We start from the raw sequence: 71413 nt of genomic DNA, 5'->3' as shown, positions 1-71413 counted from the left end.
GCCGGGGGTGAGCTGAGAAGCCCTCCCACGAGCACAGTCACACAGAGACGGATCCGGCAACAGCCCGAGCTTAAAGAGTCACTTCCCCCATCCCCACCCCCACCCAACCTTACAGCTCTATGGACACATGAGCGCAGAGTGACATGGAAAACAGCAGTTAGGGGTCATCAGGGCTGGGGGGGTACTTAAGGGGTAGAGGAGTCTGGGATAGCTTAGTCTTCCATGGGGTAGGGGTCGAATTTGGCCCAGTTGCGTGGCATGCAGGATTTCTTCACTCAGCACACAGTCAACCTGTGGAACTCCTTGCCAGAGGATGTGGTGAAGGCTAGAACTTTAACAGGGCTCAAAAAAGAGCTAGATTCATGGAGGTTATGTCCATCAGTGGCTATTAGCCAAGAAGGGTAGGAATGGTGTCCCTAGCCTCTGTTTCTCTGGAAGTGGGTGACAGGAGAGGGATCACATGAGGGTTACCTGTTCTGATCCCTCCCTCTGGGGCATCTGGTATTGGCCACTGTCGGCAGACAGGGTAAAGGGCTGGATGGACCTTTGGCCTGACCCAGTCTGGCCGTTCTGATGATTCCTCACCCCAAAAGGCGCAGATCCACCGAGTCAGTGGAGTCTCCATATAGCTTTGTGGCAGGATCCTTCGGACAACAGATCACAAACTGCATTACACAGGGGAGGAGAAGGTTAAGCTAAAGAGAGACAGCTTGGTAGAGTGGGTACAGCAAATCTCCCCCGTCAGGTGGTTCATAGACCAAACAGAAAGGCCACAAGAAGCGTCCCTCTATTCTGGGAAGCATCAAAGTAAGAAAGAACAAAAGTCAAGTCTCCAGGGTGCACATCTGTTCTGCAACAGGCTGCAGCCGCTTCACCTCCTCAAAGGGCAGCTGCAGCTCCACAGGCGGGCTGCTTTGCAATGCAAAGTGGAAAGCAAAGTCACCATGCAGCATCCCGCCCCTTGCGTCTGGGCCAGCTTCTGCAGAGAGGCCTGGAGAAGGAGTCGCTGATGGGGAAAGGAGGACAGAGGCCTGAACAAGGCCAGCTGGACCCCTGCTTAACCCCGAGCCTAGGCTGCCATTGATCAAAGCTAGCTCAGGTCCGTGTATGTGACTACAGTGTAGATACAACGTTAGTCTTTTTGTGCTTCACTTTCCCTGCCTGGAACACAGGGTTAATCATCTTTCCTTTCCTCCTTATCTCTGCAGGTAGTCGGGATGTGAAAGGTTAACCAGTTAACTAGTAAGCCTAACCCTTAACAGGGGAGGCTAACCAGTTCTGGTTCACCAGTGGGGGCTGGAGCAGCTCATGGCCCATCATGGACAAAGTGGCTCCCTCCTCCTCCCTTTAACCGGTTAACCGTTACGTTTAACCGGTTACCCAATTAAACGGGATTTTACATCCCTACTCTGCAGAACCAGAACGGGCTTTTTCCCTCGGCACATGCTACACCTGGACAAGCAGCAACAGGCTTAAATTGCAGCGAGGGAGGTTTAGGTTGGACATTAGGAAAAACTTCCTGCCTGTCTGGATGGTGAAACACGGGAATAAATTGCCCAGGGAGGTCGTGGAATCTCCAACACTGGAGATATTTAAGAGCAGGTTGGACAGACACCTGTCAGGGGTGATCTAGACAGTGCTTGGTCCTGCTGTGAGGGCCGGGGACTGGATTCGATGCCCTCTCGAGGTCCCTTCCAGTTCTGGTGTTCTGTGATTCTACGATCAGTGGCTCTGATCACAGCCGGGGCCTTTGGCTGCTACAATAATGTAAATAACAGCAAGTCACGGTATTTTTTTCAGACGTCTCTTTCAAAGAGTACTTGACCGTCTGTCTTCTGGAGAGAAACGCCCCCCATCCCGGGGATTTCCAGAGCTCTTGGCCGGGCAAAGCCAGAGCAGCGTTGAACGTTCCCCCTGCCGACCTTTGAACTGAAACCCCCCGACAAGGCTTCCCTCGGCGGGAGGACGGGCACAGACCCAGCCGCCTTGTCTTCCCTCTTAAAGCAAAGGTGAACGTTTCAAAATCAGCGTTGAGGACCAGGCGAAGTCATTCAGGCCAGGACACCATTCTGGGTAACGAAACGGTTTTAAATTGTATCGATTGACCACCAGGTCGCCGGAGCCCAGTGCTGAGAGGGGGACTCGCTTTCTCGACGGCCCGCCAATAAGCCCGCTGGGGTGGCAGGCAGCGGGCGAGTGGTGCAGGGGGAGTCTTATGTTGAAATGTGGGGGGAGGAGAAAAGACACCCTCCTGCCCCCCCCCCCATTGCTAATTTCCTGTGGATCAGGGGGGTCTCAAACTCACGACCCGAGGGCCACCTGCAGCCGAGCGGTTCCGCAATCCAGCCTGCACATGACTCCCTGCAGCCCTGGAGGGCGTCTGTACCCGTCCCCCCAGCCCAGCCCCTGCTCCACCCCCACCCATCCTCTTCCTACCCCTGCCCCGCCCTCTCCCTCTCCACTGCACCCCTTTCCCCAAGCCCCCTCCCCCAAGGGATGCAGCCTCAGGGGCCACGGGGGGCCCCCATCATTCTCCACCCCACAGCCATTTCCCAGGCCAGCCTGATCGTTCTGTTTCATTGCGGCGTCTCTTTATTTCCCCATCCCAGAGGCTGTGTTGTCCAATAGCTAGAGCAGCAGGCTGGGAGTCAGGACACCGAGGTGCTAGTCCCAGCTCTGCTACAGATTCCCTCAGTGGCCTTCGGGAAGTCACTTAGGCGCAGACCCTCACGGTTTCAATGGGAGTGAGGAACCGTTATATCTTTGAGGAGCTGGGATTGAGGATCTTGACTTCCTGTGGCAGTGAGTTCCACTGGCTAACCACGCCGTGTGTGAAGTTGATTTTGAAGACTGCCACTCCGTACCTCAGTTTCCCCATGTCAGATCAGGAGGATGACACCTGCCCAAGCAAAATGTGTTGAGATCTGACTGGGAATTGAACTCCTGCTAGTATGATGATCAACCCCGCTGTGCAAATGTCCTCCCTAGAGATTGCTGCTCGTACCAGGGATATTTGCAAACCACACAGCACTGGCCTGTGAAGGAGGCGTTGCCACATGAACCTATCCAGCGTCGCTGCTGTTTAGAGTGTGGCACTAAGTCCTAGGCAGTGATCTCGACACAGAGCGGTGCAGAAAATCGCCCACACTTTGCAGCCTGCGTGGCGGCTTTTCACTGACCCCTAACCAATGCGGGGGAGACGTTTCTCCAAGCAGGGGAACAGCAGGCTGCCCTTCGCGCTCCTCCCGGCGTCTCCAGGTTTCACTTCCCTGCGGTAGCAGCGGCTGTCAGCTCTCTGGCCTTTCAGACAGAAGCCCTGAGATAAGTGGAGCGTCCGGAAGCCGAGATGAGTCACTGGGGTTTTCAGTTCTCCCACTCAGCAAAGCTTTGCTATTTCCAATAAACACCCAGCCGAGTCCTGGGGGTTACCGGCAAGGAGTCACTGCTCTGGACCACAAACGACCCCAGCCATTCATTCCCTCGCTGCTGGGAACCAGGCGTCTCCGATGGCCTCCGCCGCACGGGGGCCGCCAAAGGGGCGTGATTCACAAAACGGCCCATGATCCATTGGTGAGCTGTGATGAATGATGATCCTACGCCGTGGAGCAAAAGGCTTTGCCACCCACAGTGCTGGGCTGTGTTAGAGAAGAAACAGGTGACCCGGGGCAGGGGGGTAAACGGGACTGCTTGATTGCCCACGCACGTTTATCTCCGACATTCAACCCAATGTCCGAGGGGCAGCAAATTGGCCCCAATCACACCCTTTTCCCTGGTTTAGTACGTTCATTCACAGAGCTACCACTCCTTTTCCTAAACCCTTATATAGTAATGTTAATGCCCATACAATGAATATTAATAAGCAAAAGCGGCGAGGAGTCCTGTGGCACCGTATAGACTAACAGAAGTGCTGGAGCATAAGCTTTCGTGGGCCAAGACCCACTTCGTCAGATGCACGTGGACAGCATGACGTGCATGAAATGCAACTGACGAAGTGGGTCTTGGAGCATAAGCTGTCGTGGGCAAAGACCCACTTCGTCAGATGCATGTGGACAGCATGACATGCATGACATGCTTCTGACGAAGTGGGCCTTTGCCCACGAAAGCTTATGCTCCAGCACTTCTGTTAGTCTATAAGGTGCCACAGGACTCCTCGCCGCTTTTGCAGATTCAGACTAACACGGCGACCCCTCTGATATTAATAAGCAGGTGATGAATATTATTATACCTTCCCCTAATTATGAGTCACATCATTTCTAATTAAATCAACACTTTTTGGTGCTACAAACTTCCCAAATCAGCAGGTGACAGAGATGACAAGAAAAGTAACCCTGAAATATTTCTACAGTGCCGGAGAGGGTAGGTAAAAGACACAACAAAGAAGAGCAGCTGCAGGTTTATCTATTTCTCTTGGCTGCAAAACCGAAAGGAAAGAGCATGTTCAAGGGTAATGCCTGCTGTAGCTGACCTCCTTCTCCCTATCCCAGACCCCTATTCATTTTACATCTCCCAACAGGCTGCAGCTGGAAAGGTACCCACAACCCCCTCGCTCCAAAATCCACAGGCCCCAGCTGAGTTCAAGGAGAGTCTCTATTAACACTTCGCAGGACAGGGGTTATGACACACAGCGGAGTAGTTCCAATTCCAGCTAGCAGAGGGCAGTGCTGTGCCTCCTAACCTACTGCTTAGCATGTGGGATATTGCTAGAGAAGACACTGGAACAAAAGAGACAGGCAGTGACATGGAACGGGTCACAACACCAATTTCACTTCCAATGTGTGGTTTGACTGCGGAACTCGTTGCCACAGGATTTAGCAGAGTCGAGAAAAGATTGGACGTGTCCGTGGACAGCGGGCAGCAGGCAATGCAAAGCAGCCCTTTGAAAGGGAGGCTAAATCTTCTGCTTCGGGCTTTCAGCTGATCACTTTCAGACACAAGATGTGGGGGGGGGGCAGAGGGGAGATTACCCCACCTCTAGCTACTGTGGGCTCTTTACACCATCCTCAGAGGCATCCGGAACTGGTGCTGTCAGAGACAGGATGCTGGGCCGGAGGGCCCTTAGGTCAGCCCCTATATTCCTCCCACGCTAGTGCCAGTCTGCCTAGCATCCCTGGTTCCTTAGGAACTCCAGCTACTAGCTCTCAAGGTCCCTGGCTCCATCCCTTGTACTGCCCTCCCACGTGCACAAGAGAGTGCTTCGCACAATGGGGTCTTGCCAGGTCCACGACTGAGGCTCCTAGGGGCTACGAATAACAATACCTCACGGGGGGATCTCCAAGCTGCCAGCCAGTCCCTCGGGGAGCCTGGTGCTATTATACAGGGATAATTCAAATCATCAGTTCCTTACTGTCACTGCACAATCCCGTGGAGGAGAGGCAGGCGGACCGGTCGCGGCTTAGGAAGCTGCCAGCCGGCTCGGATTCCCAGATTTGCCCGTGTACGGCTTGGACGTTGCGCATGAAAGGAAGACGAATAAAACTGTGGGCAGAGCCGGCCGGTGCCCAGGATGGGACCCAGCCGGAGCTGGAAGGAGAGCAGCTGGAAGGCAGAGAGTTTCCTTCTCTCCCGCAATGACAAGGGGGATTCTTAAACCCTGGGTTTGCTCCCCAAGGCCCAGCTGAAGGCACCCGCATGGCTAGACGCTTCGCTGCCTTATTTCCTGAGGATGGGCTGGGGAATGGGCTGATTTCAACGCTGCTTATTGCCCAAGTCTGGCCCTTCAAAATCCCTCCTGTGGCCGGGAGGGGGAGGGAGGAAGGGGGCATTTCCTTAGGAGGTCAGTGCTCAGTGTTACTCAATAGCAGGTACCCTGCAGCACCCTTGGAACAAAGGAAGGATCAGGGGGGCCCCTCCAGTGGCGCAGTGGATAAGGCACCCGCCTCCGGAGTTTCAACGGAGCAGCACGGAAATCCAGACCTCACCTTTCCACAAGGTTTTGCAGGGCCTTGCAGGTTGTCTCCAGCTCCAAAGCCAGGTGAAAGAAGGCTCAGGGGGCTGGTGCAATCACAAAAGGGACAGAGAGGATGACCCCAGCCTCCCCGAGGCAGGTCAAGGTGCATGCCGGAGCTGGGAGGAAAGCCAGGACTGGAATACAAGGTGGTGGGGGCTGTGGACCGGGGGGAGGGGCTGGACACAGCTGTCCGGGGGCACCAAGCTGCAGATCTTAGCCAAGAACTGGGAGGTGCCTCCGAAGAGCAGCCCCATTGCGTGAATCCAAAGCAGAGGTAGGTGGGGGGTCAGGGCTGCTAATGCTGCTGCCCTGGAACCTGGCTGATAACAAGGGGGAGTTTCAAGGGGCATTTCAGGGAGACGGAACGAGGCAATTACAGATGCTGAGAAAGCGATCACCAGCCGCCACCTGGTCCCAGACGCAAAGCCTATTTGTTCCCCTAAGACAGGGGACCCGTTACAGGCAAAGAGCCAAAATAGTTGTGAATATAGCGCAAAGAGATGGGGGAGGGGGAAGTCGTTGAGGAAAAAAAAAAAAGAGGGGACTGCCCCTTTAAAAGGAGGCCCCCAGCCACATTTGGCCTGCCCCTTTTAAGAAACGCGTTTAGAGGTTTTTTGGCCACCTCAGGTGCCCCTGCCCCGGTGAGCACAGGGAGCTTGGAGGCAGGGGCCATTTTCAGGGGTGCAGGGGCGGCTTCATGAGCCATGGAGGTGGCTTCACGAGCCACACCCGGGGGAGAGGGGGAGGAGTCGCACACGGCTCACGAGCCACGGATTGGCCACGACTGCCCTAAGAACTAGGGGACACCCAATGAAATGAATAGGCAGCAGGTTTAAAACAAACCAAAGGCCGTTTTTCTTCACACAGCGCCACCGTCAACCTGTGGAACTCCTCGCCAGAGGACGTGGTGAAGCCCAGGACTTTAACAGGGTTCAGTAAAGAGCTAGATAAATTCACAGAGGAGAGGTCCATCAATGGCTGTTAACCAGGATGGGCAGGGATGGTGGCCCTAACCTTTGTCAGAAGCTGGGAAGGGGCGACAGAGGAGGGATCACTTAATGATTCCCTGTTCTGTTCATTCCCTCCGGGGCACCTGGTATTGGCCATAGCACCTCAGCGCATCGTTCATGAACTGGTCCTTTCCCCACAGCCCCAAGGCCGGGGAACCCCCATTTTGCAGATGGGGAAGGGACACCCAGAGGCCAGGATCCCAACACCATTAAAATCAAGGGGAGTTAGGCATGGGCAAGCCCCAGCTCCGCCCCTTTTGTCCAGGCCCCGCCCCCAAGGGAGCCAAGCCACCTCCCCAGCATCACAGGGAAGGAGGAGGGCAGGCAACACTCCGCCCCCAGCAGGTTTTCTGGGGGCGGAGTCTGGGCAGGGCCAGGGGCGGTGTTTCTTTACCAGTTCAGAGCCAAGGAAAGGTGCCGCAGTGTCATCCTCGGGGTACCCTCCGACTGGCCACTTGGGGGGGCTACCCTAGAGCTGGGGGGGGGACACACGCCAGCTCTGCCCCCTGCTTTGTCTGGGGCTGTGGCGCGCCTGCATTCCCTTGGGACCGGGAGGGTCTGCCTGCATATTAAACAGCTCCGCCACCGTCAAGCCTAGCGCCATGAATTTCTAATGAATCCCTAATGACAAGGTTGTTAAATCAAAGCCTTCGCTCATCTTTCGGCCCTTTTTTTAAATTTTATTAGGTTGTTTACGTTGCTAAATGAGATGGATTCCCAGATCCAGGCGGCGGCCAACGGGAAGGGAGAGATGTCGGGCAGCGCAGGGCCTTTATCTCAGGGATCACCGCCGGCCGGGTTCGGGTCAGGTCCCGGCGCTGGGTGAGAGACCCGCTGCCTCCCGAGGCCACTGAGCTGGAGGGAAGGGTTACTGCCTTGCGGAGCTGAGTGAGGTGCACACCGCTGGCGGGGGGGGGGAGGAACGCCCCCAGCATGCAGCGGGGGGGGGAGGAACGCCCCCAGCATGCAGCGGGGGGGGGGGAACGCCCCCAGCATGCAGCGGGGGGGGGGGGAACGCCCCCAGCATGCAGCGGGGGGGGGGGGGAACGCCCCCAGCATGCAGCGGGGGGGGGGAGGAACGCCCCCAGCATGCAGCGGGGGGGGGGGAGGAATGCCCCCAGCATGCAGCTGATCCCCACGATGGAGGCAAACCCAGCTGCTTAGGCAGCGGCACCATCCATCAAGTGCCTCTTGTCACTCAGGACGCCGGCGGGTGCGCCTGTGCAGATCTATGAGCAGACATGCCTGGCTGGCCTGTGTGTGGGAACCTTTTCCAAGTGGGCTGAACCCCGCCCCACCCCGCCCGCAGCCAGGATCCAGGGCATGGGGCCAGCAGTGTGAGGGACTTGAACCCAGACCCCAGCATGTGGGGGCAGTGGGTAGCAGCCAGGAGCCTGGCCGTGGGACTGGCAGCAGAGCCCCAGGGGCATGGGGCTGACAGCTGGGACCCCAGGCGCTGGGCCCGGAACCAGGTGGTGCAGCAGCTCCCATGTGGCTAGTGTCCATGCCTTTGTGGCTGGAAGCTGGCAAGGGGAGCATGTTCCCTAGCAGCACAGACATGCACTGACCAGACATCGCCTCTGACTGTGCACAGCCGGCCCCTGGGTGACTCACCCAGCTGGAGTCAGGTTGCAGGGCTGCCTGCACTGCTAGTCTGGCAGGTGAGGGCTCCAGCGGGACCTCTGGGCCCCCCGATCGATCCTATGTCCCAGGGCTGCCAGGGCAGGACTTGAACCCTTGCCCTCTGGCTGCCAAGACGGGTACCTTATCCACTGAGCCACTGGAGAAGCCCCCCAACCTCCCTAAATTCTGGGACCCCCTTATGCGTCCTATGTCCCAAGGGGCATCGGAACAGCCAGACAGGGGCCCCTCTAGCCCAGGTTCTGTCTGCCAACAGCAGCCACTGCCAGAGGGAATGGACAGAGCAGGGAATCCGCAAAAGATCCATCCCCTGTTGCAAGAGGCAACTAGTGACAGGGAGACAAGGGGGCCACCAGCCACGTGATGCCCCCCCCCCAGCCTGGGGAAGAGCCAGGACAACCCCCTCCCGCCCAGGTCTCAACTCTTTTCCCCTCCTCCAAGCAATATGGCCCTAGGGACTAGCGGGGATGGGGGGGGGGGTCGGCGCTGGCAGCGGGGGGCCGCCCCCCCACTTTCACCAGCAGCGGCAGGGCCCCAACTCACCGCACCCCTCCAGCCACGTCGTTCGGGGGAGGGGTGAGACCGCCCCGACTTTCCTACGGGAAGCAAAGTGATGCGCTGGGGGAGTAAGGCGAGCTCATGCCATTGCTCCGTTTGTCCTGCCACTGCCAGTGAATGCAGGGAGGGGGCAGATCCCTGCTGTGGGCACCAGCCCCGTCCCAAGCCTCCCGCCTGCTGCTGGCCGGCCCTGCCCCTCCCGGCCTTGGCACTTAGAGCACATGTCTCCCCCCGCCACGTGTCACCGAAGCCTCTCACCCATTCCCAGCTTCTGACTAACAGAGGCTGGAGACACCATCCCTGCCCATCCTGGCCAACGGCCATTGATGGACCTAACCTCTATGAACTTATCTAGCTCTTTACCGGACCCTGTTCTAGTCTTGGCCTTCACGACATCCTGCGGCAAGGAGTTCCACAGGTTGACTGTGCATTGTGTGAAAAGCATTCCCCGCATACAGCCACTTCCAACAGAACCAACTCCGTCCCAGCAGCACCCCATCTATGCCAGCCCAGATTCTAGCAGAATTGCCTCCCTCCCAGGGGTGATGGGTACGCCAGGGTTCCTGAGAAAAGATCTTACTAGCACCCTATGCTCCAGGTGCTGCGCCTGGCCTGGCCTCCCAACGCTGAGGCTCTAAGCGGCCTCCCTACAAGCTCCAATGAACCGCCACTTTGGAGCCCTAATAACTCGGTGCTAATTTTAGTTCTCAGTGCCTGCCGTAACGAACAGCTCGTGGAGGTTCACAGTCATATGCTTTCATGTTGTTATGGAAGAAGGGCCTAATTAAAAAGGGAAATGAGGATGACATCGTAAAATGTTCAATTAAGTTTATCTCATTACAGTTAATATTAGAAAGGAACTTTGGGGCTTTTCATATTTTATTCAAAACTTCTTGGCTTGCATTTAAAGAGCAGCGGTTAATTGCGCCCTGTTCTTAGAAGAGGAGCGGGGAAAAAGGATATTTAGTTAAACATGCACCTTATTAATGTTCACGGCTGCTCGCCCGACTCGCATGAAATTTCAGTGATGTTAGCCCAGCATGAATCTCCTCTGAAAGTCCCTAGTGGAAGCAGCAAAAGCAACCACATTCAAGGCCTTTCTAAGGATTCTCTCTGCCTCTTTGCTCCAGCGCACCCACAGCTGGCTTCTTCAGGTGAGGACCAGAAGGCAGGACGTAGGGGAAACTCAATAAACCTTGAGATCCGCTTGTAGCCCTGCAAGATATTGGCCAGATGGTCCCTTGGATTCCCCACGGCCGGCACCGTAGCGTTGTCATACAGGCGCACCACTGGAAGGGTTAATAGAAATCTAGCCTCTGCTATTTTTCTTCTCATCAAGCTTTATAGCAAACCGCAGCAAAGAAACACAAAGGCACAGCGATGTTTTGATCTAATTAACAGTAATTTATTTTATGCTCATCAGCCGTTCACAGTTGTCTGTTGGGAGACTTGGTTCTTTTCTTATGTGCTAATATAGAAGCGTGTGTGTGTGTGTGTGTGCGCGCGCGTGCACTATAGTTCATATGTCAGAGTATACCCATCTGTCTATATAAAATATAGATATTGCAGTTGCGGTTTACATGCATGTAGGACTCATACAGTATATCTAGGTAGACACTGTGTCCATTGGCTTGATCCGGGTACTTATGCAACAATGAACCTCACAATCTAAGTATCAGCAACAAATAGAACACAGTGCGCTTCACCATCCGCAAGCTTCAAACAAACCCTGCCACCACCACGACATACTAATTCCGTTAGAACCATCAGACATTCCCTCCACGCTCGGAAACCGGAATACTGGGAAACCACCGATGATTTGCTGACTTGGGCTACTTTTCAGGCAAGGATCTTAGAGACTTTGCAGGCAGCGATGTGAACTCCATGCAGCGATGGCTCTGGGTGAGACCTCCAATGCCCCTAGGAATGGGGCAAGTGAGGCAGGGATCTGGATTCAGGACCAGTTGCAACACCCCTATGTCCAGTGCATTTTCAGAAGCTCGGAGCCATAAATAGGCAGCAGGTCCAAGAAGCATAGGAAGTGCTTCTGCACACAACGCACAACCTGCGGAACTCACTGCCGGGGGATGTTGTGCAGGCCAAAAGTTGTGGGTTCAAAAAGCATTTGATTAGTTCAGGGAGGACAGGTCCCTCAATGTCTACTAGCTATTTTGTTCTAGGATGCAGCTCCATGTACTGAGGGTCCCTAAACTTCTGACTGCCAGTAGCTGACCTGAACAACAAGTAGGATCACTCAATAGCTGCCCTGCTCATTCCTTTAAAGCAGATGGCACTGCCCAGGCCCTTGGTCTGACCCAATGTGGCCATTCTTATGTGAAACAGACCAGGGACTGCGGGGGCGGAGGGGCTAGCAAAGAAAAGCATAGGAGAGGGGAGCTGGAACCGTTTGTGTAGCGGGGTGCTAAGAGCCACTGAACCAGGGCTAATCTGACCATATAGGCAAACTAGAGAGTCACCAGGCTGCGAGGGGCCCCAAATTAGACGGAAGGGAATGTTTTTCTCTATTTATAAAACACATGAATCTGTTCTCTCTTACAAAGAAAGTCTGGAGTATCGTCAAGCGGCGCATTGTTGCCTGTCAAACTGAGTCCGGTTATTTATTCCACACCGTGGAGCACCGCTCTGGGTGTAAATCCAGTTCAAATGCTTCAAGGCAGAGCTTCCAAAGAACACTCCCTGGGTTTGCTGCTGGGGTGAGGATCTGGGAGTTCGGCCATTCTCAGTAGCCTAGCTTTGGCCAGGCACGCAGCTGAGTCACTCCTTTCCCTGAACGGTTAATAGAACCCAGGAGTCCTGGTTCCCAGCTCTAACCACTAGGCACACAAACCGCAGTGGTGTCGCGCATTCTAAAATTCCAGAGCGGTACCATTACGGTCCCCTTCATGCCCAACAGAAGCTCCCCTCCGCACGCAGCTGTGTTTTGCTCTCCCCTTCATCCCACCGGGCAAGCCGGCATCAAAAAGTCCCAAAGACGCATCAGCCCAAATCCCTGCACTTGGCCTCTTATTTGCTCCAACGTGCAGATCTCAGGTGTTTTCTCAACCCTTGTGGTTGGGGACGAACCTCAAAAAACCAGTCCCAAAAGAGACCCCTCCAAGCAGTGCCCACTTCTGGGCCCCCTCCGGGCACGAGATCCACAAGCAGCTCTGCCCACCGGCTGGCCCTCAGCGCTCAGCTTCCTTCACTGTACAAAACTGTAGCACCTGCAGGGCCCCCACCAAGCTCAGGACCCCAGTGGTGCAAGGTGCTGCACAGAGAGCAAGAGACAGTGCTAGGGGGGTTAGAAGCCTAAATGCTTTTGCAGTCTGAACAGGAGACGACAGACAAAGGGTGGCAGGAAATAGGAATATCACCCATTTCCCAGATGGGGAACTGAGAGAGGAAGCGGCTTGCCCAGGAAGCCAGAAATCAAACCTAGCTCCCCCAAACCACGTATTATCCTTTGTTCCGCAGTTCATTTTGCTAGCATGGCAGCGCTGGGCGGGGGGCATGTTGGGGAGATAATTAGCATCCGAGGGAGGCACACTCATCTCTTGACCTTTGAGATGGTGACTTGCTTGGGGTTTGATCGGGCGGTGTCACATAAAAAGTCGTATGTGGGGCCTGCAGCTCAGCAGGCTGGAGTGGAAGCTTCCATCCTTGAAGTAGCCTGGGATCCTGCAAGCACAAACAACAGCTGGCCCTTATCAGCTTTAACCCATGCACTTGAGCTGGGAAACTACTAAGCGGTAAACAAGTCTGACCTCAGTCTCAGCTCATAAGAGTGATAAGAATGGCGTTGAGCCAGGATGCACACACCCAGGAAACAACTGTAGTATAACTAGTGTAGGGAGTCCCCTGACCACTGAGTCTCACCAGGGACCTAGACCTCAGAGGGTGCCATGGATTCCCCAAGCTGGAGCCACAACCACTGTGCCTGGTGCAAGGTGACAGGAATGGGACGCTCCACAGACTGAAAGGGCATAAGCATTTCTAAGTGCCTGTTACTCTCTTATGCTTTGCTCTGCCTGTGCTTATTGATGTGTCACTTTGCAGTAGCTGTGTAACTATAGGGCAGTATTAAGCCCATAATAGAAGTGACATAGTGACATTAATAAAAGCAACTATCCCTAATCCACTCTGTTGTGAAGCGAATCCATAATCCTGTGTGGCCTTGCCCCTGTGAGTTGACAGGCGGGATCCTCATAAAAAAAAGAATTGGGCCTTTCTACGGATAACGAGAGTGTCTCGAGTTGCAGGAGCAGAGATTCGAAAGCACTTTATACAGGGTCTAAGTCTACCTGAACCTCATGCGGGTGAGAAAGACTCCTCTGTGGGCCGGGCAACTTCCTCTGATGCAAGAAGGATCCGCCCCTCCTCCTGAGCTAGCACAAGTATAGCAACAGCGTAGCCATGGCAGCGATGTCATGGCTAGGCCATGCCGAGTATAGACCTACAGCATGCAGGCGGATTTGTACTCGGCCCAGCTGAGTCACGCATCGGCTGTCATTGCGTGGGGAACCCCGGCTATGCTGTTTAGTGCCAGGCTGAGGGAGGAATTCTGTGCCCGCTGGCAATCACACCCCTAGTCGCAGAGAAGACGTAGGAAGTAGCCTTAGGGTATGTCTACACTGCAAGGCTATTTCAGGGTATGAGAGGTATCCCAAAATAATTACCCCATGCCTTTTGAACGCGCCCACTATTTCAGAATATAGTGGACGCACTATTTCAGCATCCTGGAAACCTCGTTCCACGAGGAATAAGGGATGTCTCGAAATAGCGCTTTATTTCAAAATTTGGCACGGTGTAGATGCGCCGAATTTCAAAATAGCCTATTTCGAAAAAGAATCGAACTAAGATACATAATTTGTTATTATGTTTATCTTATCATGCGTATCTTATTTTGAGTTAAGGGTGCCGTGTAGACATATCCTTTGAGACCCTGTTAGTTGGCCAGGCCCTCTGACATTCACTTCTCTAGACAGGTAGATGGCCCCATCACGGCAGTGTCTGTGCATTTCATGCACATGGATGAATGTCTCCTGCCTAGGAGGTGAATCAGAATTACCCACGTGTTACTGAGAGGTTATCAAGGCACAAAGAGATTAAGTGACCTACCCAAGCAGACAGGAATCAAAACCCGCCCTCAGTGGCAGTCCGATGCTTCAACCGTCACAAAGGAGCTGAATGCATTTTTTTAGCTTGTGCTGAAAATGCAGCTGCAGCTGGGGAGGAGCACAGCAGAGGTTGAGCAGCAAAGCAAGGCACAGGTTGTAGGATGGAAGAGGGGCCCTTTCGATTGGCACAGCAGGGGAAACGGTACCCAGGGAGGCTGCCGTCATGTGGAAAGAATAGGGCAAGGAGACGGCAGTCAACACCCATCCACTGAGAGACATTAACAATCACAACACACTTACCAGCTCAGAGGGAAGAGCGCCCCCTGCTGAGCCACCCCACCATGCCAATGTTGCCTCTAATTTTCTCCATCAATGTGCAGAATAAATTTTGTTCTGTGCACCGAGGAATGTATGGAAGTGCACCACCCATAGAAACACATGCTGCCAGCTGTGGGCACTCTGCTAATCAGCTGGGACACATTTGAATCTCTCCGAGGTGGCCGCCCAAGTGTTCAGCTTACAGGGAACACTGCTCCTCACCCCTCCGCTCCTGGGAGAAGGCGAACTGGATCTTGAATAGGTGAGGTCTCCATTGCCTAGATCCTGGACACAGGATCTGAGCCACGGCCTGACCCTTTATGTGGAGGGTCTGAGCCATGGTCTGACTCCCCCACTCCACCCCCATCGCTGCCCCTTCTAGCTTCAAGGAGCCCACGTAAGTCAAGCAAACATCACAGCACGTCCCAGGCTCAGTGTCAATCCGACTCCCATGGGAGATCAAACCACCAGCCGCAGCCCTGATTACAGGGACCGCTAACGAGTTTTCTTGCCTAGGAAGTAATTAAGGTGTTATTGTTTGTACTCCACCTGATAGGGTGCTGGAGAAGCAGCAATTACGCTGCGCGCGATTACAGTTCATTGGAAAACATGTAAATAAGCAGGAGGTGTTTATGAAATGTCAGCCAAAAGCCAGCCCCCTGCGTTAACACCCAGATTGGCAATTTCGAGTGGAAATAAAAGGGTGTAATTGCATGTCCGCCGGCGTCACTGCTGCCTTCTTCCCTATCATCAGTAATAATTACATTTCATTTATTCCCTCTCACAAGCCAGCGTAGTTCTGCCTTAGAGACCTGAGCTGCTCCTTCCACGGCCTATGACGCTTCAGGTAAGGCGAGTGGCCCGTTCCACTAGCCCCCAGCTCAGACGGGAACCGCCCGGTGATTCCTAGGCTAGGCATGTGTATTAGCCACAATTTGTATGCACTGGGGTGAGATCCTTTCCACAGGGAAGCAGCACAGAGGTTTTCCCGGGCCCACTGCACTAATGGCCAGGTCTGCTGTCAGAGCGGTTCCAAAATCCCCAGGGAGAGAGAAAAGTAATGACTCAGACCTTGACACTGGCACGTTTTGTCGCCAAGAACTGCCTTTGGTTGAGAAAACAGCAAGAGCGTCCACATCGCAGTGCAACTTTCGTCGGGAAAAAACACCCAGTTTGGGCAGCAAAAACCGTCCAACCCTGCCAGAGACTTTTGCCTTTTCCCCTCCCTTGATTGTCGGCAAAAAGCCAATGTGGACTTTGCTGTTTGTTTTGTTCTGCCAGGATCCCACAAGGCCTGCTCTGATGGCTGTGCTCAGCGTTTTGTGATCTCTGCTGCCCTGCAGGCAGGCACCCCTCCCCTTTCAAAGCACCAGGAAGCATCTGGCAGCTGAGTGGGCTGCTCCATTTGGGGAGCAAACAAAAAAATAAAATCATTGGAGTGCTCCTGTTCTGCCCGGCTAGGAACACAGTGGCAGGCAGGCAGGCTGCTGCTGCAAGGGGAGGGCTAGAGACACAGCTGTGCTGCTTTGACATTCCTCAGCACGGAGAGCTCCCAGAGCTACTCATGAGGCTGCTCCCAGCAGCTGGGAATGCTGTGGGAGAACTCATAGAATCTAGGGCTGGAAGAGACCTCAGGAGGTCATCAAGTCCAGCCCCCCGCCCAAAGCAGGACCAATCCCAACTAAATCAACCCAGCCAGGGCTTTGTCAATCTGAGACTTAAAATCCTCTAGGGATGGAGATTCCACCCCCTCCCTAGGGAACCCAGCCCAGTGCTTCCCCACCCTCCTGGGGAATAGTTTTTCCTAATATCCAACCTAGACCAAACTAAGCAGGAATCCCAAGAAGTGCAAGGATCAGCTGTGCCTTCCCATAACACTGTCCTGTGGGGTGTTACCCATGTTGCTTTGCTCTGTCAGCAGGGGAGCCACGTGGCCCTGAAATTTCAACAGTGGGGGGCAGAAAAACCAGTTTGACCGTTTTTCACTTTTGCACGTGGGCAGTATTTTTGTCGGCAAGCCTTCCCAGGGTAGACATAAGCCTGAGTTTAAATAAGGCCTGAACATCACAGCAAATGATGGAACGAATATTTTTCAGAGCTCTACCCACTAACTGTCCCACAGCGCTCTACCCACCAAGCCTTCAAGAGCCCACAAAGCAGAGAAACCTTTCCCCTCTTAGGCACTAGGGATGTTATATTTAGATGAATTAACTAATCACATAGTCAATGGGATTTCCATCGACTATTCGATTAATCAGTAAGGGTGCGTCCGCCTTTGAACTGTAGCAAGAGCCCTGCCAGGAGCGGAAGCCCAGCAGGGAGTGAGGGGTCAGCGGGGGGCTGGCCCCATGCTTCCTGCGGCGCCTGAGCCTTTGAAATGGAAAAGAGCCCCAGGCTCCCTGCAGGGCTTCCTCACATAGATGGAAAAATATTTCAAGGGCACATTGTTGTCTGCCCCCTCCTCCCCGCCCCCCGTCCTGCGATGGGAGGCCTTTAGGGATGAAGCCCAAACTTATTCTGGCCTTTTTCGCACTCATCCTACCTTACAAGTTCACGTTGAACTCACTAACCATTCTCAGCGCAAGGTCTCCCTCAGCACGACGGCCCCGGCGGTCCTCCCTCCCAGGGGAGACCCGTGGTCCCAGGTATTTCTCTCATTTGAGTCAGTGACTGGTATTTTCTGCCTTTCACTCAGCTTTTCCCCATCCTCGCTGAGAACTCCCCTCTTTTGGGAGGTAGAGACAAACTCCATGGACATGCTGCTTAGTCTTTCCTTCCAGATGAGGCCAAATGCAGCCAACGTCCCCCAGTCCCTGGGCTGCCCAGTCGCCACCTCCCCACAACCTGCTCACCAGTGAGTGGTACCCTTTGTTTCCAGTCTTCAGGCCAACGTTTAAGCCATAGGACACGTCAGCAAGGCCATCTGAAGGCCATTGCTATCTAAGCTCTTGGGAGGCATGCAAATGGCTAAGTAGAATCCAACTAGGTTACATCTGCCACCGGGCGCCCATTCACGAGGGACCCAAAGCGTCCCCCACGGAGCCACTTACAGCTTGTTAAAGTCAACGGGGCTGTTCGCAAGGGTAAAACCAATGTTCATGCATCCGTGCGTGGGAGAGAAGGGCCCAGTTTTGCGATATCTCTCGTGTTCCGACAGCCCCCCGTTGTGCTGGGGCGATGCAGACACATAGCAAGAGAGTCTCTGTGCCAAAAGGTCTCATGAGCGGAGTAACCAAGACAGACAACGGGGAAGCGATTTGCCCAAAGTCTAACAGCTAATCAGTGACACGCCAGGAACTAGATCCCTGTACCTGGAAGTCCCCTGCCCCATGGGCCACGCTGCCAAGCAAGCAGCCTGCTGGCTTTCTAGCCCCATGGTGGAGCCATTAATCTCCAGATGTTTGGAAATTCTTTTCCCTTGTCCATCGCATTGCCTTAGCAGAAAGTTGACTTACAAAACAATAATTACCAGAATTGTGCTGTCCACCCTTTTCGGAAAACCAGTATCCCCTTTGTTTTCCTCCTCCCTTGGGGCTTCTCCCTGGCTGTCCATGGTTTTTAAATAATGCCTCCGTAATGCCGGCAGGCAGAACCAAACCTGGGACCTCTAGAGCTTTGTGCATGAACCTCTCCAGCTTGAGCCTAAAGCCAGCTGGCTTTCAGCTAAGGCTGTAGAAGAGCAAGGTCATTCTCTCTCTGCAAGTGGACTAGGTGGGTCCACGCACCACAGCCAGCAGGTGTGTGGGTTACACCTCTACCCTACAGCATCAGCCCTGGTCTTTATTCTAGACTAGGGCTTTATTCTGAAATAACTTCCCTTCGTTTGAATTAATAAGCAGAGCATCCACACTACTATGCCCGTTATTTCGAAATAACGGGCCGCTCAATTCGAAATCTGCACTCCTGCTTTCCTCAGGGATTAACGCTAATTCCAAAATAGTTCGAAATAGAGGTCGTGCGGACGCACCGGTGCCATTATTTCAAAATAACGACTCCCCAGAGTCATTCAAACTCATGACTCCCCAGGGCTTCCTGGAGCTCTAAGGCAAGGTAGCATGTCCTCCTTAACTGCGTTTGCCTCGGACTCATTTCGAGGCTCCCCTGGAGTGAGGACACGGTCGTTGGATTTTGTTACTTCGGGAGTGAGTAAATGGATTTTAAAGACTTAAAAAACAACAAATAGTCTTGCAGCACCTTAGAGACTAACAAAACCTGGAGATCGGATCATGAGCTTTTGTGGGCACAGCCCACTTCTTCAGATGAAATTTTTCTTTAGTGTTTCCAGTTACAGACTAATTCGGCTGCCCCTCTAAAGCTACATGGATTTTAGTTATTTCGAAATGGTTTCCTAGTGCAGACATGTCCTCAGGGTGCATTCTCGTAGATCTTGCACTAGACTGGGATTCAGGAGCTGGGAATTTTAGTCCCTACTTGGCTACTCAGTTTTCCCATCTGTAAAATGGACACCATGCTCCTGCTCTTTATAAAGCACTTGGAGGTCTCCAGACGAAGAGCTGGGTGGGGTTACTCTCTGGGATGCAGACTACCCGAGCCATTTGGAGCAGTTTACCTCCTCTCTGTCTCTTGTCCCGTTCCCATCTTTGCAGAAGAATATTTCCCCTAGCTCCTAGCTAAGGAAATTTTTGAGGCTTCATTGGCTGGTACCGTAAGGCGTCCTGAGTTCTCCGCGTAGCCCACCCGCGCATGGTGCTGCAGAAATACAGGATGATATAGGATCACTGAGGAAGCGGGAAGCTCCGTTACACTCCTCTCACTGCTAGACCACACAGCCTCTTGTGGAGAGCAATGTAGGAAGTGGGGCCCAAGAACCTGGAGAAGCACGCACACACACACACACACACGACACCCATGCATACCGTAAAGCAGGGACCAGGCTGAGCAGCAGTGCCCATGAAATCCGCGCTGGGGATTTCTGACGTGCTGTTCCGGCTCTCCATTTGCTGAGCTGACACGGAGCTCAAGATTTCAATGAATGTTTGATGTATCGTGTGCGAAATAAATACCCCTGATCCAGGAAAAGCTACAAAAGCAAATTACAATCCATAAAATTGTATTAACAAAGAAAGCAAATAATCCGCCGGCTCATCCACTCTCCAGGCTCCGCTCTCATCCTACTGAAAGCATCCCCCTTGCTTCCTTCCCCAGAGCTCCCCAACCTCCCAACCCCCCTCCCTGCCACGACCAGCAGAGTCCCACTTCCTCTGGAGCATCGTGCAATGTTCCCTGGATTCGTCTAGTAACATCCCCGGCCTCTGCTGTTCCTGGATCTCGTGCACGTCTCTGCTCCACAGCTGCTTCAACATCTGGAGTCTCCCTCACAAAGAGCAGCCTGTCAAGTAAGCCCCGCTCCCCACCCACCCACCTGGCCTCCCTCCTGTCTTCAGCAAGGCAGCAGAGGCAATGTTAGGGAAGGTCTTGGATTGGAGGAGAGATGCTTTCGAGCGTTCCCATGGCTCTTCCTCGCGTCCTGTGGGAGCTCGTAAATTTCACCAAGAGAAGTCGCTCCATGAAAAGCTACTGCCTTGCCCACTTTGGGTCTCTGCTATCCTGGGACTGATTTAGCAGGTTAGATAAATGTCTATCAGGGATGGTCTACACAGTACTGGGTCCTGCCATGAGGGCAGGGGACTGGACTTGATGACCTCTCGTGGTCCCTTCCAGTTCTAGCGTTCTATGATGCAGCTACAAGCCCACTAAAAATCTGAAGCACATTTCTCTAGCGCCAGGCAGCCAAAGAAGCCCGGGGTCCCAGCATGCTTTGCAAGCTAACGCATCTGCAAGGCATTGACCGGTGATGTCGGGAAGCCAACAGGAGACACCCGTGATCCAGGCTGTGCTTCCTTTCTGCCCCCACTGGGGGGATAACACAACTCACGGCAACAGCCCTGTGCAGGCCTTGCCGTGGTCAATGCTCCCTGCACTGGTGTTTGAAAAAGAAAAGGCACCTTCTGCCTCGCCCCCTTGCACGCTCATGCAGTGGCCAGTCACACTCAAGACCTTCTACAGAGGTGACATGCAGCCACCTCTGGGGTGGAATGCAACAGCAGCTCACTGCCAAATAGACGAGAGTTTAGGACAGGAAGTAACGGGTATGGATTGGCAGTAGAATTTGCAGAGAGGGTTCAGAGGCAGAATATAAAATATCCTGGCTGGAAACGAGGGATGTTAAAAAGGGTTAATTAGGTAACAATTAAAAATCTTAGGGTTACACGCTGCCAGCTCTGCAGTATAAAATCTGAACTGTGGAACCCGTAGCGGGGGGTGGCAGCCGGCTCCCCGGGAACCAGTGCGCGGCGGAAGCCGGCTCCCGGCCCGGCTCCTGGCCCTGTTCCCAGGGAGGAGACTGCCAGCCCATGCTGCAAGCTCTGATAGTATACAGAACCCACAGCGCAGGGTGGCAGCCAGCTTCCCGGGAGCAGGGGCGGGTGTCGGTGTGTAACCGTTACGCTCATGCTCATCAGTTAACCATTTAAACGGTTACACTATTACTGGGAACTGGCCAGGGCAAATTCATGCCCCGATGCTTACACAAACTGCCCAGACGGATTCCAGGCCTCAAGCGATCGGGGCGCTGGTTTTGCCTCTTGTCCGACAGAGAGAGCTCGCTTTCCACAGCGCCCCCCTCCTAGCACCACCTTGAGTCAATTCTGCCCCTAAGGGCAAAACACCCCTTATGGAATCACTCACGCACGTGCCCTGCACCACAGCACCCCCTAGCCTCACACGGCAGCACCCGGGCAGCACAGCGCCCCCTATATGCCATACTGGGGCATGGGTTCTGTACCAACTCCAAGAGAAGAGCATTATGTGTTTGAAAAACCACTACAAGAAGGGAGCAAGAGGCAGGTATTTTGGACTGGCATCCCTCGGGGGGGTTGTGAGCTTCTCCCCACAGAGGCCCCCCAGCAGGAAGCAGCTATGGGGCTCCTGCTCTCCAATCCAGCGCCACCGGGAGTGGGTGACAAAGCACGCCAGCCGCCGTCCTGATGTCTCTCCGCTTCCCCGCCGGGGAGGGAGCAGAGGAGGTCGAGCTTTCCTTTTTATCTTTCCCTCCGTTGAACTTTTCTTGCTTATAATAAGGGCTGATATTAATGATGCATAAAATTACCCTTGATTAAAGCACCTTTCGAGCCCCAGCAAAAGCGAGGTCGGGCTGCATTAGATCACGACAAACAAGCAGTGGCAGAAATGCTCTCTCCCGCACAGTCTCCCGTTTAATTGGGTTCCCCTTCCTGCCACCCCATCCCCTTCGTGAATGCGGCCTGCGTCCCAGCCCTGTCCCATAGGAGGGCAAGGAGCCAGATTAATGAAGATGCTTTGAGAGGCTCCGCTGTCATTTTATTTAAGGAATGCAGCTCCATTCTGAAAATCCCCGGGCTTAATTTGGGGGTTTAATTCAAACATACAGGGACTCAGGAAAGGGATCGCCAGCCTCTAGAAAGGACCCAGCTGTGTCTCCAGACTGCTCTGCCTGCAGCTAGTCACATCAGAATGACCAGGTCAGACCAGGCCCTAAGTACTGAAAAGTTTACGGTGCCCCCCCCCATATGTAATTCAAAATAAAAACAATACTATACCGTAAAATCTCTTTTTTTGGGGTGCCCCTGCTTTGCTGTGCCCTAAGCACGTGGCTAGTCTGCCTATTGGGTAATCCAGCCCCGGGTCAGACCAAAGGTCCATCTAGCCCAGTGGCCTGTCGGCCGACAGTGCCCAATGCCAGGTGTCCCAAAGGGAGGGAACAGAACAGGAAATCAGCAAGTGATCCCTCCCCTGTCGCCCATTCCCAGCCTCTGACAAACAGGCTCGGTGCACTAAAGAAACTGGTTACAAACAGTTTCTCCCCTAGATACTGTTTCAGGTAGAGCCGTTTGCAGGCCAGAGGAACCTCTTCAAACCCGGGTCCAGCTGTTCTTTTCCTGTCCACTTGCTTCCAGGTATTGTCAAGTATCTCTCTGGGGTGGGGAGGCAGAAGTGAAGCAACCTAAAGGCCCTCCTTGTTTTCCTCCTCCCCATTATACAGACTTTCCCTAAGGCGGGAAACCTTTGTTCAGTTCCCCCTACCCCCATGGGATCGTTCATCAGACCAAGGGACTAGCTAGTATCAGGTGAGCAGGTCACCTGACTCGGTCATCCCTGAGTCAGTAGCATTATGGAAGGTCAGCAGGAAGGCCAAACCTATTCACAGTCCTTTGTACTAGCTGACGGGCCATCAGCCCCATCTGGCTTTTCCACTGGAGTCCCTGACCAATCAGCAGTGGGAGTGACCCAAAAGCAGCAAATAGGAACTACACATACACAGATCAATATTCCTAACTTCAAACACAAACAGGGTCCAGGCGTACGAATGGGACAGTCATACCCAGCCCGTTGTCACCTTGCCAAAGACGCCTTACATGAGCCATCTGGCACAAAGCATCGCATGATCATGGCGGGAGCCTATTTCATAAAGCCGATGAAATATGACGTCACAGCGTCATCCCACGGCAAAGGCACCAGGCTGAGCCCCTGAAAACCTAATTTCTGTTCTGCCGCAGGCCCCCGGGGCAACCTCGGGCAAGTTTGTGTCTGCTTCTTCCATCACTGAGCTCTCAGGGGCAGGGACTGTCTGCATGTACAGCACCGAGCGCCGATCTCATTTGTACCCTCCGGTCCTTAATGTGATACAAACAACGACATAGGCTACCGCCAGCCCAAGCTATGCTCCTATGCTCCTGGCGGTCTTAAAGGGAAAGTCTGACCAATCGCTGGGGAAGATGTCACAAGCTCTCATCAGGTCATCTTTATTAACTACGTCCCTTTCAGCCTCGTCCTCTTATTCCCAAGCATATGGGAACAAGCAGGGCAGCAGAAAGGGGCACAAAGGGGGGGTCTCTTTCCCCCACGGCAGTGTCCAGTGGAGCAAGCTGCGTCAAACTGTTGCTGTCCCTTTAAGAACACTGTCCCTTGAATGAAAAAATAGCTTTTGGGGGGGTAACATTTTAAGTTATTGATGTGGAATTGCAGCAAAAAACCATCAAAGCCCCTGTGATCTTCAAGGCAGCATCAGAAGGAGTCATTAATATAATACGAAAAGCACAAGGACTGAAAGGGGTGCGTACCACTGTCCCTGAGACACGGCCTCTCCTTCATGCGTGACGACAACTACCGGCCTAGGCTGGACAATAGAATATTTTGCTTCAATTGAGCTGCGACGACCCTGGGCACTGCAGGATCAGACCATCTCATGAGCTGTATTGGGTTTACCCTCATAGCGCCCTCGCAAGGCAGGGCTATCATCCCCATTGTACAGCTGGGGAACCAAGGCACAGAGAGGCTAAGGGATGTGCCCAAGGTTACATGGGAAGCCTGTGGCGGAGTAGAGGGTTTTTTTTTTTCTCTCTCTCACACACACACACACACACACACACACACACCCAAGTCCCAGGCACATGGCTGTGCTTCTCCCAAAGACTAAATAGACTATAGGGCATGACCTTGTGCCACTAGGGTACAGGAGCTAAGAGCTCTCTCCTGTGTCTCATTCAGCGACGGTCCTTGTGCAAACTTGCCCCCCTAGGACTTAACACATCATGACTCCTGGCCTGGAGCAGAGCCTGAGCAAACATTGTTCCGAGCTCCCAGACGCGCCTTCCAGCTGCATTGCAGGGGATGGCCGTGAATATTTTAATCCCTCTTCAGAGCCGTGGTGGCAAAAGAACGAGTTTGCAGCACGGACTCCTCAAACGTTTCCTCTCCTCGCAGATGCTCCTGCTTCTGGGGAGGGGGGAGGTGCGGGGAGGGACCCTTGCTTGTCCCAGCCCCGAAGCGTTAAGCTGCCAACACTTGTTTGGGAAGAGGAATGAGGCCAGGAAAGGAGGGAGCGTCTGCGGACGGCTGAGCTGTGCTTCTTGCTCAATCCCAGCTGACCGGACTTGTTTACTTTTCAGTGTCTATCCATAATTCAATGGCTTCATTAATTCACTCGCCAGCATCCCGAGCCATTGCTTTTCCAAAAGGCTGGGCTCTCGCTAATCACCTCCTGCCCTGCTCCCTTTGTGAAAGGGCCGGAGATGGAAAGGGCACCTCTGCCGAGCCCTTGGGCTGTGGAAGGGGAGGAGGGTGAGACACCTGCTACCCCTCACCAAACCCACTGCCAGCACGCAGCAGCAGATGGGACCAAGTCAGAGGGGAAGACTCCGTGCGGAGGGGAGTAGCCAACGGCAGGGGGTTGACCCAGATCTGTGGCAGTTAGTGGAAAGGTTCCCCCATGTTCGGTCCAAGCCTGGCAGAGGAGATAAGCCGCAGGTACTTGGCACAGAAGGAACGCGTGGCCATCTGGAGTTGGGTGGCACAGCCACGCACCCCGAGGGGCCCGGGTGATTGGATCCCTCGCCCTGGCACATGGCAGTCTCTGGCCAGATCCAAATCTGGCTGCGATCCTGTGTCACCAGAGATGCACATGGCCCAGACCTCTCCCGCAGAGCAGCCTCCCGTCAGATGAATACCACCTGCGGCCACGTGTCCCGCGGGGCTGACCTTCCAAGGGGTGAAGAGTCAGGACCCCAGGTTTCCCTTCTCCATACAGATGCCAGCTCACCACCTGGTAAGTTGCGCCCCTTTCCTCCATCTGGAAAACAGGGCCAGGGATACCGACCCACCTGGCAGGGGCACCACGCGGCTGATGGAATGTCGGAGAGGAAAGCACCAGCCCGGAGCTCAAGAAACCAGCCCCCGGGAGCGCCGGGCGTGCCCAGCGACGGCCACCAGTGTCACCGGCACATGGGAAAGCCCTTTCTCTGGCCTCCGCTCCCTGTCTAAACTGGGCACCAGGGCAGGAAGCGCTGCAGGATGGATGGATGAACTGCTGCTCCCGAGAAGCTGGATGGGATGACTCACGGGGCTTAGCCCAGGGACTCAGGCGGTGACGCCCACAGTGGCTTTTCCCTGGCTACACGTGGGCATGTGTTTGATTTTCCATTGGCCACCCCACAGAGCTGGGAACAGGAGCACGCCGGCGCCTGCCGCCAAGTCCTCCAAGGACACGGCGATTGGGGGCCCAGGGCAAGGAGCGACACCGTGCACGGAGGTACCCGCCGGCCGGGGAGGCCGAGCAATTTTTTGGAAGAGCCCTGATGTTCGTTTTTCATCATAAAAATCCCTCGCTGGCTCCACAGGCCTGGAAGAAAAGGAGGCCCGGTGCATTGTGTTTCCTCTCTCCTCCCCGTTCTCTGCTCGCAGCCCTCGTCACTGGACACGAATAGCTCTGCAGGTAGGGCCGCAAGAGAGAGATTCGGAGAAAAGCTCACCTGGCAAGACATCTTGGGAGCGAGGACACAGCCGGCTCCCGCGGCCCTAGCCTCTGAATAAGCCAGCGAGAGGAGGATCCTGCCAGCCAGTGAGACTGACAAAACCCTTATTTTCACAGAAATGACTCCCGGGCTCTTTGTATTGCTCTTAAACAGCCATTTCGTGGTCCCAGGGGCTTAGACTGATGGAGCCAGATTAACTCTGCAGAAGAGATGTGAGGGAATTAGCAACTCCGCCGAGGGAAGGAGCGAACACAGCCCATTCTCAGTGAAACAGACGCTCAGCTGCCAGTTTAGGGAGCTGGAAGGGGAGGGGGGAGCAATTTGCTCCTTTGGGAGACTTTGTGCAAATGTGGCCAGAACCTTGACGCTGCTGCGTAGAATCCGCCAACTTCTTTAACACAGAGACATGCAACCGGCCCCCCAACCGCCGGGAATCCCAGGTGTACCCAGCAACAACCCCCCTACCCCCGGGACCACTGGGTGTGCCCAGCAACAACCCCCCAACCCCCGGGACCAGTGGGTGTGCCCAGCGACAGCCCCGCAGGCCCCGGGACCAGCGGGTGTGCCTAGCAACAACCTAGGGTTGTCAGATGGTTTCAACAAAAATACCGAACACACTTGACATGACATCACCGTCAACATCACCTCTTACGTAGGAAATACCGGACATTTCTATTTTCTCAATTTGTTTCCCAAACAGAAAGCTCTAATACTGGACAGTCCGGTTAAAAGCCGGACAACTGGCCACGCTCCCAGGCTTTGGGACCGCTGGGAATGCCCAGAGACAGCCCCCAGGACCCAGAATCGCCAAGGGACTCCCTATCAAAACACACCCGGATATAGAGAATCTACTGTAGTGTCAGAGGGGCAGGGGACCGGGTGAGGCTCGAAAGAGGCAGAGAATATCTGAACTGGAGTCCAGGGCTCAGCTGGAATGGACTGCGGGCTCAGCTCTGGGCAGAACTGCCCAACTGGAACAGAGCACGGTGTTGGATATCGGCGGCGGTAACTGGGACCGCCAGATTGCAGCAAACCCCGCCCCGCATCTTGGCTGAGAGTGTAAAACAAAGGGGCTTCCTGGGGTGGTTGGGATTGTGGGGGGGACAGGGCAGGAGGCACTCAAGTGACCAGGTGGCCCCATTGCAGAGGGGCAGTTCTGATATTCAGGGCTTTTTCTTCTCAATTACCCCCGGGCCCCAATTTTTCGCCCCCGCTCTCTGGTCCCCCTAGGAGGCACCGGCCCTTAAGATGTTATTGCAATACCCAAGAAGAGCTGCTTGGGCAGCATGTGAGTGGAGCAACATCCCCACCTGCTGGGTGCTTCGGTCCCCCGCACGTGTCCCCGGGGCAGATACCGCCCGCAAGAGCCCTCCCAGCCAGGGGCGCAGGAACCATGTTTGGGGTGGGGGTGCTGAAGTGCACCCCCTGGAGCCGCCTCACTTCGGTCCGTGCCCCTCACTGCCAGCTAGAGCTGGGGCCAGTAGCCAGGACCCTGGGCCCAGTGGAGGGGAAGGACCCCACGGGCCCGGCATGACCCCGGGCGGCAGTGACACAGGGCCAGCGGCTGGGACCCCAGGGCGCAGCAGTGCTGGGCCAGGAACTGGCAATCTGGCAGCAAAGGCACGTGGCCAGGACACCCACAAGCTCAGCCCCTAAGCCAGGGCTGGGCAATATACACCCCAGGGGCCAGATCCGGCCCACCAAGCCTTTCGATCCGGCCCGTGGGCCCACGGGCAGGGAGCAGCCCCAGGGCTCAGAGCAGGGCCGGGGCCGGGGCCGGGGATTAACCTCCCCCAGAGTTGTCTGGGGGTGGAGGCTTTGAATTAAAAACACAGCACATGGCTCCTGGCTCGGCCGCTACCACCGCAACTGGGCGCCGGGAGCCATTGAAATGGGACCCTGCCGCCTGAGCCGCTGTCTGGAAGTTTGGAGGCCGGGGCAGCAGGCAGTAGACAGAAAGCGGCCAGATGCCGCCCAAGCGTGAGGCAGATCCGGCCACATCTTGCCCGGCCCCGGACTGGATGAAAGATACACGGCGCCAGCGGTGTGAGGCGGGGAAGGGATCAAGCACCCAGCCCTGAACAGGATCGAGTCAGGCCCCTGTTCCCAGGGCCGGCTTATCCACTAGGCCCAGTGCCTGGGCCCCACGATACTTTTAGGGGCCCACGAAAATGTTTTCATTTCTTTTCAAATCCGAAGGAAAAAAAAATGAACTTTAAGGGTCGAAGAAAATGTTTGAATTTTTTTCCTCACGTCAGGAAAAAAATGAAACTTTTAGGGCCCAGGAAAATCTATTCCATTTTGCCTAAAACAGAAAAAAAATCGTATTTAAAGTTATATCAAAAAAAATTTAATATTGATATTATTATGGTGGGAGGGGCCCACGAAGGCAAAAGTGCCTAGGGCCCACGAAAGTCATAATGTGGCCTTGCTTGTTACCCCAGCAACCCTCCCTGTCTCACTTTGCCCCAGGCCATGACACGAGGGGGGGGGGGGGCAGGCCACGGGCCACCCCCATGCAGACGGCAGCTCGGCCAGCTCCCAAAGGGGACCCAGGACGCGTCTCAGGAGCTTACGGAGTCCTTCAGCGCAGCCCATCGCCGCCCGCCCTCCCGGCGATAAATCCCAGGAGCGCGCTAACAAATAACAGGCCTTTAAGCCTCTGTCAGGGAAATTCATTGAGGAAATGGCCGAGATTTCAGGCTCCATTAACGTCATATTTACAGCCCTCCTTTGTAGTACCCCGGGCCCCGCGCTGCCTCCTGTCAGTCTGTCACACGACCCGCTGATGAAGGGCCTTCTCCCGCCCGTGCCAGCCCGGGAAGCTGCCAAGCGGAGGCTCCGTGTTTCAGCCCGGGCCTCGGCCCATCTGTCTGAGCGGCTCCGGCGTCCCGGGGAGAGCTGGAGTCGCTGCAGCCAGCATGGAAATGGCCCGTCCCCGCCCGTTAATAGATATGAGGGAGGCGAGGGAGAGAGCAGAGCAAACCGGGGGAGACAACTTGGGACCCTTCCTAAGAGGGAGCACCAGAGGCCCATTTATGGGGGCGCTGCTGCCCTAAAGATCGGAGCCTAGCCCAACGCTGTGCCTGCCCCTCTTTGGCACGATCGCCACCAGCACGGCCGGCTGCCAGCCCCCTACACCAGCAGACCACGGGGCAGGCTGGAGGGGCACTGGGAGAGAAGCATGTCAGGTCCCCCCAAGACTGGAATAGTTGCGGGGGGAGGCAGGTCGGGATCAGCGGAATGGGCCGAGCTATGGGTCAGGGCCTCATATAGGAATGTGGGGGCAGGGGCTGTGAGTTGGGATGAGGGGGTTGTGGGGCACAAGGGGGTGTGGGGAGGCGAGAGCTGGAGCAGAATAGCCGGGGAGTGGGTCAGGATTGAGGGGGGCGGGAGGGGGAAGGACCATCTTAGCAGGCAGTGGGTCAGGATTGGGGGGCACTGGCAGAGCTGGGGCAGAGAGCCCAGGACTGGGATGGGGGGGGCTTAGATCAAGAGGAAGGTGCTTTGTCAGAGCATTTGTCTGGAGAGAGGGGGAGCGTCTCTGCTCATGGCACCCCCCTGCCTTACACTCGGTTCTAGTTCCCGCCCCATCCCAAGCGTGACCCTCTCCCAAAGGCTCTTTCCGCCGCAGGCCGTGCTGGGCTGCTCACATGGACGCCTGCTGCCCACAAGGGAGTGACAGGACAGAGGCACTTCAGGCATACGGCTGGGTAGGAGAACCTGGCCCTGCCGGAGCATCGTGGCAGGAGCCGAGTCCCGGCGCCCTCCTCCCCGGCACGGCACCGCCTGCAATCACCAGCCCCCAGAGGTCTCCTTCACCCCGAACAGCTCCTCGGGGAGCCCCCCGACGGCGCGCCTGCTTCCTTCATCCCGCCCGCCCCGAGGCGCTCGCTGGCTGCAAACCAGGGGGTCACCGGGCTCCCGACGGGCCAGGAACCGAAGCCGAGAGGCAGCAGGTTGGGCAAGACACGGATCCCGCTCTCCCCGCCACCGCCCTTCCCCACGAGTGCCGCTGGTGAGCCCAGGCCAGGCCCTGCCGGTGCCTGGGAGCTGCCCTGCCAACTCTGAGGCGCTCCCAGCCTGTGACACGCAATACAACGCTGCCAACGTTTACCGGAGGACGTCCGGGAGCAGCTGGGTAAGTGCCTGGCTACGAGTCCCCCGGCACGGGGCCGCCAGCGTCGTTCAAGCCAATGGCTCGGAACGACAGTGGAGAGGCACCAGGCCTGCTCCGAGGGGGAAGGATCAGGGCTGTGAGCACTACAGAAAGGAGACTAGGGACGTTAATGGTTAACTGGTTAACGGGTGAGGTGACTGGTTAGGGTTAACCGGTGGGGGCTGCCCCTGTTTAATTGGTTAACCGGTTAAACTTAGTTAAATGGGGCTTTACATCCCTACAGGAGACATGGCTGCCCAGCTACAAGGGCATAGGAAAGGGGTATGGCAGACTCTGCTGCCACCTGTCATGTCACCAAACTGCTCCTCACCTGCCTGGGCTCTAAAATGGGTATAAACCCCCTCTGCAAGGGGCTGTGATTGAAGGGATTGTGGGAAGAGTCGGCATCACATTGCACCAGGCCCGTATCCACCCAACCCGGTTTCCTCTCCCCAACAGCATCTAGCATCAGCTGCTACTGAGGCCTCCCTCCCCGCCCCCCCCCCCCCACACACACACCGAACAGCCCCCGGCCAGGACAGAGGGCTGCCCTGCTCGTGCTTTGGTGCTGACGTCAGGCTCAGCTCACCAGGGACTCAGAGAAAACCGTCCTGCTGCTCCGGCCAGCTCGGCCCTGCCAGCGCCCGGGTAGCCAACCCAAAAGAGGGGGCCGTGCCCAGGAGGCCAAGGAACACAGGCGTCTGCCCCACCCCCACCCCCTGGCTCCTGAGAGCGGGGCAGGAGGGGGGTGGACGGCCCTCACCGGCCCCACATCCAGACAGCACGTGGGGCAGGACTTCCTCTCCTCCCTCCAGACCCCAAAGCCAGTCCCAGCCCATTGAAACCCACAGGGCCCCTGCTGCGTAATAAGCCAATCCCACTCCTTGGGTCTTTGCTGCTTCCCCCTTTTCTCCCCCCTCCCCCCCCGCCCCAGTTGTTGCTACCAAAATGGCCACTCCCAAAGGATGCTGGGAAGCAGGGGGAGGCTACAGGGAAGAAAATGTTCTCTTGCCGTCTCCGCCTCTGGGCAGCAGCACTTAGGAATCCCAATTACTGCTTAATGAATCCATTCGGATGCTGAGGGAGGCCAAGCAGCAGTGAAAAAAAGCATCCGTTCTCCTCTCAGCCATCTGCCCCCAAACCCTCTGCTCCCTTCCTGCTCTTCATCCCCTTCCCGGCTTCCCAAGGTGACTCCTCCTCCCCCCCCCCCCCCCCACCACTCCAGCCTGCCAGGGGCTTTGGGGCCTCCTCACCAGGGGACAGTCTGGTTCCATGGAGAAGCCAAGCCCTGTCCGTCGCCCACCACCCCCTCCGCCGTGGCCCTGCAGGAAGGAAGGGACGGCAGTGAGGCTGCATGCGGCAAAGCCCAGCCCAGCACCAGACACGACTGCCAAATGCAAGAGAGTTTACGGCTGTGGAATCCATCGCGCGCGCACGCCTCATAAACCTTGTCACCGAGAGAGCCCCGCTCCGGCTAACGAGACAGCACAGCCAGGGAGGGGTGGCTCAGAGCAATCGGCCCACCGGGCAGGAGAAGGGTGAATCCCGGCTGCGGAACATTCCCAGAGCAGGGGATTCTAATTTTTGCATCTGTGTGCTGAATAAATTTTGTGTGCACTACGGAATGCGCGGATGTGCACCGCCAGGAAGAAACACAGGCTTCCGGCTATGGGCTCTCTGCTAATCAGCTGGGTGGCATCCGAATCTCTCTAGGGTGGCCGCCCAAGCGCTCAGCTTACAGGGAACGCTCCTGAATGCCCCTGATTCCCATTGCAGTTACAGGAGCTCACTTCTTGGAATCAGGCCCAAATCTCCTGACAGCTGCCCCGCCCCATCCAGTACTAACCCCTGCACTGCATGGCTCCGTGGGAGAGTCAAATTCCAACCCTCTGCTCCACAGAATAAAGAAATGCATCATAAAGACAAGAAAGGTCCCCTCTGGATGTTACCATCAGGCACCCAGATACTGTGGTGTAACACTAGCTAGACTGGGCATGTTCACTGACAACAGAAGGACAAGTCGGCAGATAGAGAGAAGTTTTATGCATGTGGAGATGGATGGATAATTCATCCAACCAAAATGGGAACCTTTATTTCGGGTAATAACTTGCATTTCCTTCCCCACTCCCCTTTCCTTACCCCCCCTCTCGCAAAGGGCTTCACTCCCCGTCCAAAGATTTAGCATAATCCAGCGAGAAAAATGAAAGCCCCAGCCCTGCAGAACAGAATATGCTGTCTCGGGTAGAACCAATAGTTATTATCTACATTAAGCACCCTGGCTGTCAGGGCAGAATTAATTCCTGAGTCGCGCGAGATGAAAGTTCCCCATTTTTCAGGGAAATCTACGCCGCGCGCGCTGGCTCAAGAAAAATAACTGAAATGTGATTAAAAATGATCTCCTTTTTATTAAAAATAATTCTAATTTATCTCCCCTACCGGCTTCCTGTTCCATTGGAATAAACGCTGGTAACGGGAAGACACCACTGCCGGGGATCAGAGCGTGTCCAACGGCCCTCAGTAAAATCCATCATGGATTAGGCTAAATCACGGCAAAGCGGGCATGTGGGCACCACGAGAGCAGTGCTGGAATTACACCAGGTTAGCGAGAGAATAAGGAAGGCAATCCCTCCAGAGCAGGGGTCAGTATGGAAGCAAATATGGCACATGTGCCAGTCCCAAAACACATGCAATTTTGACAATTAAAATGAAAAATTAATTCAACGCTTTAAAAACGCGTCAGTACTCATGGGCTACATCTTCACCGCGAGTTCTTCCGGCAGAAAATATGCTAATGAGGGTCTCATTAGCGTAAGTTGCGATCTCATTAGCATATTTTCTGCCGTTTCTTTTTGCGCAAGTGGATTTTGCACAAAAGAAAAGCAGCGTGAACTTATTTTGCGCCAAAAAAACCCACATCCACACTGTTTGTTTTGGTGCAAAAACCCCTTGCGCAAAAACGGCTCAAATAAATTATGCAAAAAAGCATAGCAAAATGCTAATCCGCGCTTCATTTGCATCGGCTCTGCCGACAAAGCCAGCAGTGTAGACGAAGCCTTGTAGCCTTCATGTGTCATGAACCTGAATTTGTCCAGTTATGATGTAAACTTCAAAGAACGGTGCGAAAAGATGCAGCAGCAGCAGAAGTCCCATTAAATCAAATCTGCAATAACAGGGTTTAATTGATGCTATTATTAATCCCCATGTCAATTATCAATAATAATAAGTTACATATTTTCAGTCATGCCAGTGGGCGTTCTTCTCCGGCTCTTTGTCGGCCACTTGTTCTGAATTGTGATGGCGTTTGGCGCTTTGGCTTGAAAAGGCTGACGGCTCCTGCTCCAGAACCTTCCATTCTCGGCTTCTGGAGAGCGTTGACAAGGCTCGCTCCTGCTCCCGGCACCCAGCGAGGCAGGAAAGCCTTGCCACCCCTTTCCTGAGTGGCTGTGGGCATCTGGGATTCATAGGTGGGCTGCCTGTGTGACTGAGTTCTCCGCTGAGTATTCGCTCTGTCGAACTCGCTGATTGCCACACTGTACGGCAGGCCTGGGACAGAGATGGTCACAAGCAACATGCAAGCGGCTCCCTCGTTCAGGAATCCCAGAATCCCACCAAAATCGCAGCGTGCACATTCCCAGTCGGGCTCACATCTGGGTTCAGAGACCCGGTGAGGGGTGGGCTCTTGGACTAGAGGCCAAGATCTGAGGACCCTGCTCCTCTCCAGGTCTCTAAGGAATGGCTACATAGTGGGACCCCAAGTCCAGTGGTCCAGTTTCCAAGACGCGATACCGCAGGCTGCTTTTTGCAGCACTGAGGTCCCAGGGTGAATGGCATAAAGAGCAGTAAACTCACTTAAACCAGTCTCCTCCGGCACTCGGCACTCCCAGAAAGCCCGAGATCAGGCCCGAGATCAGCACTGCTGGGCCGGGATGGCAACTGTTGGCTTCAGTAGCTTATCTAAGGCTGATTTTGGACTTTCGCAGCTAGACTCAGTCTGGTGTAGGGTCTCTCTTGGGTGCCCCATACGACAGCAGCCGGGATCGGTTCCTAAACCTGCCTCTGTCACTGACTCACTGAAAGACCCTTCCCCTGTTGTGTGCCTCAGTTTCTGCCATCTTTGTAAAGGGGACAACTATTACTAAGCCCCTTGGCCATGCGCACAGAGGGCTCCATACAAATTCAAATGACTGAGGATGGCTATGAGAACTTTCCAAGGGAGTCAGAACGCCCCCTCCCACAGAGCCCCACGAAACCTTTGTGTTTCTGGCCCGGGCAGGGAAAGGGAGACCCCTCAAGGCACAATGCGTATCAGAGACAAGTGACGAGGAGTCCTGTGGCACCTTATAGACTAACTGAAGTGTAGGAGCATAAGCTTTCGTGGGCAAAGACCCACTTCGTCAGATGCATGTAGTGGAAATTTCCAGAGGCAGGAATACCCCTCTGATACAGAGACAAGTGAGTGGTAAATCCTTGGGTGCAGACAGGTGGCTAGCCTGGGCAAGCGGGGGCTGAACCCCTGCAACATCAGCGTGACACCAGCGATCAATCTGGCCCAGCAACTTTAAAGATCTAAAGACCAATCCGAGATTTTCCTCTCTTTCCTCTCCATCTTTTTTTTTTTTTTTTTTTTAAGGTTAATGCAGCAAGACAAAAATCCATCTCTCTCAGCTTCTTTAACACGCACACGCACGCAAAAAAAAAACCCCTTGCTGCCGGAGGGAATGCAGCTTCTAATGAATGAAGTGCCACTCGCGCCTCACTTCAAAAGCAGGTCACATCCTCTGCTCCGTGACGGCACAGAGCCAACCCCCCACGTCCACACCCAGGGGCAGCGGGTATCATAGGCAGGGGAAGGCATTGCCAAACCGCCAGCCTGGCCCCGCCCAGACTCTGCCCCCAGAGTGCCTACTGTAGGCCAACTGCAGGGGGAGTGTTGCTACCCTGGAGGCCGGGGCTGTGCGCTCTCCCCATTGTGGGGCAGGGCTTAGCTCCCGTGAGGGGTGGGGCCTGGACAGAAGGGGCGGGGCTGAGGGCATGTCTTCCCCGGTCTTACCTTCACCCACCACCTATGTCCACACCCCAAACCAAAAGGAGCAGGCTGCTAGGCGGGGGAAGTCTCGGGGTGAGGGATGAAACGCGTCTTTCTGGCTCTCACTGTGGTCCAGAGTTGGGATAGGATAGAATTCTAGTCCCCCGTCCCTGAGCAAAGCAACTCAGTGGGGTCCTTCTAGGGGGCTTTGTAGGGCAGTACAGTCTCCCGATGCCATTTCCAATTCCCTGAGCCATCCACAGAGGGCTCACCCAGACATCACTGCAAAGCCAGGGCAGCTACCTCTCCTGCATCTTACGCCAGCTCCTCCAGCCCAGCCACCTCCATGTGGGTCCGATCCCACAATGGGCCGAGCCTCTAGGATGCCCGTGAGGATGCGCCGCACCCGGCGGGATCAGGCCCGACGACGGGAGAGAGACGCGGGAGCGGAGGAGGCAGCAAGGAGCAAAGCACGAGGGAGCCTAATACAGGTCAGTTTGGACTCTTCCTGCCCTGCTTCTTTCTGTCCACTCCAGACTTTTCAGCAGGCTGCGGGCAGGCCGATGAGACACGACAGTGGTGATGGGCCCTCTGGGAACCCCCCCTTCCCCCAGCGCTTGCCCTGCTCCGGCAGATCCCATCTGCGGGCGCCCGCAGCTAACGGCATTCATGAACCAAACTGGCAATGAGAAAACAAGCTTGTCTCCCCCAATTAGCAGCGCCGGGCTGAGATTCCACCAGCGCGGACTCCAGGGGGGCAGTCGGATCCATCCTGACGCGCAAGAGGCTCCGGGCGCCTTCCAGCCATCGCTTTCCCCTTCCTTCACACCTCTGCGCCCAGCCCACATGCACCCGGAGAGCTCCGGCCGGGCTCAGCCAGAGGGCTGCAGCTGGGACCCAGAGCAAGCGCACCAGGGATGCACAGGAGACGGTTTACATTGCACTGCTGGGTCTAGCGCTTTCCTTCCTGGGTGACAGTTCCATCCCCCCACCCGCCGTTCCCCCGCCATGCTGTATGAAATTGACTTATGGATACCAATATGCACAACTCCAAGATGCTTTGGACAAAAATCCCTCATGGAACCCGTCAATTTCAACGTCACAGTCTGCTGGATCTGTCTGTCTTACTTCGGCGCATGCATCACTCTTGTATGGCAAGTTAGAAATACGGCGTATGGCATGATTCACAGCGGTTAGCTCAGCTCTGTGCCTGGGCTGGAGAAGACCAGGAGACCTGGCCCAGGAGGACCGGGTGGTGGGAAACCCCAGAGAACAAGGAGGCGAGTGTCAGTGGCTTTATTAGCACACCGGGAAGCAACACCAAGGGGTCTTCTGTGACCACGCCCCCGCCACACTGGGGACTTGGCTTTCTATCCCCGGGCATAGGGAGATCGGGCACCTCTGATCTCGGGGGATGGGATCTGCAGCCCTTTGAGTCTGGCTTGCTGGCTCGGCTCCAGCCCCCGGGGGTCGCGGCTGAACTCGAAGGCTGCCTACAAGGATTAAGCTGGCTTGGCAGGGCTCTGCCTGGTTCCTGCGCATGGCACAAGCTGCCCCCTCCCTGCCACAACGGCGCTGGCGACCTCGGCTGCAGAGATCAGGCTCAAATGCGCCCTGGGGACTGACTGCCCCAAGAAGGGTGCGGAGAGAGAACTTGCCCTGCTCCTAGGCTTCTTCTGGGGGAGAAATGGAGGCCCCTCCGTGCCAAAACGGCACTGCCCCCCTCCCCAGAGCACTGCCCATGCTGCCAGTGAGCGAGGGCTCTGCCAGTTCCTACAGGGCATGGTCTTGCTCCCTGAAACCTACTCGCCTGGCACCTCTGACCTAAACCAATCAGGGATCTACCTAGGCACCCACGCCTGCCCTCATCAGCACAGAATCTGAGCATCTCCCAAAGGGGCTTTTGTCCCTTAATTTATCACAGCAGCCCTGCAGTACGGGGCACATGGACTGACTTGCCCCAGAGCACAGGGGAGTCCACAGCCGGGCACGGACGTCCTAGGACTGCCCCTTCTCGCTAGGCACATCTCACTCAGATGCCTGCTAAACATGGGGGAGGAAAGGGCTTTGTGTTAAAAAGCCGCACGCACAAGCCCACTAAAAATGGGGCGCGCGCCAAGCAGCTCCCTCCGACATGCTAAACTGTGCTTCCAGATCGCGTGTCGGGGCGGGCGTTCTCCCTGCGCTGCTGCAGAGCCAGGGAACGCCCGCCCAGAGTCCAGCTTTACCGGACGACAGACATGCAGTCCCAGCGACAGCGCTGACCTTCCGGGCCATCAGTGATTGTCTGTCCTGCCGAAGATGGGCACCTCGCAGGGCCCTGGAGTGATACGTAAGACCACAAGGGTCAACAGCAGGGGAGTTTCCCACCCCGACAGCAGGTCTGTGGAAAAGGGGATTCCCTTCAAGAGCTTTGGGGTTGACTGGGGCCCAAATCGGGGAAATGATCGAATAGCTGCTGAGAAGGGAGGCAGAGGGCGGCCCCCCAGCATTCAGGGAGACTGAGTTCCAGGTGCGTGAGCCAGTGTCCGTAGCGAGGAGCACAGACTAGATTCTGCTTGTCCAGGCTCCACTGCAGAGAGAGGACATCCCTGGATGATTAGGGGTTTCATGACAGCAGCACCGAGATGCCACAGCTGAGCTTGGGTGCCCCCAGGTGCTGGGCGCTGCAGGTATAACCAGACGGACCCCAAGCTAAACCATTGGTTCTCAGCCCACTGGCTGCTTGTGGTCCAATCAGCACACACCTGCGGCCCATGTGACTGCGTCAGGGCTGTATGGGGAGTATATACATGGGAGGCTGCATTCCCACAATCATAGAGAACGCTGCACATGCAGCCCACCAGGGTAAAGAGGCTGAGAACCACGGGTCCAGACAGACAGGACACCAGGTGGGAAGGGAGACGGCAAGGGAGGGGCTCTCAGCAGGTCAGTAATACAGGCCCGGACAACCTGTGGGTTCTCCTTGCCCCCAGGCCAGCGTCTTCGCCCCCAGATCCCACCGCATCTCAGCCTGCACGGAGCTGTGACGTCAGCGGACGTGGGGGAGAGATGCCCGAGGCTCCGGGGCAGAGCACAGGAGGGAGCTGGCAGCGAGAGCCCAAGGAACGGCCCGGGGTACCGAGACGTCCGGCACTCTCCCAGGCTTTACACGCCAGGTCCTGCTCGGAGCCGATCCTGTGCCAAGGAGATGGAGCCAGAAAAGCCGGCGGGCTTCAGCACTCGGGCAAGGCAGGGACTTCGGACTCTTGCAACAGCAGACGAGAAAACTCCCGCCCATGTCTCTGGCTCAGAAACTGCTTTCCCCATGCAGCTCCTGCGAGGGGCTCCCCTAAACCCCAGGGGTTTACTGCCCTCACCCCAAGGCAGCTGGTCAATGTCTACATCAGGAAAATGGCCGACACCATGACCTTTGACCCCTTATTGGCTGTTTCCATGGAGACAATGAGCTCTAAATACGCCAAGGAGGCTGAAAACCCCTTCTCTCTGCAGTCAGGGCTGACACACATTGGTCAAGTGATCCCTCCTCTGTCGCCCGTTCCCAGCTTCTGACAGACAGAGACTAGAGACACCAGCCCTGCCCATCGCCATGGATGGACCTATCCTCCAGGAATGTATCTAGCTCTTTTGTGAACCCTGATAACCTGATCTTCACAACATCCTCCGGCGGGGAGTTCCACAGGTTGGTCGAGGAGTAACATGGGGAAACGGCCCAGTTTTCGGAGTCTTCTCCCAGCACGCAGGTGGGGGGAAGCAAGTGCACTGCACTGCTTGGAGGAGGAGGCTGGGGGCCAGGACTCCTGGGTTTAACTGCCGACTTGCAGCACAACATTGAGCAGGTCGCTGTGCCTTTCTTTGCCTCGGTCTCCCTGTCCGTAAAAGGAAGATACAATCCCGACTTGCTTCACAGAGCTTCTTTGAGGCTTCGCTCCCCCCAATTCTCGTATTATAAACATGCCTGGAGATCTTGGCGACTGAAGAAAGGGCAAAACATAATACAAATAGTGCCAACTCTCCCGCCCTCTGCTCTGGGGGATTGGAGATGTTATACGCCACACATCTGCGCTGACAGCCTGTTGATTTTTTTAATGTATATATGCATGTGTCGCTCGCTATACACACCCCACGTAATTGTTTCTCTTCATCTTTTTATGGCTGTTAATTGCTCGCGCCTCCATTTGCTGCGTTGCGCTGACTGTTGCTCTTAATTTGCCTCTGTTGCTGCAGGTGCTAGATGTATTATTAACTTTTAATGGGGAGTACCAGAGACCCGCAAGTTTGTTTTCCTCGTTACTGATGGATATTTAATTGGCGAGCTGACGCTGGGACGGCTGAGCCATCCAGCAGGAATCTGCTGCAAATATGATTTTTGTATCCCTCTGCCAGCTCACGGGCTGCCAGATATTTCAAACAAACAAACAAACAAACAGGATTGCGTCCATACGGCTCAGAGGCTCTTCTCCGCGGCTCTATAAATAGACAGCCACACCACCCATCTGCGGAGGGGGCTGCCTCTCCTGTCCCCGGGTGAACAGCCACGATCATCAAGGCCTTCAAAAGTCCCAGCCATGAATTAGTTAAGTCCCACAATCATTTAAACAGACAGGAGAACTGAGGCCTAGAGGTGACGTGATTTCACCAAGATCTCTCAGGGGCAAAGGCTGGGAACGGAACCCAAGAGTCCTAGCTCTTAAACCAGCACTAACCACTGCGCAACACGCCCCTTCAAAGCCAGGAATAGAACCCATGAGTGCCGATTCTCCATCCCCTGCTCACGGCACATAATGTCCGGCTGGAGGCTGGGAGAAATTGCACTGTCTGAGGATGGAAATGACAGTTATCTTAAGCATTTGCCCCAGCAGCTAAGACCAGCAAGCAAGCCACTCCACCTCGGCGGGCTGAACATAGCAGCCAGCGGGCCAGGCGGCTGCCCCTCTTTGCTCCAGCCCAGCTGGCCATGGTGTTCAGCCCACCGAGACTGCACCACGCTCCAGCTGGGCTGGGGCAAAAAGGGTCAGCCATCCAGCCAGCTGGCCGCGGCGATCGACTCTTAGGGGCACCGTGATCGACCCGTCGATCGTGATCGACAGGCTGGTGACCACCGCCTTAGCCACTCCCGCCCCCCATCGCGATCACACTGCCAGATTGTGAAGGTCACCTTCAGTAGAGCTGGGTTCGAGAGCTGCGGAGCCTCACACCGGGAGACTTTACTTTTGTGCTTTCTTGTTGTTGAGTTCCCTGAAGCTAAAATGCACCGCTGGGAGGCTTCCCAAGGGGCTAATGAGTGGAAACTCCTTTGCAAATCCAAGGGCAAGCCACTGAAAAGGGCATGTGGGGTGACAACCAGCTGGCACCTGCCCATTTCACATCAGCTGCTTCTGCCTCTGCCGAATAAACCCAGGCTGCTGTATCCTGTCCCCTTCCTCAGACCCTCCCCCGCAGCCCCAGCGAGAGAAACCAGGAGTTCTTCTCCCAGCAGCCTGCCCCAGGGAACATTGCAGATAGAAAAACCAGGTCATTTGTTTCAATTAGTTTCACCTAATTGGCTGCACTTTTGGGGGCGGGGGGAGGGGCGAGCTGGCGTGTTGGGATCGATATGCCGCTTGCTCATCTCAATGCCATCGATCAGGCCCGGCGTGCGGCTGGCACTCACTGCGCAGGTCAGGGGAGGGCGTTCACAAGGGAAGAATCCACAGGGGTTGGAGACGGACCAAGCCGCGGCGCTCAGCTGGGATTGGCTCCTTCACAGGCACCGCCACACCCCTCCTATGTTCATCCACAAGATCCGCCGGAGTCTCCTCGCCCCGCACCAGCCCTTCTTAGCCCTGTCTCACAAGTGAAGTGACTCACCCAAGGTCACACAGAGAGTCAGTTGCAGAGCTGGGAAGAGCACCCAGGCGTCCTGGTCTTTAACCCTATGCAAACTCCCATATGGGAAACAGCATGTCAGCTGTGGAGGGAGCAACGGGGAGGGGAGGGTTTGAAAGTTCCTGCCAGCTCTGCTGAAGTCACCTAGGCCAATGAACAGCTGGAGAAGGGAGAGCACTGCGGAGAGGAAGGAAGGCCTAGTGGTTAAACAACTTGGGGGACCTGGGCTCAAATCCATGCTCTGCAACAGACTCTCTGAGCGTCCTTGGGCCAGTTACTTAGGCCATGTCTATATTTGAGCAGGGAGGGGGCATTCCCAGCTCATGGAGCTGTACCCGCATTCGCCACGCTCGAGGTAGCATCTAAAAACAGCAGTGTTGCCGCAGCAGCTCGGGGGAGAGGGTGCGTAGTCAGCCCGCTAACCCGTGTGGCTACCCAGGCCATCACAGGCACGCTGGTACAGTCAGGCACTAGCTTGAGCAGGTCCATGTACACCCATCTCCCCGCTCTAATGCAGACTTACCCGCCTCGCCCTATGTGTAACAGGACAGCGCCGCACCCGGCAGGTCGTCAGACTAACAGCATCAAAGCCTAGGAGAGGCTCAGGTAGGAAGGTGATGGGGGGCCAGATAAGCTGCGGATACAAAATTGGTAGCCACATCTGCAAAATCGAGCTGCGGACATTTGCATCCCCAGCTGCAGAGGCGGATCCCCTGGGTCTGAAGCCGATCTCTGCAGATTGGCAGGCCTCTGTAGACAGAAGGGACGCTAGGCAGGAGTCATTTGGATGCGGCACCAAGTTGTGATGAACTCCAGAGTCACTACCCATCTCCCGCCCGGCTTTCCCCTTTCTGCACTGCAGGAGTGCCAGCCGTTCCCCCGGCTCCCTTCTGCAGAGGCTCGCAAACTCCCAAACCCCGGGAACGGGAGTGCTTGGTTAAAAACCGCGTAGACAGCAGCACACGCTGGTAAGCAGCCAGAACTACGGAACGATCAACACTCGGCACCCCCCGCGCAGCCGAGGGGCGTCCGGCAAAGCGATCGCTGGCCGGGCGGTGGCAGGGCGCGAGGCGCGGATTTGCTTTGATAAAGCAGCTGACTCGGAGATCGTGGGAGCCGTCGATGGGTCTGGTCGTCCCTATTTGTGTGCTAGGCACTGCCAGCCTTCAGCGCGCCCCACGACGGGGACAGATGGGAAACACCGCTCGGGCACCCGGCTCTGAGGCGGAGAGTGCGCAAAAGGGGGGCGGGCTCACGCGCCCACCTGCCCCGTGGCGGCGCATCGGGGAGCCCCCCCCATCCTGCACCCCCGTCCGCAGCAAGATGAGACTCCGCCCGCCAGTAGAGCAGGGGGGTTTATTGCTCCTCCAGGACACAGCCCAGCACAGACGGGATGTGGTTCCAGGAGTCAGGGCCAGGCTGCCTCAGCCCCCTTGGGGTTCGGGTCCACAGGCCCCTGACCCCCAGCTTAGCCTCTTCTCTTCATGTCTTCCCAGCCAAAAACTGCCCAGCTCCCAGGCCCTGCCCCCCAGCCAGGTGGCCGCCTCCGCCTCCCTCCCTTTGTCTCTCCCCCTGGGAAGAGCCTTGTTATCTGCTCAGGCTGGGCTAGGTGTCTGGGCCAATCCACACGTGGGTGAGCCCGTGGGAATCGCACCTCACAGCGAGTTACAGAGCAGACAGCAGCCCCACTACATCACGCACACACACCCCCACCCCCACACCCTCCCCCACCCCCACACCATCACACACACACACCCCCACCCCCCCCCACTACATCACACCCCCACCCCCACACACCCCCACTACATCACGCACACACCCACACATACACACCCCCACTACATCACACACACCCACACACACACCCCCACTACATCACACACACCCACACACCCACCCCCCACTACATCACACACACATACACACCCCACTACATCTCTCACACACCCCCACACACACCCCCACTACCTCTCTCACGCACACACCCACACATACACACCCCCACTACCTCTCTCACGCACCCCCCCCCACACCCCCCCACTACATCACACACACACACCCCCAAAACCATCTCTGGCCACCCCCTCCCGTATTACTCACAGCTGCGTAGCCCATAGCTGCCGTGCCGGGCTCTGGTGACACTTCACCACTATCCAACAACCCAGTTGGGGGTCGAGGGGGGCTCACAGCCAACCAGGGTGGCCCTAAGGGAGCTCTGAAAGCTCGGGGCTTCTCCTCTGGCCCAGGGGGGCTGGAAGGGTGTATATCATGGGGTGCTGAGAGCCACTGAACCAAACTGTAAACGCGGCGTAAAAGGGAACCCCCACACCTCAAATCCCAGCACCTACGATCTGGCGGCCGGTTTCTTTACTCCACACCCAGCACCCGATGGAAAAACAAAAATTCCCAGCCAGGGTTCCCTGTCAGCCGAGCACTTCGGCAGCCACATTCAAATGCCGCCCTGCTGATTAGCACGGCGCCCACTGCCTTCCACTTGTTTCTATGGGTGGTGCACATCGGCGCATGTAACAAAATTGATTCTGCTCACGGATGGAAAACATTAAAAGGAACATTGCTCCCACCCACCCCTCCAGGAATTTGGGGTGGATGTGGCCACTCGGCCCTTCTTGGCCTGTGTTCTGTGAGCGTGCACTGCCGGGGGCTCACGCATCAGAGAGTGTGGGGCTGGGGGCCTGACTCAACCAACACCGGCACACTCCCCACATGGGCACAGAAACGGGAGCAGAGAGGCCGTCCTCTCCAGCAGTTATTCCAGGGTGGGAGGGGCAGTGTGTGGGGATCCCTCTCCCGCTCCCTGCCTCTGCCCTTCTGCGTGCCGCGATGCGGAGAGGAACACCTGTCTCTGCTGCTTTCGTGCACTCCGCCTCCCCGCTAGATGAATATTCATTTGTTTGTCAGCATGGCAGCGGCGCCGCCGGGGCCTCTCGGATGGGCACCCACCCCATTAACTATTCATGGAGCACACCAGGCTCAAGACGAATTGCTCTGGCGGATCGCACGCTTATTAAGAGGGGATTTCTCAGGCGACGGGTCAGGCAGCCTCGGGTCACTGCCTACCGGCCGGCCTTGTGTCTCAGCCTCCCCTAGCCCGGGGCTACGGAGACGGGGAACCCAGGGCTGACGCAGACCTGACCAGGGATGCTGGAGAAAGCAGCACAGGGACCACCTTCCCCAGCTCACAGGTGGGTCCCGGATCAACAGGGGTTCCCCCTCCCGGAGGGGTGTGGCCGGCCCAGGGTCCCAACCCAGGCTAGGAGCACATGGGACACCCCTTCTTGTTCATGGTGAGTTTGCTTTATCCCTGCTGATCCTACATGGGGGGTGCCTGCCTGGCTTCCTTCTGCTTCCCGAAGGCAGCCCCCAGAGACCTGGCTCCAGGGGAAGCACCGGAAATGGTGCAGGACCGTTCCACCATCAAGTGGGCCCCAGCTGAAACCAGCAGGCCCTGGGAGCAGGATCTGGCTCATGCCCATTAAGGCCCGATGGCCGGATCACACACTGCAGAGCCAACCCTCTGACTCGCTCCCCACATCCCTCCCCCCATCACCTTCTGGCTTTGCACAGGTGTCTCCAGGCACCGCTGAGCACGGCTCCGTGTGAGCCGCCCGCCCCGCCGGGCTGACGTTAAATCCTAGGAGTTGTGGGGAGAAGATAAGCCCCTGGCGCCTCCATCCCATTCGCCCGATCCAGCCTCCAGCCGTTCCCCCCAGAGCCAACGTGCCACGCCCACCAGTGCCAGCCACGTCCTAAATACGCCCGCCCGCTCTGCGGGGACCAGGACAAACCGTAACAGCTGCCAGCGCCCCCCAGTTCTGCCCCACTCTGGCCACCCTGCCCGGCTGGCTTTGAGGCCTGAGAGCAGAGGTGCAGTCCGAGTGGGCATCAGGGCCAGCCCCATCACCCTGCCCGTGTCCGTCACATGCCAGCCCTCAGCTCTGCCTGCACCCAAAGCCATCCGGGACCGGGCATGCTCCATGGAGCGCTGTTAAAATAATGCCCGCCTTCGCCGAGGAGCAGGGAGGGAGCACGCTCTATCGCGGGGTGGACCCCCAAGGCTGGCTGGACCCCCAGTGCTTTATTTACCTACACGGACAGCACAGGGTAGGACGCCACTTCCCGCAGCTCCCATTGGCCAGGCACTGCGATCCACAGCCAATAGGAGCTGCAAGCAGCTGTACCTGCGGGCGCCCCGGGAAATAAAGTACCCGTGGCCGGCCAGGGGCTCACCCTAGCGAATCGCCTCCGGCTTCCTGCCCACCCCAGTCTATCAGGGCTCCTGGGTTCTCTCCCTAGCCCGGTGACCTTGGGCCAGCTACTGCAGCGCCTTCGCACGTCAATACTACTTAGCCCTGCTCACTGGGGTGCTGGGGAGGCTTAATTAGCGCTTGCAGAGAGGCCCTGGTGTCAGGCTGAGCAGAAGTGCAAACAAAGAATTATTGTGAGAGCCGCGGCGCCCTCTCCAAAGCAGCGTCGGCGGGGAAGGCAGCGGTTGTGAGAACAGCGTGGCCGCCCCGCGGCTCTTGGGTCCAAAAGGAGATTTCAGTCCCTCCTCGGAGATCAGCCACCAATACCGGCGTAGAGGACGCAGCAGGGGGGCTGGCGGGTCTGACACCACGGCCCTCGCCTGGCTGGGGTCAGAATGACTCCTCCCGCAGTCACAGGGCCTATATTGACCCCCCGAGATTCCTTTAGCCGGAGGGACCTGGCCTATTTGGAGCTGCCTCCTTTCTAGCTCCGTGGGGAAGTCCGAAGCGCATCCCACTAGCAGCCACAAAGTCAGAAATTTGCTACCGTACCCTAGCCCAGCGGTTTTCAAACCACGGGTCGCGACCCAGGACTGGGGGGTGAGAGGTCGGGCGCTGGGGCTCGTGGCTGCAGGGGGATCAGGTGAGCAGGGGGGAGCTAAGGCAGCTCCCTGCCTGGCCTGGCCCCGCAGACTGCGCTGCGCCCCAGAAGCCACCGGCAACGGGCCCAGCTCCTAGGTTGAGAGCGCACAGGGCTCCATGCATGGCCCCTGCCCCGAGCACTAGCCTCCCACTCCCATGGGCTAAGAACCTGCTGCCGGCTGCTCGCCCCTCCTCCCCCCATCCCACCCCTGCTGGACCGCTGAGCGGGAGCCACTCAAGGGAAGCTCTTCCTGCCCCAGACCTGACCCCACCAAAGCTGGAGCCTTCAGCCCCGCCCCAGAGCCCCACTCCACTCATATCCTATCGGGTCACAGCAATAATGATTTTCTTCAGCTGGGTCATTGAGAAAGGAAGGTTGAAAACCGCTGCTCCAGGTATTTCTACAGTGCCTCTCGCCCTAGAGGTGGGTCGATGCCTCGGGTAGGGAAACTGAGGCACGGGGCGATGGCGTGATTTGGCCAAAGTGGCAACACAGGTCAGCGGACAGGACAAAACACAGGAGTCCTGCCTGACTCCCAGTCACCTGCTTTAAGCCACCAGGCCACCTGCCATCAGTTTGGCGGGCTGGGCTAGGGGAGCGGGGCTTGGCCCCTCTATCTCCCAGCCCCACCATCAGTAGTTCCAGCGGGAGCACCTGAAATGCAGTAACAAGAAGGATGGGGAGCATCATGTTTTATAGGCATGCACAAAACCAGGAGTTTAATAATGGCCCAGCCGACCCTAATCCATCTGCTCCCTTTGTCTTAAACACAACTCAAGGTCCTTAGAATTCTATTAAGAAGAGTAGCCAAGATCATTAAATATCAGTTAGCAATACACTCGGGGTGATAAAACAGTCTGCTGCTGCTTGCTACATTTTCCCCTTGTTTGCCTTTGTTTCCAGCTCCCTCTGGGAAGCCGGTTTCACAAGGGCTGTGAGGCTGGATGAAGCAGCTTGGAAAAGCAAAAGCAGCAGCGCACAATGTGTGTCACACCACAATGTGTGCTGAGGTTTTTCCATTCCTCCCTGGTGCCCTATAAACCCTCTTCAGCTCCACTGTGGAGCCCGCGCACAAGTAACCATATGCACGTCCACACATGCGTGTCACCACGGACAGGAGGGTGCGCTCCATGTGTTCGTGCGAGAGGACAGACACGTACGAGTGGGCCTGTCTCAGGGCGAGGCGGCACTCCTGGGATGGGACACAGGTGTCAGCCTGCACGACTCATGTAGACACGTGCACAAGGGAAGTGAAAGGTGAACTGATTCACCAGAATGTACATCCCTAGTGTGCATTGTGTCGCTTTGCACGCGAGTGTGCCTATGCGCCCAGGTGTGCCTTTCTCACGGCATGCGGTTGCCAATGTGCACTCGTGTGCACGCGTCAATAAACACAACCAGCTGCTATCACATGCAGAAGATCTCCAGGCAGGAGCCGGCCAGCCCGACAAAGCGGACAGAGGACGCTGGCCCCCGCCCCTCCGCTGCAGCTCAGCCTCCGCAAATTAGGAGCTGGCTGAACAGCTCCAGCGTGGCTCGCGCTCCATCTGGTGAGACGTTAATTACACCAAACAGACGAGTCCTCTCCTCAGAGCCCAGCCGTTACCTGGAGCTGTGCCGATAGCTCTGCCGCTGGGACTGCTACCTGGGGCTAAATCAAAGCTAATAGCCCGGCCTGCAGCCGGAGCCAATTCCCTCCCCAGGGAGCTGAGCTACCGAGAGTTTTATGACAACTTCAGCCTGTTAATGAGAGGGAGAGGAAGCAGCAACCCTGGGCAGCTGCACTTGGGGTCAGGAACAGCTCCCACCTGCCAAGCGCCCAGCACCTGCCCTGAGAGCGGAGAAGCTGCTCAAAGCTTTACGGGCGGGGAGGGGGGGACAGAGGGGGTCGATCTGGGGAAGGACACCTCCCTCCAACAGCACTACTGGGCACCCCGCATGGTACGCACCACTCTCAGGGAAACTTACATGGCACAGAACCCTAGAGCTGGAAGGGACCGGAGAGGCCGTCGAGTCCAGTCCCTGCCCTCCCGGCAGCACCAAACACCATCTAGATCATCCCTGACAGGCATCTGCCCAATCTGCCCTTAAATATCTCCAGGGATGGAGATTCCACAACCCCCCTGGGCAACTTAGTCCAGTGTTTCACCACCCAGACAGGAAGTTTTTCCTAATGTCCAACCTCAACCTCCCTTGCTGCAGTTTAAGCCCATTGCTTCTTGTCCTATCCTCAGAGGCCAAGAAGAACAATTTTTCTCCCTCCTCCTTGTAACACCCTTTTAGATCCTTGAAAACCCCTCTCATGTCCCCTCTCAGTCTTCTCTTTGTCAGACTAAACAAACCCAGTTCTTTCAGCCTTCCCCCACAGATCATGTTCTCTAGACCTTTCATCACTTTTGTCGCTCTTCTCTGGACTCTCTCCAATTTCTCCACTTCCTTCCTGAAATGCGGGGCCCAGAACTGGACACAAGACTCCAGCTGAGGCCTAACCAGCGCGGAGCAGAGCGGGAGAACGACTCCTCGTGTCTGGCTCACAACACACCTGTTCATGCAGCCCAGAGTCAAGTTTGCTTTTTTTGCACTGTGGACTGATGTTGGACTTGTGCTCCCCTACAACTACACTTCACCGTCTCCCCTCCCCGTCCCCGGCAGCCTCCCCAGGCAGAAACTGACCACAGCTCCTGGGACCAGGCCTGGGATGTCACTGAGCAAGTCCAGCAGGCAGGACAGAGGGGAGATGGGCTGCAGGATCAAGGGTAAGACCAGGCAGACCACGCAGGAGTGAGGGGGGACCCTGGGGCAGGAGCCAGCCCCACCCCACTGCCTCACCCCATCCCAGTGGTGCCAAACCAGACTGGGACAGCCGGTGTCATTGCTCATTGCTGCTGCCCTTTGTCAGCTCCTGCACCAGGCTCCAACCCAGACCAGCTGGAGCTGGTTACCCGCCCCCCCACACACACACACTATGCCCCCTTGACACGTCTGCCAATGTGCACCTCGCACTAAGCACGCTACAGCCGACAGGAGACTTCCCACCACCTTCCCTTCTCAAACCAGGACAAAAGCAGCCACAGCCCCACAAGCCACAGGGGTGTGAAATGAGCCACATCCCTGAGTCCGTCTCCAGATTCTGCCTTTGCTGAGCCTCTGGAAACATCCCAAGGAGCAGATACATTCGGGCCAGCCACTACCGCACGGGCCCAGCAGGAGGCGTTATGACCCCGCCTGGCACACACCAGGACAACCAGGCAAGATCTCCCAGAGAGAGACCCGGGGCTGGGCTGCAGCTGGGCCAGAAACCAGGGAGGCAAGTTTGTACCGTGCCTTATAGCCTCGGCCATATAGGCTGGTCCAAGGCCTCCCTTACTGCAGGCCCCACACCCTGCATTTGAGTCTCCCCAATACCCGCCAGCTGGTTTCCTTTGACCTCTAGAGACCATCCACCCGGCAACCCAGGGGACTGGTCCCTGCAGTGGCTGCCTGAGGGCGGTTACATCACACCACTCACCGGTCTCTGCTCCGGCTGTTGTACCAGCCACTTCAGCCCCCATGCCCCGAGCTCCGCCCTTCACTCCTCCCTCCCTCCCACACACCTGGAATGCAGCCAGCATGCTCTGGGTGCTTGCAATCCCAATCATCAGCAATCCTTCAACCACCTTGGAGTGCTTTCCTTATCCCACTCCCATCCACAGCTCACCCCCCCCCCCACACACACACACACCTCCCCCAGCGATATATTTTCCTAAAATAAGAATTTTCAAAGCAGAGCCCGCTCTCCTCCCCTAAAGCATCCAAAGGAATTCCCGACCGCTGGCCATGAACGCTTTGGTGCACACAGAAAAATTCATTCTACACACTGCTTGAGTCCCACCCAGAACTCTAGGAAACCGCACCCTTCATAGCCTTGAGTCCACGGCTTCAAACAACACGAGCTTATGTGAGAGGGAGCAGGAATGAGGGAAAATAGAATAAATTTGGGAAAGCCAGCAATTAACACATTATCAATATCTATTAGGTAGGACTCCAGCTCTCCTGGGGGCCTTAATATTCACAACCTCAGTGCTTCTCTTGCTACCACGAGTCATTAATACAGTCTAATTGCTTCCCTCCCCGCACAGCGTCCCCACTCACGGTTTGTTGTCCCGGGTTGGTTTGTGGTGTTGTCCTCGTTTGTTGCGTTGTTCTGTTACGTTGTCCTGTGTTGGTGACAACTGGAATTCCAAAGATCTATCGACAGCCATGCTGAGGGTGTGCTCCTTAACCCCGTCAATGTGATTTCAACTTTAATTGCTGGACAAAGAAAGCTGTGTCAGCATCCCTCGCTGCTGCTGCTGCTCTCTGCAGCTTCAGCCCCAGCAAGCACCTCGCTTGACTCCACACTACCTGCTGCTTCAAAAACTCCTGCACACAAAAAAGTGTTTGGAGATGAATCAGTGGCTGTGCATGTACGATCATTACCACCCCCCAAAAAAGCACACACAGCAAAAAAATATATATACACACACATATATATATAAACTTTCTTGTGTTTTCGACTGTCTTACCCAGCTGTGTCTAACAATGGTTATAGTTATGGTGACCCCACAAATCAGGACCATTTGGTGCTTCACTCATGTCTTTCCTTGCCCAACTGGGATTGTCACATTTTATTACCCCCAAACTCAAAAATCAAACTCTCTCTTAACCAAAAAGCCCCACATTTTCAGAGAAGTAAAATGCAAATGAAGCCTGCCCCGGTCAGTCATTTCCCCTTGCTCGCCAACAGATGGCACCAGAGCGCACCCCTCCCTTGGGACACCCCCTGCCCACCTGGCAGCCGGGCGGGGCTGCTCTTCTCCCTGTTCACCAACCAGTGTCACTACCGAGCGCCGTGGGGCTTTAGGCCGTGGGGCTGACGCATGCTCCCCAGCCCACCGCTGCTTGTCCCACCCCTTCCCGTGTGGCTGCGCGAGGATCAGGCAGTGAGATATCACCCGGCAAAGAAGGGACCCTTCGTCTGCTGCCGCTTAATTGCCCTTAAAAATAAGCTTCCGCCTCTCGGCCCGGGAAATCGATGCAATTTAATAAGACGCTTCAAGGCCTCCGTGCTGAGCCCAAGGCGTCCGCCTGAGAAGCCAGCGGACAAAGGGGTCAGAGAGGAGCTAACCGCGGGGCGGGGCAGTTTCAAGGGACCCAGGTGAGAACTCTGGGCCTGGGTTTCCCAGCTCCGTAGCCCCCGCAGACTCATCACCTCTTTCCTGATCCTGCGCAAGGTGCCTATGGGCCTTGTCTGGGCCGTGTCTTTCTCTCCGAGGGATTTAGCTCCTCAGTCCTGCCAGGAGAGCAGGGACTGGACCTGAGGACCTCGCGAGGCCCCTGCCAGTTCTAATGCTCTGTGGCTGCCCCCGTCTGGTTTGCCCTCAGAGACGCCGGGTTTCCGTGTAGGTCCTGGTGCCGTTGCACATGCCCTGATGTCCAGAGTTTTTAGTCCGGGGGAGACACAGGGCAGGGCTTTGGGGGGCAGCGCATGGGTAGGGGGAGTGCTGCAGCTCCCCCAGGACGGCTGGCCCCATGCCCTGCTCCCCAGCTGCTGGCTTTGTGCATAGACGCTGGGGGGCGCTCCCCATGCCTATACCTTGCTCCCAGCCCTCCACCCCCACACTGCTCCCCAACCCATCACCTTACCTGGGGCTTGGGCACCTGCCCCTGGCCCCATCTCTTGCTCCCAGGGCCCACCCCCGTTCCTAGCCCTGTGCCCTCTGGGGCCCTGGCCCCTCTTCCTGGCATGCTTGGGGCTCTGTGCCTGGCCCCCCACTCCTGGGGTCCCACACCATGGCCAGGGCTCGGCTCTTGGCCCCACACATGGGGGTCGCTAAAGCAGGCCCATCCCTGCCCAGTGCCTACCCCAAGCTGTGGCCTCCTTCCCTGACCCCTCTCCCCGTGGAGACAGAGCCCTGCCCCCAGCCCCAGTGCGGTGGGGGAGCACAGATGAGGTGCTGAAAGCTCCCTTGCTACTAAAAATCTTCCAGTGCCCTGGGGAAGAGGGTGGGGCCTCAAGGGATGTGGCGGAGGGGCGGGGCTTTTGGGGAGGGGAAAAGGCAGAGAGGGGGAGGGGAGGAGTCCCCACAGGGGTCCCAGCCGTTAGAAAGGTGGCAACCCCACTGACACCGCACAATGTTTAGTGCATTTAGCCCCACCACACCCCTGGAAGGTAGCACAGGGCCATTATCTCCATGAGGCAGAGGGGGAAACTGAGGCACAGAAACCCAGCTCTCCATAGGCAAGGAGGCACCTCACCCCCATTACACCAGTGGGAGTTAGGCACTTAAGCCTGGGCGATTTCAGCGGACGTGAAGAGCCTGGATACCTCTGGAGATCTGGGCCGAAGTGATTTGCCCACAGACACAGAGGCAATCAGAGAGCGGCCCGGGGCAGCCACCCTTTCCAGCGCCTTATTGCCAGCCAGTGGCCAGTCATGCCAAGCAATCCACTCCCCCTGCAAGGGGAAGTTTCCCATCCAGGGACGTCCCAGATGTGGCATCTAAGGGCTGGACGCAACAGCAGCTGTTACTGTAGTGAGGCTGATAAACAAGAGGGCCGTCACCTTTGGAACTCCCTGCAACTGGATCCACCAGACCCAGAGCTTGGTGATCTCCAGGGCACCGCACCACGGGGTCTGCTTGCTCCTGGTTCTAACTTATTCATTTATTAGCTGTGATGGAGCCGCGGGAGAGGGAACGGGGTGCCCCCCTGCAGGGTAGGGATGTTTGTTAGCGTATAACTGAATAGTCATGTAGCCACTCAAACTATTGTCGGGCACACGGCTATTCGATGCGCTTCCAGCCCTACATCTTCCATACATACAAGATGGGAAGCGACTGTCTAGGAAGGAGCATGGCGGAAAGGGATCTAGGGGTCACAGTGGACCACAAGTTGAATATGAGTCAACAGTGTGATGCTGTTGCAAAAAAAGCAAATATGATTCTAGGTTGTATCAACAGGTGTGTTGTAAGCAAAACTCGTGAAGTCATTCTGCCGCTCTACTCTGCACTAGTTAGGCCTCAGCTGGAGTACTGTGTCCAGTTCTGGGCACCACATTTCAAGAAAGATGTGGAGAAATTGGAAAGGGTACAGAGAAGAGCGACAAGAATGATTAAAGGTTTAGAGAACATGACCTATGAAGCCAGGCTTCATGAACTGGGCTTGTTTAGTTTGGAAAAAAGAAGATTAAGGGGGGACATGATAGCGGTTTTCAAATATCTAAAAGGGTGTCACAAGGAGGAAGGAGAAAATTTGTTCCTCTTGGTTTCTGAGGACAGGACAAGGAGTAATGGGCTTAAAGTGCAGCAGGGGAGGTTTAGATTGGACATTAGGGAAAAATTCCTGTCAGGGTGGTCAAATATTGGAATAAATTGCCAAGGGAGGTGGTGGAATCTCCCTCTCTGGAGATATTTAAGAACAGGTTAGATAGACATCTGTCAGGGATGGTGTAGACGGAGCTTGGTCCTGCCTTGAGGGCGGGGGGCTGGACTCGATGACCTCTCGAGGTCCCTTCCAGTCCTATTATTCTATGATTCTACTCCCGGGGAGCCCCCGGCCACCCCACACTGCAGCCTCTCTGCAGCAGCGCCGGATGGCAGGGGAAGTCGGTCCTTGAGGGGAGCCACTTTAAAAACCAGCTCCCCCCATGGACTGGCTGCCTGCCACCTTGCACTGCTGCCTCTGTATCAGAGGCAGCGGCGTGCAGCGGCAGCAGCCCTGTCCGTGGTGGGTCCGAGCTCCCCACGGACAGCTGCTCTGCAGCATGTGGAGCAGCCTCTGTCCGTGGGGAGCTCGGACCCCTGCAGACAGGGGCTGCTACCGGGGAGCAGCCTTCCCTGCCCCCCTCCGCTGATAGATACAGCAGCGGGGCAGGGGAGGAGGCGGCACCGCAGACCTGGAGCTGGGGGGGAACCGGCTACTCTTCCCTCCCACTTCAGGCCTCTTTCTGGGGGTCCTTCCTCCGGCAAATGCCCGCTGAGAAGGGCACAGAGTAAGGGCCTGAGGCGCTGAGACCAGTTCAGAGGGGGGGCTAATCCTTTTCACCCGCTTCTGCGAGGTGGCGTGAGGACGGAGAGAATCCCAGCGGCCCTGCAAAGCCTATGCACTGTCTCTCTGGGTCTCCCTCAATCCACGCCGGAAAACTCAATTCCAAGGCCTCTTGTGCAGCCAATTGGCAAACAAAGCATTGGTTATAAGGCCACGGCGAGCCGCCCTCAGCGTGCCGTCCTGCTCTCCCGCTAATTGCTTCGTTACGGCGTTTGTGAGGGAACGGCAGTTTAATTATCTGCAAAACAAACATATTTGGAAAGTACCGTCTAGCAGGAGCAGCGGGAGTCTGGAAATGATAAACCTGCACAATGCGCGCTCTCCCCTCTGGTTCCCACCTGCCTCCTCCAGTCTCATGCCAGGCCTCTGCATTCCCAGTGCTCGCACCTCTTTCACCGCCCCGCCTTTTCCCTCCCCCCTGCTGTGGCTTCCCATTTCCTCAGTCTTTTCTCTAGCTGCCTCTGTCCCTAGCCATTCCCACACCCCTCACCGCGGTTATCCAGGAACAAACTATGCCTACGGGCATAAGAACATAAAAACGGCCGTACTGGGTCAGACCAAAGGTCCATCCAGCCCAGTATCCTGTCTGCCCACAGTGGCCAATACCAGGTGCCCCGGAGGGGGTGGACCGAAGACAATGATCAAACGATTTGTCTCCTGCCATCCATCTCCAGCCTCTGGCAAACAGAGGCCAGGGGCACCATTCCTACCCCCTGGCCTTTTATGGACCTAGTCTCCATGAATTTATCTAGCTCCTCCTTAAACTCTATTATAGTTCTAGCCTTCACAGCCTCCTCTGGCAAGGAGTTCCACAGGTTGACTACACGCTGTGTGAAGAAGAACTTTCACTTATTAGTTTTAAACCTGCTACCCATTAATTTCATTTGGTGTCCTCTAGTCCTTATATTATGGGAACTAATGAATAACTTTTCTTTATTCACCCTCTCCACACCACTCATGATTTTATAGACCTCTATCATATCCCCCTCAGTCTCCTCTTTTCTAAACTGAAAAGTACAAGTCGCTTTAGCCCTCTCCTCATATGGGACCCGTTCCAAACCCCTCATCATTTTAGTTGCCCTTTTCTGAACCCTTTCCAAGGCCAAAATATCTTTTTGGAGGTGAGGAGACCACATCTGTACACAGTACTCAAGGGCAGGTCGAAAGTCGGTAGAAAGACCAGCGTGGCTAATGGAAGTGACCATCTTAAGGATCCATTTGGTGCTGTTGTGAGCTGTATTGTCACCAACAAACTTGGGCTCTTTCTAGCCCACAAAGGGCTTCTCAAAAATTGAGGAGGGCTACAGGGGGCTTTTCCTTCACAATATATAAAGAAGGCCTCTGTGTTCTCATTTTCAGAAAAGATTGAAGGGACAGAGGGTCCCACGTGGTTCTGTGCCAGAGCCTACGTTTTCTGCAGCGAGTTTAATTACCCCTTGTGTTGGAGGGAGGATCTCTGGGAGGCCCCTGGGATGTACTCGATGAATAGGAGGTGCCATGGCCTTGAATCTTTAGCAAAAACTTCCTTTCTCCCAAGTTTGTTGGGCATGGGAATTAAATTAGGCCACCTCCAAAAGTGAGACTTGTTTCAAAACAGCCGGTAGAAATCACTCCCGCTCTCAACTGCTCGGCTGTCAGGCTCCTGTACAGAGTCATCACTGCTTCATCGGTAACGATGGAATCTTCGGAGGTAGACAAGATCTGAACTTCTTATGGGAAAGGCAAGCGGGATAAAGAAAAAAGAGGAGCGGGGGAGGGAGGGAAAGCCAACCTTTCAGGCCTACTCTGTGTTCCATGAAACGTCAGATCCAAAGAGGGGCTTTTCTTTTATTTCCTCTTGGCAGGTTGCCTTTACGACCTAGCACCTTTGGCTGGGAGTCAGGTGTCCCCAGCACACCACCGAATGCCTCCTGAGCTGCAGTTTATACCCATTCCCATCCGGGTCGCCTTTTATGAGCACCCCGTTCCGTTTGTCATCCCTGGCACCCGGGGGCGTCCCTGCTCCCCCACCGCCCACCCCTCCCAACCCACCCAGCGAGGGGTCGCATCGCACGGAACCCAGTTCCCCTCTGAATCCCTCGCAGCCTCTTCCCCTGCAGCGTGCCGACGGTGGGAGAGATTTTCACGGCTGCTTTGCAAGGGGGGATTTAACGAGGGTCCCTGAGGCTACTACGCGGGCAAGGCAGAGAGAGCCCATTGGTGCCACAAGGGCAGGGAGCCAGTGGGATCCCCACAGCAGGCCGAGGTTAATGGGCAAAGGGCAGGTCCTGTGGGGACAAGCAGGAGAGATTCTCCTCAGGCCCCTCTGTTAACCTCCTGCTGCTGATGGGACCCGGGTGCGAGGGCAGGGGACCTGGCCAGCTGATGTGTTAAGGCAGAAGCCGATCTGGGGGGGCGGGAAGGCGTTATTCCAATACAGCTCTTTGTTCAGTGTTAGAAGAAAGTAACTCATTGGGGCATGAGCCGTGGGTGAACCTACAGCTGGGGGAGGCAAACCCAAGCCCCGCCCCTTCCACCTGAGGCCCCGCCCCTTATGACAGGCAAGCTCCTACCACCACAGGCTGGCAATAGCCTTCCCCTGCCTCTGATACCCGCCACCCCTGCGTTGGGGGATGGGCAAATGGGGGGCGTACAAGCTACAGTCCCGCAACAATAACAGCACACAGATGCTAAACATATGTGCTTACCCTCTTCCAGCAATGCCAACTCCAAGTGCCCAGAAATCATGGGTCAGGCCTCAAAAAAGTGATTTTTTTTTAAAAACGGGGGGAAGAGGGTTCTTACTCTTTGCCTTCTGGGGGTGCTCCAAGCAAGCTTCTCTCTGCCATCAGAAAGGCGAGCAATTTACTCTTTTTATTGTTTAAATTAAAGCCAAGATGCTCCTCTAGTCACCTGACTCCAGCAGCTGGGGCTTTAAGGGGGACAACTATTGCAAAAGTCACTGTCCCAGGAACAGAACTGGCAGGAGCATGTCAGCTCTCTGGGGCTGCAACTGTCGGGTTTTTGTTTTGTTTCTACAGCACCTAGCACAATGGGGGCCTAGTCTATGAGTAGGGCGCCTAGGGGCGAGAACAATATACCGCCAGGCAACTAAAATGGGCTTTCTTCCCCTGTCAACCAGAACCACAACTCGAGGACTGCCCCCAACGGACACCAATACAAACTAGCTCCTGCTTATCCCCAGGCAGCAGGAGGGAGAAACTGGGACCGAAAGCGGCATTAAGTGACTCCACAAAGGCCATGCAATGAGTCAGTGTCAGAGCTGGGGTCTGCACCCAGAGTTCCTGGCTCCCAAGCCTGGACTCAGATCACACCAATATCTTGCACCCCCACCTTTCGACCAATTGGAGCCTGCTTTTCTGTTCGCCATAGCAACCGACTCCTCTTCCTACTCTTTAGAACAAAACGCTCAGCTCCGTTCCCCTGCCTGACCGCTTTCCTGCCTTCATAATCCCATGGCCAGACGGGATCGCTGGGCTCATCTCCCGTCGGGCCCCCTGTCACTGCCCCCAAACAACCCCTCGAGCAGGTCGCTTAGCAAAACATCCCGTCTGGATTTTAGAATGGGCAGGGATGGCGAACCCGCCACAGCGCTGGGTAAATCCATCCCATGGCTAAGAACTCTCCCCATTACAAACGAACGCCTTATTGAAGAGGCTCATTTTATAGGAAACAAATAAGCGTGGTCAGGCCTCCCCCGTGCCTCGTTCTTTGCATGGGCAACGACAGCCAGGGCCGTATCACCTGAATACTGACCCTCTGCAGGGCATCTCAGACCAGCTAACAGCCTGGACCGGAAATGAGGGGGGGTACACGGATAGAGCCTTAACCTGTCAGGGCCCTCGAGAGGCAAGCTGTGTAGAGATAAACACCTCCCCCCGGTTTTCCAGCCCTGCATTTTTTTGAGAGAGGCAGCAGACTGGTACCTAATGGTATGTGTGAGAGGCAGAACTCCCCGGAGTGAAGGAAAGTGCAGCAGAGAGACACTCGGAGGAACTGACAAGAGCTTGCCACTGACTATAAAGAGGGGTGTTTAAAACCCTTTTTGAAATCGCACAAAAGCCCCATTCACCACCCACCCTGGCAGCCAGCCCACAAGGCAGAGCAGGGGAGAGACAGCCTTGATCTCTTAGCGTTTTTAAAAAGCTCCCTCAGGAGTTTCAAAACTAAAGGGGGAGCAGATTAAAAATCACATGGTCAAGGGGGGAGGCAGGTCAGTGCGGGGGTGAGTGGGGGTGGGCACTGGCTGGTGGCTCACAGTGCCCCTGCTGAGGTTAGTTCAGCCCTGGGGGGCTAGCAAGGAGGGGTGCGGGTAAGGCGGGTAAGTCCGTGGAGGACAGGTCATGGCTCTTAGCCGGGATAGGCAGGGAGGGTCTCTGGCCTCTGTTTGTCAGAGACTGGGAATGGGGTGATGGGAGGGATCACATGATAATTCCCTATTCTGTTCACTCCCCCTGGGGCACCTGGCATGGGCCACAGACGGCAGACAGGACGCTGAGCTAGATGGGCCTTTGGTCGGCCCCAGTGTGGCCGTTCTTTTGTTCTTAAGACAGGGGCAGAGGGAGCAAGGTCTAGTGGTGAAAGCACAAGATGGTGAGCTCTTTGGTGCAGGCACCGGTTGCTCCTCTGTCTGTCCAGCACCTAGCACAGTGAGGAGCAACCGAGGCAAGTGAGTGAACTGCGCGAGTGTCCCTTCTTCATCCCCGTGGGTCGCAAGGTTGTCGGAACCAAGGCCGTCTCCCAGAATGGGGCCGTTTTGCTCACTGACCATAAGAAGGGCCAGACGGGGTCAGACCAAAGGTCCAACTAGCCCAGCGTCCTGTCTGGCAGCAGCGGCCAATACCAGGTGCCCCAGAGGGAGGGATCACAACAGGCAGTCCCCATGTTATCCTCCTCTGTCTCCCACTTCGAGAAAAACAGAGGCTAGGGACACCATTCCTACCCATCCTGGCTAACAGCCACTGATGGACCTAACCTCCATGAATCTATCTAGCTCTTTATGGAACCCTGTCAAAGTTCTAGCCTTCACTGCATCCTCTGGCAAGGAGTTCCACAGGTTGACTGTGTGCTGAGTGAAGAAAAACTTCCTTTTGTTTGTTTTAAACGTGCTGCCTATAAAAACTGCACTTGTATGCCTCGAATGTGCGGGCAATGCCGACTGCCGCGGCGCAGCGCTGGAATTGGCTGCAGAGGGAGCGCCTGGCTCTTCTCATCGGTGCTGGGTGCAATTAGTGCACGCCCCACTTCACGGGCTCTGGCTTCACATGTGGGTCACTTCAGCGGAATTTACCCAAGGGCAACAGTAAACAAAGCGGCTGGCAGGCCACACACAGAACCCCGAGGGGGCGCCGGTGGCCCATGGGCTGCAGGTTGCCCATAGTGGCCTGGCACAGCGGGCCCCTGATCATGACGGGCCCTTCGGTGCTGCCCCAATAACCGAGGCCCTGTGGTACCCTGGGGAAACCTCCCTGCTCTCCAGGGCTGGCCTGAAAGGTCAACGGTCACACACTGACCCCTTCGTGACAACGACCAGGGGGGCACGAATCAGATGGGCGCAGGATGCCCGGGTCCCACCCCTCCCCCAGGCCTGACCCCGCTCTCTTGCAGGCGGCACAGAGGGAAGCCAAAGCAAACTTCACCGACTCTCTCCCTGCTCCGTCTCCTCGACCGCCCCCTCCATCTTCTCCAAAGGCCTGGCCAGTGGTTCTTTGCATTGCAAGAGGGGGGCAGGCTTGTCCCTGTTTGCCTCCGCGACCTTGGCCCGGGGAGGCGCCTTCAACCAAGTGCAGAGTCTTCACCGTTTCCGAGTGCAATCAGTAATGCGAGCCGAGCGCCGCGAGAGCTCCCTTATCCGCTGAAGAGGCCTGTAATCATAGGTTCTTCCCGCCAAGCCTTCTCCCGCGGCAAGGCAGCCATCAATTATCGCCTTACCACTTCATTTACCCTCCTTGGCCAAAAAAAAAATCCAGAAAACCCACAGCCTCCTGGCGGTTTCCTAACCACGGGAAAGTCAGGTTGGGTAAAGTCACAATCAAAGGCCGCAAGAACAGAACCGCCCCACTCGGCTTTTGGGGGTTCTGGTCTCGCTGCCGTGAGGCCCAGCCCAGGGCCGGACCGAGCCATTCCGGCGCCCCAGGCAGACAGTTTAATTGCTCCCCAGGTTGGGGGAAGGCACATGCATGGCCCCGCCCCTGCCTGGCGCGTGGGGGAGGGCACGCGGAGCTGGTGGCGGCAGGATGCACGTGGCCAACCCGGCTACCGCCGCTGGCACGCAGCTCAGGGCCTCCCGGGGCGGGCCAAGCAAGGGCCCCGCGGCCATATGGGGGAAGGGCGCTGTTTGTCCGGCGCCGCAGATGTTAACGCAGCCCCTGCCCCGGGCAGCCGCTGCAGGGTGGCCGCTGGGAGCTGCTGCAGCCCGCGATCCGGGAGCCCCCCCATAGGTTGGCGCCCCGGGCAGCTGCCCGGCTAGCCCATGCCTTAATCTGGCCCTGGCCCTGGCCCAGCCCCACACAGAAGGTGAATGTCTCCTGTGGGTGCAGATAGGTGTTTTCTGCAGGGCCAGCCGCTCCCAGAAGCTCTGCCGAAGTGGGTCCCGCCCACAAAAGCTCATGAGCCTCTATATTCGTGGTAATCTCTGAGGTGCCGCCGGACCACTCCTGGTCTGTACCGGTTCTGGGTACCACAACAGCCTGGAAAGCCAGGATCAGGGCCCCACTGTGCCGGATGCTGCACAGACCACGTGGTGGGAGACAGGCTGTGCCCCAAGACACTCACAGTCTGATCCGAAGCGGCAGATAAAGCAAGGGCAACTGTGGACCGAGGTGGGGAGGGGATGCAGGGAGGGCCACCCACAGGGGTATGTGGGCCACCTCATTTAGCAATTAAAAGGTGGGCCTGCTGAGTGCTTCACGCGTCCCCCATGAGACAAAGGCTTTTTCTTCCTGCAAGAATAGGTGTGTTTTCTCGCTAAGTCGGCTATCCTGCTGTAAAAGCCAGGTGGGGGAAAACATGCTTGTTTTTACCCTGATACTATGGATCCAATCAAGGTAATCCCCAATACAGACTGCAACTAGCCACACAGGGGTAGGAACTACTGTGCCTTGTCTCCTCCAGGCATATACTTTGGTGTACACACCACCCCTCCTTTTGCAGCGAAGCCAAAGCCAAAGGATGGGAGGGGAAACTGAGGCCCAAAGGGAGCCGCAACTTGCCCAAAACAGACCCAGCTTGCATTGCCCCAGGCTTATGCTGTCTTTACATCAGCGACAATTGCTCTCCTGACTTCAGCAGACCCATCACCTGAGAATCAGGCCCCGCAGGGCTTTGATTCCCCAGAATCCATCTCCTTACCTTCCCCCGCCCTCCTGGAAACGGAAGCTAAGGGGCTTCCGGGTGGCCTGAGCTGCCCTGCTCATCTCACTGAGTTTTTGGACCCCGGGGTCCCATCGCTAAGAGATTTGCTCAGGTGTGGCAGCTGCCGCTGCGGCTCAGGCTGTTTTAATCAATTACCCACCCAATAAAATCTTGTCAGTTTCATGACTGCGTCCCCTGTGATACACAGGAGCTCTCTGGAAGACGGCAGCCCGGGCGTGCTGTAAATCAGGCTACGGAGGCTCCCCCTTGAAGAAGGACTTTATAGGGCTATAACCAGGAGAGACTGCGCCGCGCTTTTGTCCTTCTAACCAAGCTGCTCGCCCTGATGTCCCCCGGGGATTTGTGTCTCTATCACAAGTAGAGGAATTCTTTGTGCAGTATTTTGTGAGGCGGTTAAGACGCGGGGGGCTGGTTGTGGGCCATTACGCACTAGGGAGCTAGGTTTTACTCTTCGTTTAGCTCACCAGTGCACTGAGTTTAAAGGACTCAGCCACGTCGCTAGCAGACAAGGCAAAATTGCACCGTGCAAGGGCAGACTGGAGAGCCCAGGTCTGAGTCAAGGCCTTAACCGATCCAAGGAAAGGTTGGAAGTTGTGCAATTTTTTTTAAAAGAAATGATTTGGAGCTGGAGACATGTAGGAGAGTAAGGGGGGAGGGATGGAGCAGCCGGTGCTGAATCTGTCCGTATAGGTATTGCTTTCACTGCCATGATATTGAGCATTCAGCCTCCTTGAGCCAGGGAGTTCCTGCCTAGTCATCTGAGGGCTGCGGAGCCATCTTCGCTATAGACCGTGCTCCCCACTGCTCTGGTTTCCAAGTGCCGCACAATCATGCGTGCCCCATGAGGCAGGGCAGAGCTAGTATTCCCATTGCACAGATGCAGACCTGTGGCACAGAACATAAGAACGGCCACACACAGCCCAGCCAAAGATCCATCTAGCTCAGTGTCCTGTCTTCTGACAATGGCCGGTGCCTCAGAGGGTGTGTACGGAACAGGGAATCATCACAGAAGGGAAACCTGGTGTATAGGGAAACTCCCTCCCCTATTGCCTCTTCCCAGCTTCTGACAAACAGAGGCTAGGGACACCATTCCTACCCATCCTGACTAATAGCCATTGATGGACCTAACCTCCATGAATTTACCTACCTCTTTTTTGAACCCTGGTAAAGTCCTGGCCTTCCCAACATCCTCTGGCAAGGAGTTCCACAGGTTAACTGTGCAATTATTTTGTGTGTGTGTGTGTGTGTGTGTGCGTGTAGTACTACATAAGAACAGCCAGACTGGATCAGACCAAAGGTCCATCTAGCCCAGGATCCTGTCTTCCAATAGTGGCCAGTGCCAGGTGTCCCAGAGGGAGTGAACAGAACAGGGAATCATCAAGTGATCCCTCCCCAGTTGCCTCTTCCCAGCTTCTGACAGACAGAGGCGAGGGCACCATCCCTACCCAGTCTGACTAACAGCCATTGATGGATCTATCCTCTAGGAACTTATCTAGGCACAGCCCTTTACCACTTGAATTAACAAGGATGCATCCTTATTAGCTTTCTCAGTGTTAAATCTTATAATCCCTTTGTAGGGCAGCCACTAGAGAGTGAGATAAATCACACCAAAGCCTTGCTCCCAAGGACCTCAAAGCAACTTGCAAAGATTAACGAGGTTTCCCTGTACACCAGGTTTCCCTTCTATGGATGGGGAATCTAAGGGAGGGGAGAAGAGAAATGTGGTACGCCATACACTGCAAAGCCAGGAGTAAAAGCCTCTTAACATACCTAGGCGCATGCTCTAATCCAGGGTTCTCAACCTTTTTCTTTCTTGGCCCCTCCCTCAAGCTACTACAGTAGACTTCCGATAATCCAGAACCTATGGGACCTAGGTGGTGCCGGATTATCAGATATGCCGGACTATCAGGAGGTACTATAAGATGGTTATATATATATATACACTGTATACATTATATACTGTATATAAAGTGTTCTTAACCCTTTTAATTGTACATACTGTATACAGTATACTGTAATATTTTAGGTTTTTTAAGCCTTTTTTACCCTTTTTGCTCAGTTCAGCTGCTGCCGCTGTTACCTTGTGACTCATTTTTTGCTGAAGCTCACTCACTAGGCTCTTGCAATTTTGATGCCGGACTATCAGGAGTGCTGGACTATTGGAGCCGGACTATTGGAGTTTTACTGTACATATTTTAGAGAGTTTCTCTGTTTGGGCATGTCTACACTGCAGAGTTATTTTGAAATAACAAGGTGAGCATCCACATAGCAAGCGCGTTGCTTTGAAATGATTTCGAAATAACAGGCTTCTTATTCTGAAATAATAAACCCGCATTTCACGAGGAATAACGCCTGTTTTGAAATAGCTATTTCGAGAGTTATTATTTCGAAATAGCTTATTTCGAAATAAGTGCATAGTGTAGACATACCCTTTGATGAAGAACTCCTCCTATACAGTGAGAGGTAGGACCACCAAATCCCATATACAGCTTCCTCTCAGCATAACTTAAAGCAAAGTCAGGGTTTGGTTGTGCCAGGAAAACGGGATGTGCCTGGAATGTGGATTGCTTCTCATCAAACCACACTGAAAAGAGACAATCACCAAATCAAGTACAGTCTTCAAAATGAACATTACAGAGCGAATGTTGAAAGAGACGAAACCAAGATGAGCTAGAAAAAGAGCATGAACCTGGAATAGGGTTGCTTCTCAATACACCTTACAGATAAAAGAGAAAATGGAGTAATTTGAAGTAGCGCTCTGTGTTAGTACAGCACAATCAATGCTTAAGGTGTGAAAACTAGAAGACAGTGTTATTGGAAACCAGATTGACAATCGCTCTTTTTTGTTAGAACAGAGTGAATGGTTAGAGTTTATAGGGATGGAGAAAAAAATACACTTGATGGAATTAAATGGACCAATGTTAACAATCCTTTTTTTAAAAAATCCAGAATAAAATCTTACTTAATAAAAATACTACTATTTTTGAAAAATACAATCATTTAAATAAAGCATGTGCATTTTCCTTTAATTTTTAAAAAAAACCTTAATTCAGTTAGAGTGCGTCTACACAGCACCAAAATTCAGAAAAAGATACGCAATTTGCACTAAGCAAATTGCGTAGCTTTTTCAAGTCTATTTTGAAACAGCTTATTTCGCCATTTGGCACTGTCTACACAGCGCCAAATTGTGAAATCAAGTGCTATTTCGAGCCATCCTGCACTCCTCATAGAATGAGGTTTACAGGGATGGTGAAATACCGCAGATGCGTTCAAAAGACACGGGATAGTATTTCGGAATCCCTCTGGTATCCTGAAATAACTTCACACAGCGTGTAGTCAATCTATGGAACTCCTTGCCAGAGGAGGCTGTGAAGGCTAGAACTATAACAGAGTTTAAAGAGAAGCTAGATAATTAGATGGCGCTTAGCCTCATTTGCATATTTCTCACGCAAGAAGCCACGAGTGTAGACATAGCCTTAGGGACCTAAGCAACACCAAATAAATCTGCTACCAGTTGAACGTCTCTACTCCAGCACCCTTGGGTGCTGACCGGTGCCGAACCAGGAAATTTACCAAACTATGGGAGATCAATATTGTCTAGCAGCACTACCAACGCTTCCGGTACTGAATGGGCTCTTTGAAGACATTTAGGGGTAAATCACAGGACTTTGAGATCCAGGACTGGTGGCTGTAAACACATTTTATGTGACCACAGAAAACTTGGCCACACCCATGATAAGTGGACATCCAGCTAAATAAAATCATGCCGGACCATGGAGGTTGCCAGAGCAGAGAGTGCCGGACTAGAGAGATTCAACCTGTAGTGTGCTGTAAACACTCCACAGCCCAGCTACAATAAGGCTGCGTCTAGACTGGCAAGCTGTCTACACTGGCAGCTTGAATTTCCGCAAGAGCACTGACGATCTCATGTAAGATTGTCAGTGTTCTTGCGGAAATGCTATGCTGCTCCCATTCGGGCAAAAGCCCTCTTGTGCAAATGCGTTTGCGCAAGAGGGCCAGTGTAGACAACGTGGTATTGTTTTGCTCAAAAAAGCCCCGATCACAAAAATGGGGATCAGGGCTTTCTTGCGCAAAACCACGTCTAGATTGGCATGGACGCTTTTCCGCAAAACGTGCTTTTGCGGAAAAGCATCCGTGCCAATCTAGACGCTCTTTTCCACAAATGCTTTTAACGGAAAAACTTTTCCGTTAAAAGCATTTGCGGAAAATCATGCCAGTCTAGACGTAGCCTGTTTTTGGCAAATAAAAGCCACGGCTGGCTTTAGGGAGTTGCAACCAAGGGAACTCCCTAGGCCACACATCATAGGAAAGTTTGCCCTAAGCAGTGGGACTTGGGACCCTGGCAAATCTAACACTGCCCATGCTTGGCAGACACCCTGGAACCTGGTCATGCCCCCCCCTCCTCCCCAGGGCCCTGGATCTCAAGTTGAAAACCATTGCTTTGATCCCCTTCCTCTCCAGCATGCCATTCTCTCCAGTAGGGGGTGCTGCTTGTCTCCAAGGGTGGTGCTCTGACCCCCTCTAGTGGTGGCAGGGAGAAGTATAGGGATTGACAAGTCTACTACAGCCTCCCCTAGCTTGGTCTTCTCAATGAGGTGGCTCCTTTGAGATCAGACAGCCCAAGTGGCATCTGTTGCTGACAGCCGGCCTGTCCCCTGCAGGGTTACAAGCCATGCCCCAGGACAGGGGTGTGGCTCTGTATCCACTGACGGGTGGTGCTTTACACTGGAGGTTGTCACCCCTAGAAATAAGAGATGACTTATTTGTGGGCAGGAGAGACACAAGATGGGAGAGAGAACAGCTTCTACTGGACCAACTTCTGTGGGTAGAAGGGACGAGGTTTTGAGCTTTGCAGTGTTCTTCTTGGGACAAGAAGTAAGGGGCTTAAATTGCAGCAAGGGAGGTTGAGGTTGGACATTAGAAAAAACTTCCTACCTGTGCGGGTGGTGAAACACGGGAATAAATTGCTTAGAGAGGTTGTGGAATCTCCATCACCGGAGATATGTAAGAGCAGGTTGGACAGACACTTGTCAGGGCCGATCTAAATGGTGTTTGGTTCTCCATGAGGGCAGGGGATTGGATTTGATGGCCTCTCGAGGTCCCTTCCAGTTCTAGTATTCTATGAGGAGCCTACACACCTAAAAGTCCATATTCCCTGCCCCCTGCAAAGATCTTCTTGCAACCTAAATAGGTTGAGCAAGACATCAGAGAAGAGCAAGCTGGGGAGATTTGAAACCGGAGAGCGAGGGACTGGATGTGTGGGGAGGGAAGGAGGCAGAGATTTCACCAAGATGATGGGGTTGGAAGACAGGGAGGAGAGCGGAGCTGTCAGTGCAAACAGGGAAGGGTTCTTATTCCTGGCCTAGGAAACCTGTAATTTCGAAGGGGAAAGCAATGATATTAGCGCATCTTAACAAGCTGGCAGGCAGATCTCTGCATGCGCCCCACCGGGCCCTCACGCGATCACTGCCACTTCGGAGTCGGCAGCCGGTGGTGGGTGGACAGAAGCACCACCCCGCAGTTGTGCACAGCCAAGGGAAGAGAGCGCCATCCCCGGGTGAAACGGCCGCTAGAACGGAAGAATTACCCACGCTGGGATTTCACAACACACTGGGCCTGCCTCCCACCTGTCACAGTGATCCCCCAACACAGACCTCAACTAGCCACAGCGGGGAAGGAACCAGGCTTCCCGGTAAGCTGAGTGCTTGGGGGCCACCCAAGAGTCAAATGCCGCCCAGCTGACTAGCAGAGCGCCCACCGCCAGTAGCATGTGTTTCTATTGGTGGTGCACATCTGCGCTTTCCTTGGTGCACAAAACAAAATTTATTCTGCCCATGGATGGACAAAAATTAGAGGGAACACTAGTAGGAACCACCTGTACCTTGTCCCCACCAGGCATATACCTAGTGAGAGCTACTTTGGTGCAGCAGGAAAGCACCAGGAAACTTTGAATGGCCTGAGGCGCTACGGCATGTTATGGATGTCATCCAAGATAGCGCCCCGCAGCACAGAGACCCCTAGTTCCTCACTGGGCATTAGGACAAGAGAGCGCCCCAATAGTCACCCATGCTGATCCCCGCCATGGGGAACAGCGCCCCCTAGTGCTGTGCTGGGGTACTGGCGTCAGCAAAAATTCCACTGAGATAATAGGGTCCGTGATTAGGGGAGGGAGCTGCCCCTGAAGGAATGGGGGACAAGCTCGCAGAGATGGCACGTGAGTGCCCTGGCAGATCGTGCGGGCGGGATGGGGGGTGCTTAACCGCTTTAGAGAGCTAGGCCCCTCGTTGGGTGCCGGGAGTAGAGAGAGCCTGGTGATGGGGCAAAGGGACTGGGGGCAAATGAGCATGGGATGGCAGCTGCGATGCAGGGGGGTGGGTGTGCACTGGCAGAAGGGCAGAACTCCCTAGTGGTACCAGAAGGGGCTGGGAAGCAGGGCAGGGCTGGAACATTTGTCCGTCCTGTTGAAGGCTTGGCCCCAGACAGCCCCCTCCGCCTCTCTTTTATTAGTTTACACACGGGGCTGCATGAAGAATAAACTTGCTGGAGAAAGACAGCAGTGGAGGGCTGGCAAGCAATTAGCATCCAAAGAGGCGTAATTAGTGCTCAGAATGCAAGCGGCAGAGAAGAAATAGAGGAGCATTCGGATGCAATCAGGGTCGTGCCTGAATTACAAACTGTTAGCTGAATTGCTAATTAAACACAGTGTGTGAATCACGGCTTGTTAAGGGGCCCAGGGCAGGCTGGGAGAGCAGCAGCCATGGCAGGATTACCGGGGTGAGGGCTGTGGGGGGGAGCTGTCTAAGGGCTGGGGATTGCCAGAGGTGATATTTACATTGATCTCACAGCCCGCCTGGCCCCTCGGTGCTTGGTGTTTCGCCCAGCCCAGCCAAATGATACATTCATTTCATCCAGGCCGCCAGTTTCATCTGACTCTGCCATGGCATCTTCTGGGTGCAGTGGGTGCCAGCCGTCTAAAGGAACGGGCTTAAAAACACCTGCGGAGACTCATCGGCATGCTCTGTTCTAGCTCCCCTATGCAGCACCCTGGGTTCCCTGTAAGCTGGTTGCTTCGGCAGCCACTCAGGAGAGTTTCCAATACCACCCAACTGATCCACAGAGCGCCCACAGCGAGGCTATGTCTACACTGGCGGGATCTTGTGCCAGAGCTATGCAAATGAGGCTAAGGGTGGAATATCACCGAGCCTCGTTTGCAAATCTAATGGGCCGCCATTTTTGCAAAAGAGGCTCTTGCGCCAGAAGGAGCTGTCTACACTCCCCCTTCTCGCACAAGAAAACCCCTCTTGCGCAATGCCGTTCTTCCTGAAAATAATCGGCATCGCGCAAGAGGGTTTTTCTTGCGCAAGAAGGGGCCGTGTAGACAGCTCCTTCTGGCGCAAGAGCCTCTTTTGCAAAAATGGCGGCTCTTTATGTATGCAAACGAGGCTCGGCGATATTCCACGCTTAGCCTCATTTGCATAGCTCTGGCGCAAGATCTCGCCAGTGTAGACATAGCCCTAGGGTTTGTTTCTGTGGGTGATGCACATTCACACATGCCTCAGTGCACAGAAAAAAATTATTCCACCCATGGAGGAGGAAAAATCCACCCACAGACAGAAAAGATTAGAGGGAACATCGGTAGCAGCTCTTGCTACCTCTCCGCTCTGTCTGCCTTGGCCAGATCTGAAAACCCCTAATCTGGGCATGCAGCCAGTTTGGCTTCCCGGAGGGGTTCCTTTGCCACCGGGTCAGTGGGCGGCCACCCTGCCCCACTGCACTGACCCTTTAAGCCAAAGCCCCAAGTCACTCGTCCACACCCGGCCTTCCTTCAGGTGAGGCAGCAAACACAGGCTATGTCTACACTCGCGGCTTCTTGCGTCAGAAGTATGCAAATGAGGCTAAGCGTGGAATATCGCCGAGCCTCATTTGCATACCTAATGAACTGTCTACACTGCCCCTTCTTGCGCAAGAAAAACCCTCTTGCGCAATGCCGCTATGCAGATTATTTTGAGGAAGAACGGCATTGCGCAAGAGGGTTTTCCTTGCGCAACAAAGGGCCGTGTCGACAGCTCCTTCTAGCGCAAGAGCCTCTTCTGTAAAAATGGTGGTTCATTAGGTATGCAAATGAGGCTTGGCAATATTCCACGCTTAGCCTCATTTGCATATTTCTCGCACAAGAAGCCGCGCGTGTAGACATGGCCTAATTGACTGTGTTGGTTGCTGCCACGCCCTGATCTGGGCCTGGCCTCTGTACTACCTGTGTTTGATGCCCAGCCTGAAACAAGGCCCAGGCTCTTACGACTGCCAACTGTTCATTTGTTGGCCCACCCTGAACCAGGGCTGGGCTTTTGTACGCACTGTGGCTGTGTCTACACTGGCGGGTTCTTGCACAAGACCCCGCAAAGCGTTCACACGGCCCACCCACCCACAAGATTTACAGTAAAGCGTGGGAAGAGAAGGCTTCTTGCGCAAGAGCTACGCGCTTTTCTAACAAGTGTAAACCCTCGTGCACAAGAGGGCAGTGTGGACGCACGGCAGGGGTTTCTTGCGCAAGAAAGCCCTATGGCTAAAATGGCCATCAGCAGGGCTTAACAAACCCCGGTGAGAGCTACTCGGCTGCCCTGCACTGCGCATGTGCCAGAGCGGCACTGTGCATGCGCACAGCACCGGGGAATGGGCCGCACAGAGCAACCGGCTGAAATCTACTTGTCATGGGACAGTAGATTCAGCAGTTTGTCGAGCCCTGGCCATCAGAGCTTTCTTGTGCAAGAGAGCGTCCACACTGCCATGGATGCTCTTGTGCAAAAGCACATGGCCGTGTGGACGTGTTCTTGCGCAAGAACTCGCCAGTGTAGACATAGCCCGTGTGTGCTGCCTCGCCTGAAGGAAGGCCAGGCGTGGACAAGTGACTTGGGGCTTTGGCTTAAAGGGCCAGTGCAGTGGGGCGGAGTGGCTGCCCACTGACCCGGAGGTGGAGGAACCCCTCCTGGAAGCCAAACCAGCTACAGGGCACAAAGAGGAGGAAGCTGGATTTGCAAATTACATGTGGTTTAATGATGTGATTCCGTTCTAGCTCCATACATCCCCCTCCACCCGTGACGTTCCAGGGTGCAACCCAGCCCAGTCAGGCCTTGGGTCAGTGCCTGTCCTGCAACCTTGGGTGCCTCACAAGGTTTTGCTGTAGCTCCCAAGCCACCTGCGGGTCACCCCCTGAGTCTGTTTATAGCTACAGACCTGATCCAGAAGCTCCTGCCAGCAGCAACTGTCAGCAACATGCCAGTGAGACTTTGGCTCCTTCCAGCCTTGGTCCCCTTTGCAGGATGACCCCAACACACCATGTTGCCCTCTGATGGACAGTTCAGATATTAATGAGCCGATGCTTTGGAAAGGGTGAATATCCTACAGTTTACTACTTTCACTGGAGTTACCAAACAGTCCCATTTAACCAAGGCACTGGATTAGTTCAGATTGAAAATCAAACAAGCAGAGCTGTCGAGCAATTAAGAATATGGTCCACCATCATCCACCATTCCAGAGGACATGAGCAATATTCCCTCTAACCTTCTCCATCCATGTGTGGATTATTTTCCATCGATGTGCGGGGGAAAAAATTACGTGCACCGAGGCAAGTGTGAATGTGAAACAACAAACCGAGCTGTAGGCGCTCTGCTAATCAGCCGGGCAGCATTTGGATCTCTCCCGAGCAGCCGCACAAGGAAGAGCACAGCTTACAAGGAACAATAGACATGGGTCCATGCTGACGACAGGGTCTACTTAATAATCCAAAGGAGAGCGGAGCGGTGCATGTTTGTTTCCACTCTCCGGGTACGGCTAGACTGCGAGGATTTATCAGGAAAAGAGACGCAAAATGCGCTCCACATTTTGCGTCTCTTTTTCAGATACTTTTGTAGGCTTTTCCAAAATTTGGCCCGTCTAGACTAGATCAAATTTCAGGAAAAAACCCTCTTTCAAAAGCCCCCTTCTTCCTCCTGGAGGGGCTTCCGAAAGAGAGCATTTGCTCTTCCTCAAAAAAAAGTGGAGGAGCAAATGCGTTCCCTGGACGCGGTGGAGTTTTTTCAGGATACCTCCGGCA

The sequence above is a fragment of the Pelodiscus sinensis genome, chromosome 26 (assembly GCF_052426305.1).
Source record: "Pelodiscus sinensis isolate ZL-2025 chromosome 26, ASM5242630v1, whole genome shotgun sequence".
NCBI classification, from domain to species: Eukaryota; Metazoa; Chordata; order Testudines; family Trionychidae; genus Pelodiscus; species Pelodiscus sinensis.
Note: the sequence above shows the minus strand (reverse complement) of the source record.